At 36.3% G+C, this 72,089-nt stretch overlaps 4 protein-coding genes and 1 long non-coding RNA gene across 8 annotated transcripts in view; all 5 read right to left on the bottom strand.

Moving 5' to 3' along the window:
- LOC129254556 (phospholipid phosphatase 3-like) overlaps positions 1-4,880 on the bottom strand; it is a 17,577-nt gene extending 12,697 nt beyond the window's left edge. Inside the window, exons 1-2 of the mRNA XM_054893035.2 lie at positions 4,783-4,880; positions 2,808-3,038 (exon numbers count right to left, since the gene is read on the bottom strand). Of these exons, the coding sequence (XP_054749010.2) occupies positions 2,808-2,846 (39 nt within the window). The 5' untranslated portion in view covers positions 2,847-3,038; positions 4,783-4,880. The remainder of the gene's footprint in view (positions 1-2,807; positions 3,039-4,782) is intronic.
- Positions 4,881-13,516: 8,636 nt separating this feature from the next.
- LOC129282982 (phospholipid phosphatase 3-like) lies at positions 13,517-30,521 on the bottom strand. Its single transcript, XM_064095563.1, has 5 exons — positions 30,452-30,521; positions 19,496-19,656; positions 15,365-15,699; positions 14,681-14,738; positions 13,517-13,697 (listed from the first exon to the last, which is right to left on the bottom strand). Exons 1-5 carry the CDS (start codon positions 30,519-30,521, stop codon positions 13,650-13,652), a joined length of 672 nt encoding a protein of 223 aa, XP_063951633.1. The 3' UTR covers positions 13,517-13,649.
- Positions 30,522-34,321: 3,800 nt separating this feature from the next.
- On the bottom strand, positions 34,322-43,630 carry LOC129282961 (peroxisomal sarcosine oxidase-like). Of its 3 annotated transcripts, none has more exons than XM_064113317.1 (9): positions 43,500-43,630; positions 42,733-42,894; positions 40,975-41,123; positions 39,338-39,557; positions 38,626-38,808; positions 37,982-38,119; positions 37,433-37,591; positions 36,422-36,754; positions 34,322-35,972 (listed from the first exon to the last, which is right to left on the bottom strand). In XM_064113317.1, the coding sequence occupies exons 2-8, from the start codon at positions 42,856-42,858 to the stop codon at positions 36,566-36,568; spliced, it is 1,164 nt and encodes a 387-aa protein (XP_063969387.1). In that variant the 5' UTR covers positions 42,859-42,894; positions 43,500-43,630; the 3' UTR covers positions 34,322-35,972; positions 36,422-36,565. The 3 variants fall into 3 exon arrangements, with proteins under 3 accessions (XP_063969387.1, XP_063969393.1, XP_063969397.1); XM_064113323.1 differs by having other exon boundaries at positions 42,733-42,869; positions 43,500-43,622; XM_064113327.1 differs by lacking the exon at positions 43,500-43,630 and having other exon boundaries at positions 42,733-42,928.
- A 1,389-nt stretch (positions 43,631-45,019) lies between these two features.
- LOC129273607 (retinol dehydrogenase 8-like) lies at positions 45,020-53,230 on the bottom strand. Its single transcript, XM_054910671.2, has 5 exons — positions 52,925-53,230; positions 51,184-51,363; positions 48,594-48,687; positions 47,288-47,425; positions 45,020-45,582 (listed from the first exon to the last, which is right to left on the bottom strand). The coding sequence occupies exons 1-5, from the start codon at positions 53,187-53,189 to the stop codon at positions 45,339-45,341; spliced, it is 921 nt and encodes a 306-aa protein (XP_054766646.2). The 5' UTR covers positions 53,190-53,230; the 3' UTR covers positions 45,020-45,338.
- A 6,893-nt stretch (positions 53,231-60,123) lies between these two features.
- On the bottom strand, positions 60,124-64,850 carry LOC135153281 (uncharacterized). Of its 2 annotated transcripts, none has more exons than XR_010292740.1 (4): positions 64,537-64,850; positions 62,576-62,677; positions 62,044-62,163; positions 60,124-61,556 (listed from the first exon to the last, which is right to left on the bottom strand). It is a non-coding gene; the product is annotated as an uncharacterized LOC135153281 (long non-coding RNA). The 2 variants fall into 2 exon arrangements; XR_010292741.1 differs by having other exon boundaries at positions 64,533-64,850.
- Positions 64,851-72,089: the final 7,239 nt, after the last annotated feature.

The raw sequence follows: 72,089 nt of genomic DNA on the forward strand, positions 1-72,089 counted from the left end.
TTTACACTTAAACTAAACATAAGTAGCCGAAAGACAGTACAACTCAAATACAGAAGAAGAGCAAGTACTAAGTATTGAAAATCAATGCATACCCTGTCAGTGGCAGACCGTGACCTGGAGGAGACAAAGCATTGGAGGGGCACACAGCATTGTTCACAAACAATACAGTGCCCCCCCCCCAATCATTGTCTAATCCGGGTCACAGTCCGCCGCTGTACCCTGTATCACAAAGTTTTGACACTTGATCAAAGGGCTTTTTTATCGCTTGATTACAATAATAACGAGGTGCAATAAAAGTTATAAAGTCAGCTAAGATTAAGACTGCATGGGGTCAATGGCCCAATAGAACTATTACAACTTAGATTTGCATCAATTGAATGAAAAATCACCCAGAATGGTCCATATTGTACAAAAAAGTGTGTTCTCCATGGCAAAAGCTCCATGTATGTTTTCAATTTATGTAGAAATTTCTATTTTTGTGTAAAATACAATCCCCATCCATTCACAAACTGTCATTTAAAAGAGCAAATCTAATCTATCATACATGGGGATAACAGAACATGAGGAGGTAAAGCATGAAATATCAGTTTACTAATGAAAATGTTCAAACTCTTTAAGTGCAACTGATCAAAGGAAAAAAAAAAGAAATAAACAAAATATGCCTTTATTACCATAAATCCATTGAGGCCCACATTTTCCTAGGATTTGATTTTCTGTAAAGTTCAGTTCCAACCACAATTTTTCGCAGAAGGGTCATTCCATGGGGTTGGGGCAAAAATTGTGACATCAGGGTCAAAAAATAGAAATGTAATAAATGAAAAGTTTTTTTTCTTATATGTTTCATGGGACAATTCTTCAACTAAATCCACTTACAGGCATTTCATACCACCCTGCATATTTGAGTAAATTGAGAAACAAGATTTGACAAAATACCACCGTTACATGGACATCATTTATCATCCTTACTTAGACTATACTCTCCCACTGTCAAAATAAAAGGGTTGATCTCAATTCCTCTTAATAAATATTTTGCTAACAACATTTTTAGTCACTTTATTCCACATTTTCCAACATGGCATATATATTTTGAAAGATTTAGCATCAATAAATGGAACTTGATGCTCTTTGTGTATACCAGTGCCATGTTCTGTGTCGTTCTTTTTTCTCACCAGTCAAGAAAATTCAATTTATGATGGCATGTAGAACTAAATAGTTGACAGAAGTCATGCCTCAACAGAATGGAATATTCTTTTTGGAAAAACTCAACTACTCTTTCTGGCCTAACCTTCTATTTTTGGTGTTACCACCGTTACATGGACATCATGTCTCTGTAACAGAGGTATAATTTGAAGCATTGTAAGTTAAGGTCCATTAATGGTCATCACATACCAAATTACCCTCTCTGCCTTAAATTATTTGCACAAGATCAATTGATTATATTAGAAAAAAAACATTTTGCATGTCAAATTCTTTGCAAATAAAAGAAATTTAAATTAGAGTTTAAACAAAGAAAAATGTACAAAATTATTGACAAATTATGTGTCGTTCTTTTTTCTCACCAGTCAAGAAAATTCAATTTATGATGGCATGTAGAACTAAATAGTTGAGAGAAGTCATGCCTCAACAGAATGGAATATTCTCTTTGGAAAAACTCAACTACTCTCTCTGGCATAACCTTCTATTTTTGTTTGGTGTTACCACCGTTACATGGACATCATGTCTCTGTAACAGAGGTATAATTTGAAGCATTGTAAGTTAAGATCCATTAATGGTCATTACATACCAAATTACCCTCTCTGCCTTAGAATATTTGCACAAGATCAATTGATTATACTAGAAGAAAAACATTTTGCATGTCAAATTCTTTGCAAGTAAAAGCACTTTAAATTAGAGTTTAAACAAGGAAAAATTTACAAAATTATTGACATTATATTTAAAATCATACTAATCCTCAAGGTTCCACTTCCGTCTGTCTCTGGAAACATTTATGTTTCTGTCTAAAGGGGAAAAAACGAAAAAGTGCTATCTTACGATCTCCAAATCTTTTATTACTTTGAAATATCTCCTTCAAAATATTACTTTCAAATGTTGATACCTCTGTTACACGGACATCATGTCCTTGTAATGGTCATATTGAATAGCATTACTTGAATATTTGACATATTTTTCTAGTATCAACACACTAAATGCAAGTTAACTCATCTTACTTAAGTGTAGAAATACAACATCTACAAGCAAGCTTCTGAAATGCATATCAATGAACAGGTAAAATGTTTTTTTTATTCATACACAATTATAAAAATTTTTGATACCTTTGATACAATATTCAGGTGAAAAAGATGTAGGTAAAGGTACTAGTTTAGTTCTTCTAAGCTATGGTTTTTCAAGACAAAACAAGACAAAGTTGGCATGGAAGACATGGACAACACATTTATACCTTACACATATAAACTTGTTCAATTTGTTAACTAAATTTGTTTTACCTCAGTTACATGGACATCATGTCCTCAAAATGGTAGTGTAGAAGTGACATTAATTAAAATATAATCATGTCATCACTGGAACTTACATACATTAGATAAAACATTAAGTTCCAACATGCGAAAAGGACAATTGTAAAGTACTTAGTGGACAAATTTAATTTAAAAAACTCACCACCTTTGTATCTTCTGTTTTTTTAACAGAGTTGTAAGCGAGAAAGTAAAATGTACTAAGCTATTCTAATGTTAAAAAATAAAACTGCAAGAACTCTTTGGTAAACTTCTTACTGGCAAATGCAAAAAAATGTATTACACTGTACACTAAACCTGACTATTAAAATTAACATGCAATATTTCTCTCTGCATTCAGGTTACAAGTTTATGAACTTCAAGAAGACTGGTGACCCAATAAGAAATTTCAGTTTGGAAGAGGATTCTGTCAATGTCACAAAGTGGATGGAGGTAGAATTGTGCCTCGCCATCGGGCCAGGAGTACAGGTCACCAGATTGACACTTCATGTACTGAAGATATACATTTTCACCTTGAACAGAGGCTACCTGTAGTTGAGAAAATAGTATTTGGAAGTTTGACTATATTTTTTAAGCAATAAGCAAATATTTTTTATATTATACACTGTAAAAACTGTGGTGTTAAAATAACACCCTAGAGATTGAACATAACACCAAAGAGTGTAAATGAAACAACCATAGGTGTTGTAATAACACCTATAGGTATAAAACTAACACCACCAATTTAACACCGGTGTAAAATAACTGGTGTGGTCCTCTATGTACACCGGTTAACACCACAGTTTTTGCTGTGTATCAAATCATTTACTTATTTATATGTCTTGACATTTTCTCATTAAAGGGGGTGGATTACTAGGGACAATGAATCTGATCTGTTCTTGCAAAATACACAGGAACCCTCACTTTGTATTTTTTCATAGCAAATAGAATTCATCATTTCGACTTTCATAAATTAAATATAAAGTTACGTTTTATAGAAGGTTTTTGTATTTGTGTTGTTGTGTTCTACTTTGTTTTCACAATACAATTACTTGCCCATTACCTTTTCATAAATTATCTGTACTTCAATTTCATTTCTCAATGGATTAATTTGATCTAATTTTATTCTGCATTCTAATCAAGGGTGGTTATCTAGACAATTCCATTTAGTTTTTTATGACCATCCTATTTAATTTTCATCGCTGAAGTTTAATTGTTCAAGCAATTACATAATATATGTATGTTTTATTGGAATTAAATGAATTAATGGAATTCAAATCTGCAATTTACCTTCTGATACAGCAAATAAACTCTTGTGAAACAAACTTGATTGTGTCACATTTTCTTTTGTTCACTTGTACATGTTTTAAAAATCTCATTATATTGCAATAAAAAAAAATCACATTGAAAACAATCACACAGGCTTTTGCTTTCTGATAAAACGAACCCCCCCCCCTCTCCTTACAATTGAATATATAGAAATCAAAATACAAAATATTGAAAAAATATTGAGAGAAAAAAAGAATGTGCTGAAAAGTATAACATTCAACAAGATGAAAAGTTTTGGGAAGGTTAGGCCTACAGCCAAGAATTACTAGTAATTATACACAAAGCACATGTACTATGTGTAGGGGGTAACAGAAAAATTATTTTGCCCCCCCCCCCCTTTTTTTCGGATTGGGATCAGCTGACAAGCAAAAAAAAAAAAAAAAAAAAAAAAAAATGGGGGGGGGGGGGGGGGGCCTGCCTCCCCCGTGGCGCTGCCACTGGTTCTAAATTCTCATTTTTGGGGGAAATTAAAATTTGATCATCAGGTCTTTGATACCCATATTACGTAGAATCAGTAATACGTAGGAGCCAATTTAAACAAGGCGAGATTTTGTACCAAATCTGACTTCTGAGATGTCATCATGATCATCGGTGATAGAGCAGTTTTGAGTATCCATTGGCCTATTGTCTTGAAATAACATATTTCGGTGTTAAAAAAAATCAACTAAATTGCGATTGAATCATGTCAGCTAACATTCAAAACATGTTTGCACGGAATCACAGTAATAAAAACATTATTTCTTTGAGGCCGTTTAGCAAATCTGGAACAAACACGGCGATGTGTCAATCACATATTTCACTTACACGAAAAGATACATGTGGGACTGTAGTAAAAGATTATGGAAAATTAGCGAGATTTTTCAAACTTAAAAACACTTTCTGCATGATAATATAGTTTCACATTTTTAAGATAAGGTTTAACTGATTTAAAAATACGAGTATCGGGATAAATCTCCGTACTTACGTCGCTTTGAAAGGGAAAACATCGTGGAGATCCAATCCACCGTTACACGGACATTGCGGGAAGATTCCTAATTGCAATGCTGCAAAACACCCGATATCATAGCCGTTCATGTGCACGTGGATTTCGGCTAACATCCCGTCCGTCTGATACAACGACGGTCTCTTCTCCGGTCTCTCCTTTTTACATACGCGATGAAATGTGATCCACCGTTACAAATTTGGCCCGGACATCGCCCAAAACATCGGCGACCCACGATTAATTTACATGACATTAACATTGGTTTTCAAAGCTAATCTTTTGATGAAAAGTTGCTTACTGCCTGCCCTTTCTTTCTGACATATAAATTTGGAAAGAATGATTTCTGACTTTTAGTTATTTACCACTTTACCGCCGTTACAGAAAAAAATAAACGCGGACATCGCATGTAACGGTGGTATGCGATGTTGTAGGAATGATTTATGATATGAAGCCTCTTTTCATTTGCTATCCCATTACTGTTTTGTTATTAAACAAATGTTGCTTTATCAATCATGGCCATTTGAATTTGACTAAGTTTATCTTTTAATTAGATATCTTCAACTGAAAATGACCATTTTGGATGTCACACTTGGTACCCCAAAAAAGAGTCTGGACATCATCATTTAAAGTCTCACCATCAAAAATATTTGAAGTTCAACATTTTTATTTCTGCATCAAGTAATTGCTTACATAACTGCCTTCCAACAAAACCACATTGCAACATCCAAACGCCAAACACATTTTCAGGATAAAGCCAACAATTCATAGGGAACACAAAAAAGTGCTGTTGCCCCAACCCCGTGGAATGACCCAGAAGCAAGCAGTGAAAGTTTGAATTTTTTTGTCTGTTTTTATTTTTAATCTTAAGAGCTCATCTTATCCATCTTTGCATCCACACACTCTATACGTCAACCCAGGGACAAAAATAAAAAGAAGAACCTAGCCTAGTCAGATTGAATAAAGGATGCATGTGCATCTGTTGGATGAAGATAGGGTGGTAACCATAGCAACTATGATTGTTGCCCATCATGCCTAGGCAGGTTAACTTCCTGTTCCCCACGATGAAGAGAAAGGCCCTCCTCTCCACTTCCCAGAGACAGGGAGATTAGTCATGCTGAAGAGTCAATTCAACAGCTAGAAACGGTTATCAAAGATCAAACAACAGTTTATACTTATTAAAAAAGACTTAATTGCCTAAAATGTTTGATCACAAAAATGTTTTTTCACCATTTTGTTCACAGGAAGTACATATTTTTATCTCATAAAATTATTTTCATCAATTTATAGAATATCAGAAACAGAATATGACATTCCAGTGCTTTCTCCCACGAAACAAACAATTATTTCTATTAAAAAGGATATATGCTAAATTATTTGAAATGGGTTATCAATCAAGGCACAACAGAAGATAAAATTGTTTTTTTTAACCATGAGTTGTTTGTGTTTTAATCTGTACAAGGAAATATCTTTTACGGCATTAAAAAAGCATGACTCAATCTAAGCACTTAGAAATAAAAACACTTGTGCAGCCTTTTTTATGATAATATCTGAAACAATAACAATTATTCATCTATATACTTTTTGTCATAAGGAATAAAAGTTACAATTTTGAGCAACTCATCATTATCATTATGATTTTCACCACCGCCACCACCATCATCATCATCATCATCATCATCATCACTATCAACTCCCTTGAGAGGCATTCCTTAATCTACAGCCATATATTCAAACCTCTTCATCAAAACCAAGTCTACATCTTGTCTAGATACCGTTCCCCTCACCTCTTCTCACACATCCACATATCTCAAGCTCTCTATCTTGCAGCAACTTCATCAGGGTCCCGTAACACAAAGGTTAGCAATTAAATCGTACGCTTGATTTTCACGATTGATTGTACAATGTCGTCAATGGAATCAATCGTAGAAAAATGTTCTACGATCATTGCTAATGAGCTTTGTGTTAAGGGCCCCCAGGTCTTTTCTTGATTTCTCTTATTCTTTCAGGGTCCACTTTTCCATTTCAATTGGGCACTACACAAATTGCAACTAGAATGAATCATGCTGGTTAAAGCTGATCACAAAAACATAAGAGAAAGGCAGACCTTGAAATAGGAATGAGCTAATGGTAATTGGCCAACATATAATAGGGTCCACTCTCGAGCCAGGTGATGACCACTGATTAACTTCAAGAATAGAAAGGAAGACTGACTGTGACTCATCAAAATGACGATGCACATTGTGAAAATGGCTCTAAAATCAGGCAGATTTCAGACCCACTCTTATCACCTAGTTACCTGTGAGGACTACTTGTTTGAACAGCCTCAAATACCTAATAATTATTTCATGTATCAAGATGTCACAGGCCTATCATTGATTGTTGGATTGGACTGACCTCATTGTAGTGCAGCATTTTATAAATGCATTTCTATCCCCAATAAAAAGTTGTTATGAATAAATGAAGATTTTTTTTCTAAACCAATTACACCGACGATTTCATTTAAATCTGATGATAAAGTAGTTATAAAATTAACTTTCACCTTAAGTCATTTTCACATATTTGTTATATGCACATCCTGGTCAGTATGCAAAAAGGGTGAATGTAATCATTGATATCACCTACTTTGTACAACTTCACAAAAAAAATTGATATTGAATATTAGAATTCTTACTTCATACAAAAAAAATAGTGAGCATGTGACAACATTGACTCTCTCATTTTATATTGCCTGTGTTTCAGTGAAAATAAAGTAAAACATAAAAATGCCAGAACTTTCTTATTTTACATTTGATTTTGATGAAACTTTCAGCATTATGCTTGTTTGATTTTTCTCTATTTGTTGAAATCAACTTTTAGCTTTAATATTAGTGTTGAGTTAATCTTCATGCCATAGAATAGCACGTCGGAGTTGGATTGTGGCCCTTTCATGTACTGGGTGTGTGAGCATGATTATATGCAGGAAGAGTCTGTTAACTACACCAAGGCTTTCTGTAAGAGATGCTAACCTAATTTACACCTCACCAATTATCACATGGGATATATACAGAGGCAGGAATCGGGGATAGCATTTAGATATAGGATTATATTTTGGGCAGAGAAAGTCACATCCGAATCACCTTAACTCTCCAATCTCCAAGTACTCTACATTTGACTCAGACAGCTCAACAAATCTAAGGCAGAATATACATTTTTTTTCTAAAAATGTACTAATTTAGAAACCAAAGTCAGGAAACAAATTAATGCAAGATGCAAAGTAATTCCTAAAGAGTACAGAGTGCAGGAGTATTCAGAATGCCCGTAGAATAATGCCTTCTTTCATGAAAAGGCAAACCTGGGGCACCGTTACAGAAAAGTTAGCATTATTAATCTCTTATTTGAAAGAGCGATTCTGATTGGTTCCTAGTCAGTCTACTGAACAAAATGAGCATACAACAATGATCTTGATAGGCCATTTAGTAGCGATTAATCGCTAACCTTCGTGTTACAGGGGTCTGAAAAATATTTCAGGGCATCAGCAGTGCAAGATGATAAAAGCAATATGGTACTCAATTTTCCTTTTGAAGTGTCTAGAACTGCCTACAAACTCTTCAAAGAATCCCACCTGTATGCTTTCACTGTAGGCAGTCAGCAGCATGGTCACTTCTGGCAATTAGTATGTTAAACACTTGCGACACTTGAAAGGAAGTAGGTTAATGATTTGGACGTATGCGAGGATGGCCGTTCATTTAAAAAGTTAAATGGCATGGGAAAGGGGTAATGAACAGGGGAAGGGGCAAGGGGGTGGGGTGGGCTTGACTGTCTATGAATGGTATGAAAGATGAGAAGGGTCAATCAGAAGAGGTCGAGTTAAAATATAAATAAGGGCATAGGAATGAATACATGCAGGTTAAAAAGTATGCAAGTGTTGGTCAGTGGCGTATTGATCCAAACATTTTGAGCAAGCAATTTGTGAAACATCTTTAGAATAGGATCCCCTTTTGGGATGATATGTTAGGCATGATATTCCAAGAATGATATCATATTTCACCATTTTCTTTCCTTTGATTTCTTTAACTCTTTTTTTTTCTTGTTCATAGAACTTTTGAGGGTAAAGTCCCCCCTAAAGACCATTCCAATCTTATAGTTGTTGTTCAGTTTTCACAGCACTCTTATCCAAATGATAAATTATCTCCTTACTGTTTTACACCTTTCAGGGGGGGGGGGGGTAAGTGGTAACCATTCCTCACTATCAGTATCATGAGGTGGTTTGAGGAAGGGGTACTGAACACTTTCCGAATTGAGAGTATAAAGTTTTAATTCGTTTCACAATACATACTGAAGTTCCTTTGAATAATGACAGGGTTAGAGGAGTGGAGCTAATTTACATTTTGTGACAATCAACCCCCTCCCCATAGATCCGCAACCAAACACAGGAAACCGCATCGCTGTGAATCATTACCTCCCGATTAGCTGTGACATCTGTCAAATTGGCAATAGGAGTCAGGTGGGTACGTCTTCTATTACACAGGGCTATGGGACAAGAGTGTTTCATGAAAATAATCAAGCTATTTTATTCAATCTATTATCTATAATTTTCAATACATCGTTTACCTTATTGTCTTATTAAATTGAATTGATTTGCTCATTTATTTATTTAATTAATTAATATTTATTTAATTAATTAATATTTATTTAATTAATTAATTAATTATTTATTTATGTTATATACTTATTTTTCAAAGGGGGGGGGGGCACCATTATTCTTTTGGACCTGCAGACAGAGCTTTGTTTGGCTCTCTCTGCATTTTATAGTGAACTTGGGCTACATCACCAAGCACCTAGATAGAAGTCAGTTTTAGGGGGAAAGGCTACTCTGTAATCTTCTATGTTTTTAGCAAATAAAATTTGTTTGATGTTTGGGGACATGACTCTGGTAAAACTCCTTATATGTTCAATATAGGTGACCATGTTACAAAAAAAAAAAATGAAAAAGTACATGTAGGCCTAGAGAGTGTCTTTTTTAAGGTAAAATGTTTGCAACAATGACTGGGAGTGGTAGCCTATGTACATTATTATTATTTTCATAACTGCTCAAATCAAGATATTCTCTTTAAAATAAGAAATTCCCCCACAAAGGATTGCACTATAATACAAATAGGCGAAGGCCAAGTTATTTCTACAGCAATAACCATCTGTAAAATAAAAATAATATAGTCATGATAAACCCTCAGGAAACAATGTACATCAAAGGTCATTAGCTATATCAGAAAGGGGCAATATGCTACAAAATACTGATCAATTGCAACAATTGTATGGTATTGTCAAAATCTGTGCCAATCAACTATCATGCGATCAGTTACATAGCCTGAGCTATGTTTAGGTGGGGGGGGGGGGAGGGGCACTCCACTTTACACTGTCTCTACATGTACATACAGGCACAGATTTTGAATCAAATCAATGCATTTTTTCCTTTGTCAAAAAGTATTTCATTCATGTATTTCTAGATGGTTTCTTTGCTCTTTATTGAGCGATAACTCATTTTTTATCAGAATCATTTAGCACCCATCATTCAAACATTTGGTGATCATTTTATTGCATTCAATATTAGTCATTTTGTGATCTTAAGGAATATCTATTTTTAAAATTGAACAATAACCAATTTCCCCCTTATAATTATATCAGAGAAATAACAAAACATATGCAAAGTGATAGCTTTTCAATATCCTGAATTCTGAACCATGAAGAAAAGTAAACAGAAAAATTGTGATCAACCATTTTTGTACCCTTACTTTAGTTACTTATCATGCATATCAAATGGTAAAATGATTGTGTTTGATTTCAATAAAAATTTTGATGAGATTGGAAATGGGTATATTTATCAATGTTAACAACAATTTGAAGTGTTTCCCTTATAACATTTTGTTTTTCTTACAAGACCATCAAATAAACATAGAGTAGAATAGAATAGAATGTTTTTCAAAAAACACAAACAAGCTCTCTTTACTACAGTTAATCATTACTAACAGTCCAAACAAAAATGCAAACAATTTAATTCCAATGATTGTGTTTTGCACTTTAAACACTTAACCATCCATTTCTTTCTATATTTTTCACTCCTACATAAATTAGTTCAACCATATCCCCCAACATTAAGAAATAAATTATTGTTTTGTTGCACTTGAAATTGCTGAATGCCTTATCAGATAGGATTACATGTAATTGTTCTTTCAAAAATGATATGCTGTACTTTCAACAAAATCATGAAAAGAGGGCTGGTGAATGGTATTTTGAAAGGAGAGAAAGGGAAGTGAAAGATGACCATCATTTACTTTAGGGTGTGCTTTTAATATATTGTGAACAAATAATAGTGTGTAGTTTTGTATAGTAGCATAGTCAGGCCACTTTGCCCTCTTTTCTTATATTTTTCATCCCTTCAAAAATTACCAACCCTGTATGAAAATAATGGTGGCAATATCAAAGTGCCACAGTGTCGACTCAAGTTTTTTCATTATGTCTTGTGACTATCTGGTGTACTGTATATTAAGAGATGAATTAAAAATGGAGTAAGACCAAAATGAATAGGAATTGCTTGTATAAAACTGGACAATTATTATAGAATGGTAATGAAATTGGGCCAAATGCCAATCAGGGAAATAAAATATGAGAAATCTGCAATAATCCAGTCAAATGCTACAATTTCAGTAACTTTATATTGTTACCATAATTTCAATATTGTATAACAAGTTTACTATTTCAATAAAGTGCATTGCTATGGTATTTTTTTTGCATCCAGCACTGTATTATTCTCCTTTTGTTATGATGCTATTTCAGCAAGTTTCCCATATCCAAAGTCGATGAATGGTCAATGCATCAGAATTACATGTAGTTCAGGGTGAAATGTTACAGCAATTAGGCCACTAGGTTGACCGATCACCATCAATGAATTTGTTACCTATTTAGTTCAGGAGAAGAAAGGGGATAAAATTACTTTTGAGCACTGGAATTTTGAGACCTCACTGTTTGTGACTGTCCAAGGGCCCTTGGCACAAAGGGTTGCATTTAAAATCTTAAATGCAACTAGACAATCATGCGCAAGTCTTGAATGTGTGCTAATGATTGGTTGATAATTAGGTTGCACGGGTTGAGAAGTCAATGTCAAGGCATGGGATTTCAAACAATATAATTCTGAATACCAAAGGTGATATATAAAGCATTTAATAACCTGGGCTATATAATCAAAATTAATCAAACTACATTTGTTTACCAGACTACAGAGCAGAGAATGACCCCCAAAAATGAGCATTTGGATTGAAGGATTGATGTATTAATCATCTCTTGAACGATATCATTCACAAGAATTCGATTAATCATCCTAAAAAAAAACATTGTTATACTAAGCACACAAAAGAGCTCACAAGGATTTTTTATTCTAAAAAAAAATGCATTTAATTTTGGATAAAATGACTCACAGGAGGATTGAAAGAGGAACATCATGTACAATTACTCTACATCTATCGCTTGTGTTGCCAAGCCATGCACCAATTCAAAGCCATGTTCCTTGGGCAAACATTCTTACACACAGCCATGATGTCATAGGACATTGGCTCCCTTCATAATTAACCTCAAGGTATTCAAAGCCAGCTTCCTTAAATAAGAGCACAAGTACCCCAAAGTACATGAAAATTAGAAAGACAATATCAAAAGGAGATGTTGATGATTTCAGACAATGTTTCATGATCTAACAAACAGTGTGAGATCGGGTGGATAGGGGGGGGGGGGGTGTTGCATGAAGCAATTGTAGGTGAGTTTATTAGCAACTGTTATTGAAATCCTTGCCTCTCATTGGCTAGAGATTATTGATCACTGATCAGTAAAAATCAATGACAAGACACGTTTTAGCCTTGGTCAGCTTCTGAGGCAGGGGCAATACTAGGTAATGTTGATAACAAGAGGGGCTACCAAGCTAGGTGACCTACTCCTCAGTATATTTTTCTGTTCTCAGTGAAAAATAGGGAAATCATATGGCATACTCTCTGCTATACTTTTCCATTCTTTTCTTTCCTTTTATTTCTCTTTCAATTTTTTTTATACAAATTATTATCATTACATTGATTTATTTATGTACATACTTTTTTCATTATGTATTGTATGCCTATTCATCTACAATCTACACATGTTTATATTTATTGATATCGATAATTATTTATTTATTCATATATTGATCAATTTATTTATTCATTCGTTCATTTATTTTTATTATTTATTTACTTACATACTTACTTATTTATTTATTTAATATTTTTATTATCTATAATTATTTTTTGGGGGGTGATATTTTTGTATTCATTTAATAAATGTCCACAACCACGGGGGGGGGGGGGGGGGGGGGGTGTGGGGGGTATAATCTCCCGCCCTTTCTTCCTGGAGCGCCACCTCTATTCTTGAGGCAAACCCCGTGCGTGGCCCATATTCTGAAGCCAAGTTTAACTTAGACCACGGTCTAACTCTGTACTAAAGTTATGGAAGCCAAAATTTTAAAAAAATATGTTAATACTGTATATCTCTTATATCTACTATTCCTTTGCTTTCATAATGAATAAAAATACTTCAGTTATCATTCCAAGACAATTATGAACAATTTGAGAGTCAAATGAGTAAATAAAGTGGATTTGTACTGTTAGGGATTTGTGCCCCAATTGGCTTTCCATAGTTAAACCACAACTTAACACCAGGGTTTAATTTAAACCCGAGTTCAGAATACAGGCCAGTATGTAGACGTCTTTGCAATAATGAGGAGGGGAGAGGGGGGTGACTTTCTCAAGGCTTCTGGTCATGAGTCACCCATCTTGTTTACCAGACAGGAACAGGAATCATTTACTGTGCCAATACTGATTCAAGTTATTAAGGGTAAGAGCCCCCTGGATTGAAAGTAAAACACAAAAGGGGAAATAATCCAGTAAATTTATTCATGGTGAGGGAGTGCTATGACCTCCATACAGAAAAGTGTGAGACCTGATTTGAAACAGAGGATCACTGGGTGATATACAGTACACACATACATGTGCAAAATACATGAATTCCTGTAGAACAAGGAACTTTTTCAAAAATTAAGAAGATGAATACATTTTGACAACTGATAATTAGATCAATTTCAGAGTCATCATTATTGAGAAAAAACAATGATTTATTTGTAATGTTAATTTTGTATTAAGTATTCTGGAGTTCTCCTTGAAGCCAGGTTTTCTTCATAAAGAGCGTTTATGTGGTTAATCTCCTATTCTAGGCAAAGTAAAACTGAAATTATTGGTGGGATGTTCAAACCTTATCTTAAAGTAAAGAAAAAAAAATGAGGACAGGTCAAGAAAAATTATATTTAGAAGAGTTATGATATAATCTGCAAATTTCTTTTGCCTAGAAAGAATTCTTTATAGGAATTAGAAAGTGATTTCATATATTATGAGTCGCCACCACTGTCATAATTATAAAATAAAGCTTTTCTTGATGAGGTGTCCTACGAGTCAATTGGATTTGAAATATAAAGTTTTAACAGCTCAGCAACATTATGCAGGTTAAGTCAACCAAGCTATTCACATTCTCCAAAGTGTTTCATTCCCATATACATTATGTACAAAGATTTGCCACTCTCAACCCAGGAATAAAATGGCATCTGGTAGGATGCAAATGACTTGAATTTGTGATACCTGGGCAAGGAATAAATCTAAGAATTGTTAATTTTTGCACTGCGATTTGCCCTTGAGATCGTGGCATTGGTTATGATGATCATGGGATGAAAATTATGTAATAAAAAGTGTAAATCATTCCATTTTATCTGTATGGAAAAAAAAATTACACACAAGCAGGTATATTCTACAAAATAGATATTACCATTATTTTTACTTACCACTACAAAGAGCATGGTATACACTGCAACAGCTGCATGACCTGATGGGAAGGATCGTCTGGTAGAGGTAATTGAATAAAAGAAACATTGAAAATATTCATTATTTAACAAGAAAGACAAAATAACTTTCTCATCAAAATGATTCATTTTGAAATATGAATGATGTTTTGAATAATGTATACATGTAGCTAATCAAGCCTTCTTCCATTGTCAGACAGAATGTGCACTACTTTTAAGAAAAAAAAAATCCAAAACAGTTCTAATCAGGAACCAAACACATATGAGAAAATAACCCACAGCATGTCTTCATTTGTAATGGTAATAAAATCCCCATCGACTTGGGTGATTTCAAATATGGTGTCCATTTCAATTATGGAGTTTCCATGACAGTATATGCTAACAAGTGTTAATATTTTTGAGAACACGAAGAGAAAAATTGAGTTCCATGCCAGAATTTGGTTTAGAAAATGACACTTGATTATATTGATGACACTTGATTACATTGATGAATGCATAACATCAAATGACGACAATTCCAATACCAGATTTGATTCAAATCGGGTGTTTTGCCTAGGGTTTCTTTTGCCCCAACATCGACATCAGTTTTGAACTTGAAATCACACAATAGAGACTTTGAATGTATTTTTGACAAGAGAAAAATAGCAAGGGGCTTGGTCATTTCACCTGGCTTCAAGCATCCTCTTTGGGTCCTCTGGCATGCAGACATCATCCATGATGTAGATTTGGCGAGGTCCTTCAGAACAGGTAAGGTTGTTGAAGTCCGGCTGGCAGATGTCTAGGAAGTGAGGACGAAGACGCCCGACCACGTTCTTTGTAATGTCAAAGGTCGTCATGGTTACAAGGAGACCAAAAAAGAAGACAGCTGTGTAGCGGATGATCTGGTAGAGTAGAGGAGGGATGACCACGCCGCCGCAGCACCGGTTGTAGGTGTCAGGGGACAGGTAGTCTAGGTCCTGGCGCTTGCGGTAGGCGAAGATGACAATTTCTGTGGTGATCATCTGTAATGAGTGATAAACAGGTGTTTAATCATATCACTGTCCATGTATTAAATTCCAATATTTTTAGGGGAAGGACACTTTTCTATATGGCACATAGATATCTACAATACAGCATGAAAGGAAACATTTTTAAAGGGCACAAAAATATCAAAGAAAGGGGCTTCGAGGTCAATCAACAGGCCATTCAAGATCCTGAAATCTGATGGCCTTGGATTAGAGGTAAAAGAAAGTAGTTGCAGCAAACAATTATTTCATGAGAAGGTCTTTAAAACCAAGGTTAAATGCCACCATAATATCATAGATCTAGTTCTGATACGTTGAAATAAACTTATCTTTGTGAAATCATGAAATCTTAGCTGAATTTTCTGAAAACCATTAATTCTGATGATCCCTAACACAAAAACGCATGTGTGGGACAGTGTATTCATATTTCAGAAAAATACCAGACTTTATAATGGAATTCTGTGCTCATTTTGCTCATTACACATTTTTTCCAGAGCCATTTGGCACAGATTTTTTTGATTTATACATACAAACACATTGGTGGTCATTTTATTGGATTCTGTTCGAACTCATTTAGAGATCGCTACAACAACTAGTATTTATCTTTAATCCATGCCCGACTGTCTTTAGTTGCCAGTGTGAATTAATAATTACCAAAAATATTCAAAATACAAACCTCCCTTCTTTCCTGTAGAAAAGGGATGTTTTTTGCTCAGAAATATAGGCCCACATTCACAAAGATGGTTTTGAAAACCATTGGTTGAACCCATGGTTTAAATGCAGATTTCCTGTATTAATTACACCTACATGTAATTTACTGCATATACTGAAAAGTGTCCAATGCTGATGCATGCTTTTGTCACAGTGCGCCATATTGATGCCTGTAGCGGTAGTTATCCACTATTTTACTCATGAGTCCATTATTTTGAACAGTGGAGTCATGAACAAATTAGCATACTTAACCATGGCAACAGGAGTCAATTTGGCACACTCTGACAAAAGCGCGCATCTGCATTGGACATTTTCAGTATCCATGGTAAATTAAGCATAAGTTATACAGGAAATCTGCATAAACCATGGGTTCAACCGATGGTTTTGAAAACCACTTTTGTGAATTCATGCCATAGAGTTGTATTTGCTTAGAAATGACAAAGAAAGAGCATAATTTCCCACAATAGGAAAACTTGTTCAACTCAGAATTGCTCCTCTAAAATTCTGATATTCAAGGAGGCCTACTACTGTTCTTACCGCACCCATCTTCATTGTCAACTTTATAAACCACATTATTCCAAAGCAAAATAATCAGTGAAGATTTAAAATTCAAACAAATTCAACATTTATAAAGATTTTGATTTCTAATTTTTGACAAAATAGAGAGATTTGAAAGATCACAATGTTAAATTTCTTATAGATGTGGAAGACCATTATTTTAATATCTAGTAGTGTTTCATGAAATATACAATTTCATAGGTCCAATTGGTTTCAACTTTAAGAGTATAGGCCTACCATCCTTTTGAGTTCCAGCAAAAAAAAAACACCTTTAAACAAAATTCTAAAGGCGAATTCTACACACAGTCTGTATTACTAGAAGAACAATTAAACATCTACTATAGATAAACACCTGTAGTCCTTTGGGAGCAAGAGAGCAGATCGGTGGATCATGCACTAACACTACAGGAATATTGACTGAGTGAAAACAGGTCAAATTTCCCAATTTATTTGGCTACTACTAGTATAAATGGGGGTACGATCTCCTCGAAGAAGCTGCTGGATACAAGTAGGTATGGTTTCTTAAGATGTTCCTTACCATGCAGTAGGGGGAATCAAAACAATTTGACACCACTGGACCACTGAAGACAGAGTTAAGAGTAAATTGAGATCAGGAGTACAAAAAAAGTAATGTAGGTCTCTTATTACTTTACATGGAAAGTCAATAAATAGACACTGCTTTGGTAAAATGAATCATCAGTGACCACTGAACACTTGTTCCTTAATATCACAGACCTACATTAAAATACAGATATATAATATGCTAGAGGTTGCAAGTCCATGGCTCATATCAAATCATCTCAAAGTATGAAGAGAGAGATAGAGGGGGAGAGATGTGGAAGGGGAGAAAACAGATGGAAACGTAAATAAAGGAATATAGAGAAAAGTGTGTGTTCGTGTTGAATAATAAATTTGGAAAAGAAGAGTTAAAGAAAGAGAAAGAAGGGGAAGGGGTTATATAGAGATAGATGGGATGGGCGGTGGGAAAGAAAGACAAGAAAGAAGGGAAAAGAACAAGAGTAGACACATACTGTAAAAATAAGATAGGGAATGGGGAGAAAGAACAGGATAAAATAAAGTGCTAATTTAGATTCATGAACACACATAACAAGAATAGCCTGCAGCCGTATCTACTTAAAGGAATCACTTGACAAAATCTTTGGCCCATGGCTCCCTACAAGAAGAGGTCAAGCACTTGCATAACGATGATTCACTCTTTCATTTGATTTGTTTCCTACTATTTTGGTTTCCTTTCAACCCTTACAGCCCCTTCCCCTTCTAATCGCACATCGTAATAGAAAAAAAGTTTCTTTCTTTAAATCAAAAACACTATAATGCCATTTGAAATCATGTTCATTTTACTTTGAAAACCTACAAATTATTCTAGTCATTTAGATCACATGTAGGCCTACTTCTATTAGGGAAATACATGCTTTAAACGAAAGCAGATACATGTAATGCAATGGTGATGAGAGTTGTTATGATGATGATGATGCTAATGAAGTAATGATGATGATGATGCTGATGATGAGTTATGATGATGATGATGGTGGTGGTGGTGAGTATGATGATAGCAATGAATAGAGTTAGAGCTGTTATCAATACCCGCTAAAAAAACACAAACCATGCAAAATCAGAGGGCAAACTAAAAATACTACAAATCAATGACCTTCAAATGAACTGTCACTTCAATAGTGGTTCTGATGAAAGCTACAATGTAATTAAAGAACTAAAAATACTTTCATGAAAATAACATTCCAAAGTTCTTTACAGGATGAAATTAACAGGCAGGCAGGAAATACCAACTAAACTGTGGTAAATTTCACACTGTAATATACATGTACTCTTGTTATTGATTGATAATTGACAAGGACACCTGTTTAAAAAATGACATTGAATACAGACAGATTAACCTCTTGATAACTGATAAATGGTGGTTTTTTTGGAGGGGGAATAAGATTTGAATTTAAATTTTAATCAAAATAAAAAGTGGATAAACAGAAGTTTGTGAACAATTGAAAAGAAAACACTTGAAGATATTTCAAAGACAATTCTACAAGGCATTTCTCTCTGTTTCTTTTTTCTATTTTGATAAATGCCTCCTAAAAGGTATTTTAAATTAGAAAATTCATGTAAAGCCAAGTACAACAGGCAGTAAGCTATCCTGAATCAAACAACCATGAATGAATTACCAATATTTTCAAGTAGAACAAAAATCATTCATATTTGACAATCTAAGAATAAAACTCTGATTCCAAATTGTAATCAACATGTTTATGAGATGCTTTTTGCTATGAGCATCCAATCTAAACTTGCTTCAGACTTTGGATAGCATAGCCGAAGGGGAAGCCCTCTATATTACATATAGAATTTCTTTAATATCACAAAATCCCTATACTTTACCAAACAATCTGTCATTCGAGATGTCTAGCAAGGGGCACTTGAGCTCAAAATCCATCATGTGTCTGTTAATGAATAATGCTCTGGGCAAATAAGCATCAATTACATTGCATTCTATACTTACAACAACAAGATAGAGACCAATTCCCACTGCATAAAGAACAGTTGATGGGACTGTAGAGTCTTTGTACGGGTATGATATTGTCTCATCACTACAGAAGAAGCCCCTTTGAAACACCGGTAGATCAAAGCCAGGCAGACGGAAAAGCAATGCTGGCAGAACCACTGAAAATAAATGGAAAAGTGGAAATGTAATAATACGAGCAGATATGTACATTAAATTGTCCCCCCAAAAATGAATCAGTTGATAAATATACAGTATATCAAGGCATTCTTATACATTAAATTAACTACATGTAATCCGTATACCATAATTATTGTACTATTTATTGTAGAGTTTTCATTATAAAAAATATGACTTAAATAACACACCAACATGACCCTGGTCAGTTTGAATTATTTTGGAGTGTGTACATGTACATGTACAGTACCTTCACCCCCTCCCCTTTCTCTCTCCTTGGCTCATAGGGGATTCTCCATCCTTTGCTCATTCCAAATTGGAAGATCCTTCTTAAAGTGTCCTGCCACCTCTTCCAGAACATCCCCTGCCTACTACTCATCACACTTGACTCACCAGTACACCTGGGAGATAATAATCTCATCATCAAATACCCTAAAATCCTCACTTCATTGAATCGCCATTAGACCATTCCAGACTTGGTGCACGGAATCGGCATGTTGGCCTACCGGTAAAAAGTGCCTGTCACACCCTGGATGTCTAAGCCAGCGTATGCCGACTTACCTATGTACATTTATCTTATTTCTTGATCAAGCATTTTATTTGATATCAAGAATTGCCTTTTGTTGACACAACACAAAATATCGAGAAACTGTTTTGTGTTGTTAACAAAAGGCAATTGTATCAAGGAATATTACTAAAATGAGAAATGGCTTGCCGTACGAAGGTTTAGCAGGTGTGACAGCCACTATAAGGAATACCAATGGATGGCCAATGGTTGATGTAGAACTAATAATTCCCTGGTCGTAATACGACAAATGTAAACAAACATACATGCAGGATTTTCTTAAATTGTAATAGTTTTTATAAAAGAAAGATCATTTCAGAAGACAGAACTGCCTGAAATCAAATTTTTAGATCAAGTGATTTATCAGCTACCCATCATTGCAGAAGATCAAAATTTAGTCAGCCAGGATGACCATTTGTTGTGTTATGTCTGAGATGTGAACAGGTTCTTGTGTTCATGATGAACATCATCTAATAACTCCCTCAATGTGTACCCTGACCCATTTGTTGAATGCACTTTTTATAGACTTCTCAAGGCAAATATTTGGAATATTAGGTACCTGTATTAAAGGTATACCAGTTCACACTGAAATCTTAATACCTATCTTAACATGACATGAGTCATAGAGTACTAGTCCAGGGGAAAACTGAAGCTTTCATATCTACTGAAACCAAGACTCTATGATGAGCTGTTTAAACAATCAAAAGATATAATCCCACTCTATTAACTGTGTACTCTGTAGAATTCCATGTATCATTTTCATACCCGAATACTAATGTCTTGAAAAAAAAATTGTGGTATTTTAAAAAATGAAAAGGGACATATTTCTCTTGGGTGTTATATTAAATGAATGGACATTTTAAATGGGACAGCAATGAACTGAAAGGGGTATCAAGGTGTTAAGTCTGCTACTTCTGATCGATGGATAATCCCTTTCTGCATGGTGTAGATTTCAAACCATAGATATCTGACTCATAAATTGCTTTGATTGAATTATAGACTATTTCTAGCCAATCTCTAATATTGACCCTCTCATCTGGGCCCGGGTGACTGTACAGTACATGTACATGTATTTTACTCGAGGAGTATTCTGGGTGGCAGAGGAATGGAAGTTGATATTCATCTCCACAAAGTTCATAATTTCTAAATGACTTCTTGGTTCTTAAACGGAATGAATGGTAAATCCAGACTAGATTATGATTTTTTTGAACAAATGTGCCTGATAAAAAAATATACTTTCACTGTAAAGCTTATTTGAAATAAAAAAAAATCGTCATGAAATGAATCACACTAATAAAAATACTCCAGTTCTCATTTTGAGAATATTTCACTTTGAATTTAAAAAGGTCATCCCCTTTTGGTTCAAATATTTTCTCATTAACACACAACTTTTATGTAAACTATCTAAAGTCAGGAATAAATCAGAAGAAAGAATAAAAATGAAGTCTGTTCTGCATTTAGTTCGGGATCCATGCAATATGAACATGTACAGTATGTCACTAAAGGCTGGATACAATATGATGTACCGGTATACAATTGTATGTGATGTAATTGAGTGGAACATTCGGTTCATTAACTTCAACTCCATGGGGGAAATGCATTCTGATTGGCTCAATTTGAAGTACTTAATAATATAAGTCATACACAATAAGATTTAAAAAAAGGGCTGATATTTCCTTCCTTGTGAGGATCGAATTTCCAATATAATTTCCCATAATTACTCAGTGAATGCAAACATCAATGATTCATATCATGTTCTGATTAGAAAAGGGAAGAGATTCTTTTTGTGTGTGCAAGAGTATTTTAGAAGAGAGAGAGAGCACAAGAGAAAGAGGTAGATACATGTAGAAGGAAAGAGGGAGAGAGACAGAAAGAGAGATAGAGGTACAGATATCAGCACAGATACATGTGGCTTAAAATATAAACTAAGTTCACATCTAAGTATGATTGGTTTTTACATATGTACAATGTACATGTAGGTCCTGTACGCAGAAGAGACCTTCATATTTGCAGCTTGAGCTATTATGGCTGCAAATCTCCATGTAAAAGTAACACTTTGCATGCTGAATGAGGTGAAATGAGGAGGAAACAGTTGTATTCTGCTCTTTCACAGTCCAATGTATTGTAAAAGTCTAAGTATAAATAAAACAAACCACCATGTTGTGATAATATTGTTACACTCAAACTAAAGGGTTAATATTAATGTAAGAATTTCCAATGAAATAATCAATTTATTGAACCTGAAAAAAGTGCCAAAGTACATATTGAATCAAAAATAAATTCTCTAAACCAAAGTTACATACATGTACATGTACGTGCATCAAGAAATACACCAGGGCTGCTTTCGGAAAACAAAAATAAACAGAGGTGAAGAGAACATTAAAAAGCACAATGGCTTGATGTACTGTAATTGAAAGCACTGAAAACCTCTTACTGAGTTAACACCCCTCCTCTTGGCTGTAATCTTGTTAAAAGCATGTACATCCTCACTTTAAATTGGATTATACCATCAGTGTTCTATTTCATGAAGTGGGATAATGAGAGCACTGGGGCAACAACCTATTGGGCTTCGGCTTAATATTGTAGACAGTACACCGGTATAAGAGGGCATCATCTTTCCTTTATGACTGCTTCAGTAAACCATGGACATATTATGAGTAAACAAAGAAATGCCATGAAATAGTGAAATTACTGCGCCCCCCATGCACTACAAAAATTGTCCTCCCTGAATATTAAACTGCAAGGAATGGGGTTTTATTATTACTGTATTTCTATTTTCACCTACAAACTATATGGACCTGTCACATCTTTCACAGCTATCACAAGCAAACCAAGATGTGCCTGACACACAGGTAACATATTTTTAAATACACGCAAGTATGCGCAAAAGAGCACACAAAGCTTGCCGACATCATAGTCTGCTGGAGAAATTATGTTGCCCGATCACTGGAAAATCCCTGGATGAAACATTCCCAAGTAGATTGCATGGAAAGTTGTTACAGGGTCTTCATACATTTAATGCATAAAATTACTAAAAATATCTGACATGTAATGTTTATCAATTTACCTTTCCTCTAAGTACAGTTAGTACACACAGCCGAGTTTGGAGAGCCTGCAATATTTCTATTTTCATCTGCATATGGGCATTTTCAATGACTCATTATACAGTGTCAATTATCTTGTGAGCATAAGCCATGCAGAAAATTGACCAATCAGTCATAACTGAGACATTATGGCTGTTGTTTCAAGAGTCTCTACTAAAGCCTAATATTCTAGGCTCATTGGTGCATTTCCTGGACTTTAATCCATGAAGCTATTATCCTCTGCCTATACACATGGTGTTCACACATTTTGCAGTTGAAAGAGAATCGATACTCCCTATTATAAATTCACTCTCAAATAGTCCAAATTTGAAAAGTTATACCCCAAAGAAAAATTTTACACTGCCTTGTGAAGTATAAATGAAGTTACAGCTTTTCATAATGGTAAGTCAGTGCAGTGCCTGCTCTTGAGAAACACCCCCCCCCCCGGGCCCCATTATGAATTCAAATATGAAATTGAATGCCAAAAATGCAGTTTGAGTCCTCAGGATTTGTTCTAACTTTCTTTTTCTCCTTTTATTCTAAACTGCCTTTTTTTTGCACCCCCTGAAAGTGACACCCAGTGCATACATGTATCCCACTGCCCCCTAGAAATTCCACTCACTTTGAATTATATACATACATGTGTTATTACACTGTAACACATGTGTTTAAAAGTGCATTTGAACTTTCAATTTATTTTCTGTTCATTGTTTAAAGAAGTGAAGGAGAATAACTCATAAATATTGCAAAATGCTTGTAAGGTCTAATTCTGAAAAGGAATTCATAGTTTCGGTGTTGCAACTCCAACATGAGGGATTATCTCATAATAAGCATGCGTTTGTGTAAAATATGGTATGACATCATGGTTTCCATGGCGATGAGAGGTTCTCTCATAATGCAAAACAATTTATACAAGTTATAACCTTGAAAGCTGTATGAGTGAGTAGGCATTAGGAACATTACCCTCATTATTCTCATCACCATACATATGTACATGTTCATCTTCATTAGACAGATGGTAGACCGATTCCATCAAGATTCTAACAACAGCCTATAATGACAGTGATGCGACATTTGCTACAAGGACACTTGCTCCCATCCTCCAGGTTTCATCATTTTCATCAAAGAATGACTTGAAGGCCTAGGGATCTCTCTTAATTATAAAGGAGAAGGATGATGCGTCTTTAAAGGGATACTCCGGGCTGAAGATATTTATGTCTAAATAAACAGAGTAAAATTCACAGAGCAAAATGCTGAAAATTTCATCAAAGTCGGATAACAAATAACAAAGTTATTGAATTTTAAAGATTTGCATGATTCCGGTGAAACAGTTCTAGGTATGTCTTCATTAGGTGGGAGGATGATGTCACATCCCCACTTTCCTTTTTCTTACGTATGTTATTACAAGAAATCATTATTGTTCATTTTTTCATAAATGTGTATAAAATGGTGTGTCTCCATTATTATGAAATAAGTTGCAGCAAGAAATAACTAATGCACTTAATCAGTTGTCAATCTAATAGTTCTTGGTAGAAAAATGTTGAATAAACCTAATTTCATGTAATAAAATACAAAAGAATAAAAAGACATGCCTAGAACTGTTTCACATGAATATTAATGCAAATCTTTAAAATTCAATATCTTTGTTACTTGTTATCTGATTTTGATAAAAATTTCAGCTTTTTGCTCTGTGAATTTTACTCCATTTATTGAGATATAAATATCTTCAGCCTGGAGCATCCCTTTAAGGGGGAGGGGTTCTGATAGCAATACAATAACATGTACACATTAATTGCACATGTTATCAGAGCTTTAATGACAATGATGGGGCATTTGCTGAATGTGAAAATACATACACTTCCAACCATATCTTAATCACTACAATCAACTGCTTGGCTACTTGATCAGGTGGTCCTAAAATGGTGCACAGTGTAAAGGATTGACATAAAACATAAAGGATTTTAATTATAAGACCATGGCATGGGACAAAACAATAAAACTCATATCTGGCCATGATTGGTGAAATAATCTGTTATCCTTTCTATAGTGCATGCAGGTTTCTTATTAAGTGCAATCACAACCTTGGACATGATGACTTCATTAAACTACAATTAATGAAAACTAAAATTCATGAAACTACAATTTTATCCACTTTAAAACAACTTGAATATTAAACAAACTAAAGTCCACATTCATATTCACATTCATTACTCTTACAGGTGATGACTGGGGGTTCAGTTTCACAGTGGGTATGCATGTATTTTGTTAAAAAGGAGGATTTTTCCTGTTTTTGATGCATTCATGCAAAATTCCATATAAGGGCACACTCAAGCATTTGATTTTTAAAAAATGAGAGAAGAACCGAACGCCCATCCAATTTTTGCCAGACAAAGAAAGCCCACAAATATGATTAGAATAGCCAATTATCCTCCACAATGAGTCATCATACTTTGTACTTCCATAGTACTACTGTATCTCCTGGAGTAGAATTCAGTTGAATCACTACTACTTGATTATTTATAGCGAGGCTTAGACACCATGTCACTCTGCAGCAGTGTGTCATAAATTAATTTGTTTATTCAATTTCCACTGATCAAGTGAAATGGGTGTTTAGAACTTAAGTGAGCATTTTGAGGTCTTTTTAATGAATATTGGGCAATTCATGAAGTACAAAATGGGAGTGGATATTGAATGAATTCATCAAGGTCAGGGGAGGTACATTGTAAATGACAATGATGAATAAAGTAGAACACAAATAACCGATGAAGTACAGTATACATGTACTAAATACTCAATATTGACCCCTTTTTTTTGGGGGGGGGGGCAAGTGTGTAAGTTTACATACATGTACACCTTTTATTCAAACTCTACTTACTGACAAATGGCCTAATTCGCTTCACTCTATTACATGCATATATGGTCCATAATCTATCTACATGTATGGCATCATCCAAAATCAGAAAACTATTTTTAAAGTACACCCCAGTGACTCTACTAAAGACCTTACGGCTTAGGCCTACATGTACATATACTGTTCTTGAAGGTCTTAAAAGTCATTTTTTAAAGTATATAAATTATATATGGATAGAATTTCCATCAAACCCATCCTCCAGGTCAATTTTCAAAGGGGAAGTTCACTCTAAAATAAAGTCCAGTGCAGAACATGAAAGAATTAAAGTTAGGCAAACTCTACCAAAGGAAAAATATAGTTAAAGTATTTATTTGTGATCTCACATATGGGCAACTGTACAATTCCTTTTCTCTTTAAAGGCTGAAAAATTCTCAGACATTTCACAATGTTATCACAAAAAAAAATATTATATTTTCAGTCAACATGAACCATGAAAAATAGGATAAATTATTGGAAAATGTAGCAGCTGCTTCCATCACAAAATTATAATTTAAAAAATTCACAACTCTGTTTCTTTGATTTCCTTCCATCTTTGATTAATATTTTTCTCTAATGTTTTGTTTTTATCAAATTAAAAGCCTGACTAAATATCTGGGTGGATTCCCCCTTTAAACAGAGTCAAATTATAAAATAAGGAAATATTTTACTTCAAACGTCTGAGATCAATTACTAGTAGGAGCTAGACAAATAACACTGCAATTTGGTTGTTGCTATAGAACCAGGAAGGCAATATTGCAAATTATGTACACTGCATCCTGTGTCAACTTCAGTTTTAATATGTCTGACTTTTGCCTGACAATAAAAGATGATGTGTGGCAACTGGCAAGTAGGGCATAATTATTACAACATATCTAGATTTATCTCTTTCTTCCACATTTACAATGATTGTAAGCAACATGGACACTGAGTATGTTTGTGTACTTTGTAATTCAAAATGAATTCATGCCTGACTGTGTATACATTATGCAAGACTAATTTGGGATGAAAATATTGACTATACTGGGAATCTTTGCCAGGAAATACACTGCATTTTGCATTGATGTACACAGGGCAATGATCAAAGTTACAGTATGTTAATTTCACTATATTCAAACTGTACTGAATATTCCTCCAGCGACTGTCAACAGTTTTCAAGAAAATTATCCTGATTTACTTCTTTAATCAGGGAAATTACAGAAAAAAAGTAATTTTGTATTTTGGTTTTAAATGTATAAATGTATAGAACTAGTACTGGGTTTTGGGTGAATGGGTATCAATCCATAGTTTTAGCTTTTTGAAAATGAAATTTGTTCTTTAAACATAAACAAATGCAAGTCTCAAAGTCAAATTTTAAAGCTTAAAATTCTTGATATTGCTAATTTTGTCCAGATGTACATGAACTACTTGGATCTATCATACAAATTACATGTAGGTTAACTTGAAATTTAATTCAATTCAATTTAAAAATGGTTTATTAAAACATAGCTCGCAGCCAAAGGCTGAAGAAAAACATATGTACATGTAGAATTAAAAATAACAAAATGTTCATTAAAGTGAGATCGTATGAGAGGAAATAATTACTTCTTATACATGCAATGCAAGGAGATAAATTGGTGAAAATGAAAATCATAAATTGTATTTAATGTTTTAAATATAAAGTACACAACATGTACATATGAATGGAAAGTATAAAGTAAATAGAAACGGGAAGATGGGGAACTGGATAGAAATGGGCATAGGGAGACAAACAGAGAAAAGATAGTAAAGGAAAAGGATAATTACATGTAAAGGACAAGTCCACCCCAACAAAATGTTGATTTGAATAAAAAGAGAAAAATCCAACAATCATAACACTGAAGATTTCATCAAAATCAGATGTAAATTAAGATAGTTATGACATTTTATAGTTTTGCTTAATTTCACAAAACAGTTATACATGTATGCACATCCTGGTCAGTATGATAATAATAATAATTGTAAATTTATATTGTGCAATTTCTATTTGGATATACTCAACTGCGCATTACAATACATAACAGATAAGCAGAAAAGCAATTATTAACAGGATACGCAAACATATTAGAAGTAAATTTATGTTCGCTAAATTAATCGAAGAAAAATAAGTAAAGATTAATTATTTCTCCAAATACATAACAAAAAAGTGACTTATTTATTAAAAACTCTCTTGAAAGAGGTGGGATTTCAGTTTAGTTTTAAATAAGTTGACAGAGGATGCATTTCTTATTGAGGAAGGGAGACTATGCAAATGAGGCGACTGATGACATCATCCACTCACTATTTCTCTTGTACTTTATTTATAACATATGAAATAATCTAATTTTCTCCTCATTGTCAAGTGAAACAACAATTAATTCGTCACTGAAAATGTGAAATTAGCATTGTATATGGTTCAGTCAAGTTGGTCCTTATTGTAAAATCTTTGAAAAATGAAATATTGTATTATACGGTAATTCAAACAATATAAAACAAAAGAAATAGTGAGTGAAGGACATCATCTACTGTCTCATTTCCATCACTGAGTTGTGCATATCACTGTTTTGTGAAAAATAAGCGAAACTTTAAAATGTCATAACTTTCTTACTTTACATCCGATTTTGATGAAATTTTCAGCGTTGTGCTAGTTTGATTTTTCTCTATTTATTCAAATCAGCATTTTCTGGGGTGGACTTGACCTTGACCTTGATATACATGTAGGTGGAAAGTAAATACAGCGGATTGGGCCAGAAAGATAAAGAAAGTAGTGGCAAACTCAAAGAAAAAAAAACAGCTAACAAACAAACAAAAGCATGCATGTATGACAACAAATTAAGTAGAGAGTAGACCGAGTGGGGAATTACGATACAATGATGACTATCCTAGCAAATAAAACACTACATGTATATCCATACTATCATCGGGAGGGGGGGTATCAACAAATTCATCTAGTTCTCATTTTGTAAGTCTGAAGTAAGAATTAAGGGGGGTGACTATTTACGTATCGGCCAGTTTTGCATTTGAATTGGTTGTACTTGGGGATTTTCCTTTAGTTCCGTCAATACACTGTACATGTACCATTTGCTGACACGTATCATTATCATGGATTTATACTAGGCCTAGATTTTGGAGAGGGAAATAAATGTTCCAAGCACTCTACATGTAGAAAAGACCCAGAGTCCCAGACTGGACTCAAAAGTGAAATTAACAAACCATGTAACAAAATAAATACTTAGCAATGTCATCAGCAATGTGGAAGCGCCGTGGTGTAGCGGTTCTGACTCTCGCCTTGTAATCAGAGGGTCGTGTGTTCGAATCCTACCATGGTCTAGCATCCTTTGGCAAGGCGTCAATCCACACTTTGCCACCCTCACCCAGGTGCTAATTGGGTACCGGTAGGAAACAACCGTCATTGTGGTTGGTTTAGCAAGTGTGCGCCTAACAGGCTGCTTGAAATGCTATGAATCCAGTGACCGGGTAATAATAATTGTGAAGCGCTTTGAGCAGTCGTAGATTGATAAAGCGCTATATAAATTCCAATTATTATTATTATTATCAGCATGGATGAAATAAATGGTAGTGAATGGACTGGTGACTTATTTCATAATACTGTTCTTGGCGAGACTCTCATACTCCCGACTGGGGGACACCTGCAAGAGTGGTTTTTGCTCTGTCAACTGAGTCTTTCAAGAGCCACAGAACCACTCCACTCACCCTCCCCTCCGTTAATAGCTCTTAAGTTGAGATGAATCTTTTTACTTTCACTATAGTTAAGTTCAGGGGCACATCCAGGATTTTCCAAAGGGGGGGCACATTTTCCCGAGGAAAAATTTGACAAGCAAAAAAAAAAAAAAAAATGTTTTGAACCAAATATTACTTAAGGATTTGACAAGCAAAAAAAAAGGGGAAAAAAATGTCTTCACTCTCAAAAGGGGGGGGGCACATTTCTTTTTTGTTTTAACCTATTTATTCGGTCTACAGTCTAATAAATATTTTAATATGACTCGCTGGGCCTAGCACTTATGATGAAGCCCTCTTCCCGGTGGTAAACCAGATGTAGGGGTGTAACGTTACTCGTTAGACATAGCAGTTAGCTGGCAGTGCATTATTATTTACAGCACGATTGGATAGCTGCATTTCAGCGGATAATGTAGTTTGACTCACGGGCGGCACACGGCAAACATACACGTCAGTTTTCGGTGACCCGACTGGAAGCAAATCTGACAAATACATTGCATTTTTCTTACCTAGTGCTATTGCCAATGTATCCAGGAATATGAAGCCACATTTGGCTACTCCTCCATTCGTCCCTGCCATTGTAAAAAAATTATAAATTTCGGTTATTTAGCAGTTTAGTCCTGTTATTTCTCCCACTGCACTGCCAAGTTCTTCCGACAATCTGATGACGAATCGAGTCGACTATACTAGTCAGCTATGTGTGGTTTTCTATGCGCGGACGACCGCCACCCGCTGCAGACTGCATTGGGAAAGCAGGCTTGTGTATTAATGACGTAATGCTAAAAATAGAATCTTGAAATACCCCCACTGTGGATGGATTTAGCCCGGGGTATAAATGAAGATGATGATGAAGATGATTGATGATGATGAAAATGATGATGATGACGATGATGATGACGACGACGATGAAGATGATGGTGATGATGAATGATGATGATGATGATGACGAGAAACATTAATAAAGCGTTTAATACACAATGCTTCTATGCGGTATATAAGTAAACAAATAAGTTGAATAATAATCTTGGGTAACGAATTACAAACCAACATAAAGGTAAGCCTACACCAGGGGCGTAGACAACGGGGGGGATGAGGGGGATGGCATGTACAATCATCCCCCCCCCCCCCAGGTTTTGGGGAATGATATTTGGTTACTTAATAAGTCATAATGATGATAATAATAGTAATAATAATAATGATAACAATTATAATATTAATAATAATTATGATGATGATAATAATAATCCTCATCATTATTGTAATTGTGTTTATTGTTATTAGCCGTTATGGTTCCGATTTCTTCACAAACTTACAAAGCAGTATTGTTACTCCATGGATCATAGTGATACTGTTTATGTTTTTTGTATCTGTATGTTAATGAGCCGCCAGCCAATATCCATCTTTGGATACTATGCCTGTTTCTTTGAGGTAAAAAAAAAGCATAGTATGTACGTATTCATTATGCTTTATAATGAACAGACATATTGTTATGTATTTGTTGTTTATGTGTTCTATTCACAAATGGCCACAGAGGCTGTTTTCATTCATAACCACATTCCCATATCAAGACAACAAAGACTATACCTGCGTGTACACAGTTGACATTGGTTTTTTTTTCTGAAGAGGTGTAACAGCAAAATTCACAGAGATAAATAAATACGTAGTGTGGTTCAATATGCAATACTATGTGTCAGTCCATTCTGTATTCGTATGCCACGGTGTGTAGATCTTGTCGATGTATGTCTGTCCATTCAAGGCGTAGTATGTGTGTGGTGCGCGCACCCGTGTGTGTGTGTGTGTGTGAGGGTGTGTGTGTGCGTGCGCGCTTGTGTGTGTTATTTTACCTCATTAAGTATGCATCAGATTGCACGATTTCAAGTTCAAAATTGCAAAAGCTCCCTACCGTGGGAGGGGGGACACCCCCCTCCCACACCCTCCCCCCGCTCGGTCGCTTCGCTCCCTCGCTCGGGCGCTTCGCGCCCTCATTAGCGTTGGCAGCCCAGTCATCCCCCCCAGGTGTACGAACCTGTCTACGCCACTGGCCTACACAAAGTAACCAAACCGAGATTATGATATGCAAAATAGAAAACTACTGAGAATTATATTTGAATGGAGGGTTATCTAATAAAAACAAGGAATAATCTAACAAAAAAATCACTATGATTATGATTAAAGAGGTAGGATTTCAATCTAGTCTTATCAATGGAAAGTATTGGTGAATTGTATAGACAGTGATTGGTGTTGTTGTTGTTGTTGTCGATGATGCTGATGATGATGATAGTGGTGATGATTATGATGATGACGATTGATGAAAATGATGATGTTGATGACGACGCTGATTGGTGTCGATGTTCATGCTAATTTTTTTGTATGAAGTAGTTTTTCTTTGACAACAACTTCAATTCATATACATACTAAAATACGTAAAACTAATAAAAATCTCATCTTTGCAAACTTATTACCTTGACAACTCACAAATTTAACACCATACATTTTTTCTTAAGTGTTACAATAAACCACAATTTCAGACATCTTCCAATCCATAATTATAAATGATATTGATGAACTCAACATACTCTTTTTTTTTTCGAGTGTCCAAATGCACAAAAACAAAATCATTATTAAAACCCAAACAAGTTGAAGCCATTAGCAATTTTTTTTTTTCATAAAAAACCTCCATCACCTCGGCCTCTTTACTCAGATATTTTATGTCCTAACAATGTTGGTGATTATCGATGATGATGATTAATGTTGTTGGTGGTGATGGTGACTACCCCCCCCCCCCTGTTGCACAACAAGGATCCGCCTTTGAAACTCATTCTCTTATTTTGGTTTATTTCCAATTCGTCTAATGCCAATTCGTCCAATTGCCAATTCGTCCAATTGCCAACTCGTCTACTATAATTTGGTCTACCATCAGTTCGTCCACTCACCACATGGTCTACTTTCATTTAGTCTTATGCCATTCCGTCTAATAACCAGTTGGTCCAATAGTCATTTAGTCCATATACCATTTGGTCTAACTGGACTAAGTGTTTTATTGTACAAAATGAATGAAAATGAAATGGATATTAGACCAACTGGTTATAAGACGAAATGGTCTTGGACGAAGTGGTGATTAGACGAAGTGATGATTGGACAAAATGGTTAATGGACCAGGTGGGTGTTTCATAAAGCTGTTTGTAAAGTTACGAACGACTTTACGCACGACTGGAACATGTTCTTAGGTCATAACTCAATTACATAGGGATATCACATAGCACAAGAAAAGATCACCAGTCTAGCGTAAAGTCCTTCGTATCTTACGAACAGCTTTATGAAACACCCACCTGGTTGTTAGATGAAATGTTGATGGACGGAATGGCATTAGACTAAATGAAAATAGACCACGTGGTGAGTGGACGAGTTGGCAATAGACGAATTGGCAATTTACCCCCTTCGTTCCAGGGGGTGCTGCCTATGGTGAATAACAGCACCCCAGTTAAAAGTTGTATTTCTATGTAAATATCATCAAGGATGTTTTTAATGTTATGATAACCATAGACAATGACTTTTACTTTTACTTTTATTATGAATCCGTCCTCTATTTAATATTCTAAGTTCAAAGCTGACGACTCTAATCATCTTTATTGAGTATAGGGTCCCATTGATCACGGTTTACATTAAGGTATGTGCCCCTGTTCCACCGATCCGAGAAGCATCTAACACCAATCCGATCCCTATTTTGTGAAAATATCAGCGTTGAACGCAAGTTTATATACATATAGGCCCATATTCTGAAGTCGGGTTTAATTTAAACTCTGGTTTTAAGTTGTGGTTTAACTATGGAAAGCCAGTTGTTACATAAATCTCCAACAGTAGAGGTTCAATGTATCAGCTCATTTGACTCCCAAAATATTATGAACTGCCTGGGAAGGATAAGTATGACAATAACTTTTGTTTCATACTGATTATGCTTTACATAATTGATATGTATTGATTTCTTTATTTTTTTCAGTAGCAATATATAATAATCAAACATGAAAAGAATTATAGTTTAGATGAAAATGATTCAGTGTTATATTTGGCGGCAGATTAGACATCCAAAAAGTAATTTTGTAGATCAGGGGCCCGTCACACAAAGCTTAGCAATCATCATATTTTTCTACGACTGATTGCATTGACTATAGTGTACAATCAATCGTGAAAATCAAGCGTACGATTAAATCGCTAACCTTTGTGTTACAGGACTGAAACAGATTGTAATGTTTGATATGGAATATAAACTCTCTTCGGTCACCATGCATAGAGACATTGTCATAATCTCACACTTGCCGTATACATTGTATACAGTTAGCATATTGCACACAAGATTTCATGAACGATACAAAAATTATTTTGCATTATTATCAAGAATGTTTTTTTATTTCTTGGTAATCATATTTGAACAATGACATTTATTTATAACTTTTTGACAAAAGCTTTGTTAAATATCTCAATGGTTAACTCCAACCTTTCAATTCGAATTGAATTCGAAAAGCAGAAAGACAGATAGAGGGCGTTGATCATCATTATCGAGTAGAATCTCATTGACGATCTCCATACAAGAGATTATGAAATGACATATAATTCTACATACTATTTATATTGTATCATTTTTTTTTTAAATAGGCAAATACACTAATAGATGTTAATATGAAAATTGCACTTAGAGCGTTCTAAGACAGGGGGGGGGGGGCAACCGCGTAGCCAGGATTTCATTTTGGAGGGGGCGGTAAATGCACGCGAAGCGTGCCAACAATTACAGAGCGCGCGAAGCGCGCTCCCTAGGGGGTGGGTGCAGGGAGGGGGAGTTTCCCCCTCGCGCGCGAAGCGCGAAGCTTTTGGTGTTTCATAAATAAAAATGAAAAGGAGCCGTCTCTCTTGTCTCTAGTACCTATATCAGTTCCAATTCAGTTGACTATATTGTGATTTTGAACCTTGTTTTCAAAAGTGATTGTGAACGCACAAAAAAGGAATACAATGGAGGAAATTAAAATAATAATAAGCCCGCGCGAAGCGCGGAAGCTAAAGCGTGTTATCATTTTTTTTGCCATGAAAAGGGTCCCGAGAAAAGGGTATACTCAACGATACATTGAATACTTCCCTTGGAAAGATCAGATTTGATTACAATTTAGCGACAGTGCATATCTTTAACTCGCAAAACAGAGGAGAAGAAGTGTATATGCCGGGAGGAAGATATTCCTCCCCGCGCAGAGCAATGAAACTCTGAAATTTCAAAGGGCGGACGTTTCATCAAATGCAGATATCTCTAATACCTTATAATGCCCATCGGCTCTAATTCAATTGATTTGATAAGATTATTGAACTTCATTACAAGGAAAATAGTGCGCAAAAAGTTGAAACTTCTGTGATTTATTGAAATTATATAAAAAAGGATGCCTAATTTCTTTGACTTATCCTGAAGCGCTTCATTTTGAACTATCTCAAGTGTCATTCAAAATTTCAAACTGAGGGCGCAAAACAGGACAGGAGATGAATGTGCAGGGAAAGGACATGAAGTTTAATAGAATTCGATAAAAATATTGTACTTTTTATTTAATACGACACGAATTTTATACCTTCCTCTTTTTAAATAAGGAACCTGTTTGCCCCAAAATTATGGTTGTTTAGTAATGAGCTGAAAAGCGGGAAAAGTTGACTTTATGGAGGTGACGGCAGAAATTGATTTTACCCGCCTGGAGCCGACCCGACCATAAGTTGCGCGATAAAAAAAAAAGATAACTTCATATAGTTCGGCCTAATCTTACTCAAATTCCATGCCCTAATGTGTACATTTGAACTTGGCAAGAAACACATATAGCTGAGGTGGAAAAACAGGGTTAGAGAAAGGGTGGGGGAAACAATGGAGAACTTCAATATTGTCATTTAACCGCGCGCAGCGCGGAAGCAACATTCATATATAAATTTAGAGCAAGAGTGAAGGAGTTTCTCTTTTGAGAAAAAAATTAAGAAAAAAAAAAAAAAAGCAACCTTTCTTCCCTTTCCTCCCTTTCCTTTTCCTTTTCTCCTCTCTTTTTTCCCTTTTTTTTCTTTTTGGGGACGTTTTTTTTGGGGGGGGCGACCGCCCCCACCGCCCCCCTGGCTACGCGCCTGGGGGGGGGGCATTATTTGGGCGAAAAACCATAAAAATAACAAATTATCATTATGCGTGCAGCGACCCCATCATGTCACGTTTTAAATTCTATCAAAAAAAAATTAACAGAGAATTGGGAACTCTTCATTGATACAATATAGTTTCAGCTTCAGCCGAAAAAAACACATGAAACTTGTTTTCTTTATAAACCATAGGGTTTTATTATGTTTATTCATTCAAATACAAGTATCAACCCGAAATCCGGTTAATATTGGACCTGATCATAGGATGTGCCACTACGATTTAGCGTAACTTTTGAATCCAGGCATGCATCTGGAAAGAATTGGGGGTGGGGGGGGGGGGCAAATTGCCATAGCTAGGTATTCATGCTATGAGAGTTTTTGCTAAAATAAAAAAAAATCGATCGCAATTCTTGTGCCTCAATACCTCTTTATCTTTTTTCTTTTTATGAAATCCTGGAAGCGCCTGTATTTATCATGTCTCTCTATTATTTTTCAAATCGACTGATTGAGAAGAGCGAGATATCTAGTTGCGGTTGGACACCCTCAGCCAGTTGGGAGAGAAGCCGCCCCACGATAGGGGCATACATGAACCCCCCTCCAGCGAAGGCACAACCTATCGCTATGTTACTATACGATGGATGGACGTCAATGATGAAGGTCTGGTCTGGGGCCTCCTGCAGGGAGGGGTGTTAGAAAAGGGAGTAAATAAAAAAAAAAGAGATGGGGAGAAGGGGATGGGAGGGAGAATTAAGTGTGAACATTGGAAAAATAATAAGGAAACAGACGATCATCCGTATGACTACATATACCTGGACCTTGCCCATATAAATCTGCAGTAAGCCTCGATCCTAAACAGATCTAGCTTTTCGCTTTCTCCACCTTTCCTAATTCTCTTCAAATCGCGGTTCTATTCCTTAGTTTTCGGGGTCAAAGAATCTCATGAATATAGTATGGAAGGCAAATGGAAGTACTCCTAAATATACAACGAACATGATCATTGCTTCTAAAATGGCCCTTATAATACCCCCTAAAGTTCTACATTTTACATCCTACCCTGTCTTCAGACGCCCTAATATTTTCAGCCCCATTTTTTTCTGGCCCATATTTCACTTCGACAAGATGTCAAGTTTTGCGATTTGTAACCCTAAGGTACTGTACATCCTGGAAATTACAACTACCAATCTCGGGTTTTATCATTCTTTTTTGCAAGTTATCATTCACGACGAATAGAACTAGAAACCCCTGAAAAATATTGATTTTTTTTTTTTTGGGGGGGGGGTGGTTAAATCATATTTGACTCGACAATAGTAGCATTATGAAGATTTTTAGATAGTAGGTCATTTTATATTTACCGTAACAAGACAAGCCTCCTTTATAGCGGGACCATTGTCCGCATCCAGTCCCGGAAAGTGTTCCCGAATATAGTCCCGAAGAACATCTAATTCCTGCTGTTCATCCGTTTGATCACGGGAATCAGGATCATCGATTGGGGTGGACATCCACTTTCCTATCTATCGTTCGAAAAAAACAAACGGAAAAAGGGTAGCATGTCTCCGAGCATGTCACGGCCTTGATTCCTTACCCGTTATGCAAATTTTTAATCTTTTTAATGAATTGTCCCACAATAATGATGACATATTAATGTGGTGTATATATCGAACGTTTATACAAAATACTTTGGCGAGGAATAGTGATTTCACGCTTCCTGTTTTCCGACAAAGATGAAATAGATGTATGCTGATGGTGAAAATATCCTATTTTGAAAGGGTATTCTTTCCTATTGGAAAATAATACAAACAACATTAATGGTAATGATGATGACAAGGATGATTAATAATGTGAAGGGGGAGAACTTTTATGAAATAGATACATAATTATGAAAAAAATAATGTTCGTTATACCTTCATAAGTCCAGGGTATTCATTGCTTGGACACCCACTGTAGGCAATTCCATCTCTGTCCAAGTCATTAAAGACTGGAAATTCCGCGTAGGTTCCTTGCACTCTCTCCTTCCAGAATATGTGGTATGCCAGATGAACCTTACAAAATCAATAAAGCATTCAACCATTCAATAATAAAGTGGTTGCCTAAAACATTGTCAATATGCACCCAAGCCGGGTGAAGTAAGTGGAGACCTATTTCATTTCATTTCAATTTCATTTCAAATAAACATTTATTTTCCTCCATTATACAAAATTTCTTCATTATTGTTAACAAGAATTCATATGAAATAAATTTCCATAAAGAATATAAATATATACATCTTATGTGTACAGAGGAAGGCGTATATAGGTCCCTAGAAGCACATGCTTGTGGCGGGATACGCCTGTGATACTATGATACTTTCATATGTTCTGTCCATCGCATGTCTAGAGTCTTACACAACAAAGTCGACTACAGCATCTCAATGACTATACACGTGTGGCACTTTGGCTTCCAAGTTTAAATGCAGACTTAAATTTAATTCAAGCTACCGGTATAGGACTATTCATAAGTAGGTATCTATACACAATGCTCGTATTTTGTTTATCACATTGCAATGTACCTGGAGTGATATGTTTAGTCCAAGTTGCTTTATAACTGTTGATGCCCAAGGACCAGGAGCCAGGATGACACTTCTAGTCTGGTACTCACTTCGATTGGTCTTCACCGTTACCATGGCACCGGGAACAATCTCCAACATCTTCTCCTCATCGTGGAGAACTCCACCTCGTTTCACAAATTCACCCTAAATTATAATGAAATATATTTTTACAATTCTCAATAAAACATTATGTCTAAAGTGAAAGGGTAATCTTGATTACCAATGGAGAGTATAATTATGCAGCTAGGTTTAGAAATTGCCAAAGTAATGAAAAAATTTATTTGACCCCCGAAAATGATAAGAATTTTCCTGCCAATTACAGAGGCTCCACTTAATTTGTTTATGATAAAACTGCTGAAATGAATATTCGTCACTAAAAAGATTATTTTGAAAGCAACTGGAATATATCTATCTATCTATATATCTATCTATCATTCCATCCATCCATCCATCCATCTATCTATCTATCTATCTATCTATCTATCTATCTATCTATCTATCTATCTATCTATCTATCTATCTATCTATCTATCTATCTATCTATCTATCTATCTATCTATCTATCTATCTATCTATCTATCTATCTATCTATCTATCTATCTATCTATCTATCTATCTTTCCATCAATCCATCTATTCATTTAGCTATCTATACGATTTATAATGCAATATACCTGGAAAGCATGAAGTGCCTTATTTGCTCGGATATAACCCGCGTGCTGGTAAATGCACAACTCAGAGTCTGCAGAATGTTTGAAGTTAGGTATCCGAATATTTGCCTCTTCGGCCGCTATCCGCTCCAAACCAGCTCCGGACTTCACCATTGACTGCATAACACGATTCGGATAACCGTCTTCCCATCCATCATTAGAAATAAGTAACATCCCAACTTTTCTGTGAGTTAGTTACGGTGAACGGAGCCTTTAAAGTGCCATCGACTTGACGACTTGACGAGATACTTTATCTTGCCATGTCGATATAATAGCCTAATAATGTCGACATGGCGAAATACGTTATCTCGCCAAGTCGACTTATAAAAGGTTATATGTCGACATGGCGAGATATTTGGGCTCTCGCCGGGCCTTGGACACTTCATATCTTGTCATGTCGACATAAAATGTTTTATAAGTCGACTTGGCAAGATAAAATATCTCGCCATGTCGACATATAACTTTTTATAAGTCGAATTGGCGAGATAACGTATCTCGCCATGTCGACATAATAAGGTTATTATGTCGACATTGGAAGATAAAGTATCTCGCCAAGTCTTCAAGTCGATGGCACTTTAAAGGCTCCGTAGTTAGTAGGTTAATAGAATTTTAAACCTTAAAGTATAATGGAAAATGAGAAAACCCAATCTTGATCGGAGATTTAAACCCGTTTTTATTGACATTTAGTAGTCATAGTCCTAGCCATGACAGGTGAACATGGTGAAGCAGAGATTATGCCTACTTTTATTCCTTGTTTTTCATATATTTTCATTTTTCTCATAACACAATTATGAATGTAAGATCTCAGAATACAATTGTTTATACCTTTGAAAAGGAGTCAGCAAACGAACACAATGCACAGGAAGAGTCAATATTGACAACTGATACAACTGAGAGAGAAATGTTCGAATATTTTGTGTACAGCAAATATCCATGTAGGCTAAATGTGAATCTTAATCCCTATTTGTTCTCGATTCCCGTTTGAGTTGTTGTACTGGTGACTGTAAGGATGATGATGGTAAATGAGAATACTGATGGCGATGACAACGACGATGATGATAATAATAATGGTGATAATGAAATCTAGTGTGTAACCATGATACTAATGATGGTGGAGAGGGTAGTGGTGGTGATGATGGTAGGCCTACACTGTAAAAAAATATTGGGTAAAATTTTAACCACCACGATGGTAATTATGTGTCCAACCATTTTGGGCAGTATTTTACCCAATGTGGGAAGCATATTGTCCAGTAAGGCTAGAAAAAAATAAGCAGCAATTACTTTAGAATGGGCAAAATTTTCATCACACTAAATAAATAAAAATGCCCAATGTTTGTTGGACACATAAATACCCTCATGGTGCACATTTACTCAATATTTTTTAAAGTGTAATGTTTATTTTTTAAGGAGGTTCACATGATAAAAATTTGTTTCTCGTCGACAAAACGGTCGACCGTGGACATGAAGGAGTTAGAATGGTCGACACGCAAAAAATCAATTGCAAAAACGGTCGACACGCAAAAAATCTATTGCAAAAACGGTCGACATTTTTGCGTGTACATCTATATACTTGAATGATACTGTATGGAGGAGTTACCCACCTCAGCAATTCGGTTTTAGTCTCCTTTTCCAACTCCTCCCATAGTGCATATGACTCGGAACTAAATTTTTGAAAGCGTTCGTCTGACTCTGCTAAGCGAGTGATTCTACTGCCACCATGCGAACTACCTCTTGTGTGAGGTAATGAATACTATACATAATGAAGAAAATATTTTTGAGGAAATAAGCTGAGCAAGTATCAGATGAGAATACAGAAGAGACAGATGAAAACGAAGAAATTGGGAGAGAAGGAAGACAATCGTGACAATATATAGAGAGGTGACCAAGAGGGAATTTGGATGAAGAGAATGAAACGACCAGGGAGGACAAAAAAAAGAAGTGTTGGGGGAAGGAAAATAAAAGAATAGAGACAAAAAGTAAGAAATAATTAAAGAATAAAAGAATTAATTAGATATACTGACCTAATTCATATTATAGGCCTACATAACCATAACAATAAAAATTCCAACACAATATAATTCTAACCGTAACCAGATAACAGTGGCACTACAGTAGAATAATAAACCAATCATATTTGAGATAATTTTAATGCGCTTTATTGTATTCTTCTGCATCCATAATTAAAGAGGTAGGCCTACAATAACTTAAACAAAAAATGATAATACAGAAAGAACACAAAATATGATTCATTTATAACAAATAAAAATACATTGAGAACACTTTTTGGCGACGAACCAAATACGTGTAGCAACATTCCGAGCAGAATTTTACACTTCTAACTTTATATGATGGCATGCACATAACAAAATGTCGAATATATTTTTGATCATGATCTCATGTATAAGCCTGTCCATGCAGACAGTAGTTCATATTTACTTGGGTGAATTGAATTATGGGCCTTTTAAATTAGGATCAAAGTGTGTGCATCTTTGTATGAAGAAACACAGATCCTGTAAATCCTTTATTTCAACATGATACTGTATGTTTCTTAATATGGACAACGCCCACAGAATTATACCATCATATTAAAAAAAAACAGTAAATGATAAAATTGGTAATCGTGGTCATGATGGTAATGGTAATTTTATATTCCTAAAGAAAGTAGAACTCTCTCGCATTGTGAAACTTTCTTCCGAGTGTGGATGATCGTATATTTATATATTGATTTCAAACTAAACATTTTTTTTTTTTACAAACTTTTGTCACTGGAATTTTCGACTCAAATTGACATTATACAGTCAAACACTCCTGCCAATTATATTATTGCCAATACATTTTCGCTCAGTGACGTGGAATGATTTTTTATATTGAACAACGCAGCAATGATTTGAAAATGCTGCGTTGTTGAAAATGCTAGCCTCACAATGAAGTCTTAGTCGAGGGTTGGTGATTCAGAATAGCAGTTTCATCCAAAGTTTCAGAGCTGACGAAAACCACATATATGTCCTTTGTTAGAGTCACGGACGAAATTGCCGTTCTGATTTACCTACCCTCAACCAAAAACTTCATTGTCATGAAGGGCATTTGACAATAGATTAGCGAAGTTCCAGAAAGCACCAGAGTAACTGTTGCAAAAACTCCCAATTAAATCTAGAGCTCCCCCTGTATTCTGACCTGGGGGCCGTTTCATAAAGCTGTTCGTTAGTTAAGAGTGACTTTCAGAACGACTGGTGATCCTTTCTCGAGGTAAATGATATTCACCATTCATTTTCATTGGTGATTATTTAGCGCGTAAGAAAGGATCACCTGTCGTTCTTAAAGTCGCTCTTAACTAACGAACAGCTATATGAAAAACCCACCTGTTCTAAGAGTAGAACTCGACGTCCATCTCTCGCGCTGTAATAAGCGGCTGCTGATCCCTCGATGCCCGCCCCGATCACCACTACATCGAAGACCATCTCCTTTGTATTTCTGACATCGTCCATTGTGGTTTCCACTTTAAACAACACAGAGTTGGGCGACTTGATAAGAATAGGAAGTTATAGTCCTACTATTATAAAGTTATATATCTCATTTATAATCAGGGAAAAATGTTTTGCACAGTCAAGTTGATATTACACGACTATGATATTATTCAATTCGCATATACAAGCTCTATAATAATTATTAAAATCCTGTATTCGGTTTGTTAAATTAAAGGAGCATTCTAGTTTGAATTCAAATTGTCGGATAATAATGAAAGGGTAGATCATACAAAATATGTTTTGTGAAAGATAAGCACTAAAATCTAAAATAAATAGATTGAAATTAAACGACCACAAACAAAATGAGTCCCAAAATAGGCATCAGAAGTATATTATTTACTTTGTAGTATTTAATCTCATTATTCATTGTAACTACAAAGTTGACATGCATGTATAATCATTGAAAGTTTCAAATTCTGTATTCTTTATATCAGCAAAAGACTCCCTGACCAAAGCAAACATAAAAACGATTAAAATGGCTATACGATATGATGATTCATAGTACTTACTTTTGCAAGGTTCGCTAAGTTTTCTGTGGTTTGTAAATTCTAATAAGAAACATTTTCATACAGTGAAAGTATTGCTAAAATGCAAACACTTACCGATACAGCTAGATACACCGCGATACGGAATGGAAATCAATGGAATTTTTTTTTATTATCTTCAATCGCCAGATCTCACACAAACACACAGAATTTTATACAAACAGAGTTTCTAAAAATCTCATCCTGAAATAAACATATCAGAATCGTTATATGACCCAATGAATATACCAAGCACGCCCCTCGGTCAAAGGTATGCCCTTATTCTAGTTTCCCTTATTTCATTGAACATCCTGAAAATGTATTCTTCGCTGAAGAATGTATTTTCAGGATGTTCAGTATATACATATATATATATATATATATATATACACTGCAAAAACTTCGGTGTTGATTTAACACCAGCCCAGAATCTATGTATGTCCACACCAGAGAAATATTGAAACAAAACCAGTTTGGATTGTACAAACACCTATGACCTACGTGGTGTTAGACCAAAACGAAACTGGTGTTGTTTAACACTTCTCTGGTGTGGACATATATAGATCCCGGGCTGGTGTTTAATCAATCACCAGACTTTTTGCAGTGTAATATTCTGAGCAATTATTATCTAATTAAGCAAATTTATCACCCAGTTATTAGATTTTATTACCCAATTTGGACAGATTTTAAAGAATGGTTGTGTGGACATAGTATGTTGCCCAAGCTGGTTATAAGGGAAGGAGGACAAGGGGGCGGGGTAGGAACGGGGGGGGGGGGGGAGGGCTTGTATAGATTTGGGATATGCTTTGCATACAATTTCCCAATGTGAAAGACAATAATTCTGACTAATCAGCCAGTGTACATGTTATGTAGACGTCCATTTCACAGATCATGGTCGTTAAGTATCTACAGTACATATGTTGTTTTTATTCATTTCAAAATTATAGGCCTATAGTATTCAAAATAATTTACAGGATCAATGTTTATTCAACTGAATATACTTTATCTCACTATTAGATTTGTTTTTTCGTGATAGAACCAACAATATTGTAAAATAGTGACAGAATCCTTCATGATATTTGTCAGGGTATATACCAATTACTAATGATTACATTTATGCGTTCTGAGTTCTGCAGTGATGCTTGTAGATTAAATAATTATAAACAACGCATATGGATATAAAACATAGCTTCTATATCAATGAAAAATTGACTTGAATAAAATTTATAATGAAATATATACCATTGATATAAATTCATATACATACAGATACATATCAAATAAAGAAATTATTATTTTATTTTTTTGGAAACAAATATTCAATGATGAAACTATTGTTAGGGATGCATGAATAATTTTATCTTTATAAAATCACTACAATAACTGAATGTTCGAGATGACCAAAGATTTTAGGCGAATACATGTCAAGATATAGAACATTTTAAACACAAATTTATCATCCTTTATATATAAAGTAGATATAATATCAGCCCTAGAAACTTATTACCAGTTGTTATATATACGTTATGTAGTAGAGGCATTAACACAAAGTTCACCTGAAAAGGAAAACACCCTTTGAAATGATGGGCCTACATGAATTCAGAAATATACGTACGCATTTCTTTCCCCACACCATATCGACGACAGTAAGTGATAGGCCTTCTCAGCGGAGCTTTTCATCAACATTTTTGTCCGACAAGTTGTCAGATTTTTGACAATTTTCCTTGTTTCTGATTGGCTTAGAAGCACTGTTACTAAGGTAACTGTCGGATAAAACGTCTGACAAGTCCTTTCATGAAATGCTTCCCTGATCTGATTGGCTAAGAATCACTGTTAACTGTCGGATGAAACAGGACTTGTCGGATAAAACATCCGACAAGTCCTTCAAAAAACGTTCCCCGGGATTCTAGTGGAATATCAGATCTGAGTCTCTTTATTTGGGGGCAGATAGGCAGAAACAGGCTCCTCGGACATTTTCCGGATGAATTCAACCCATGTGGTACCTCCGAAATCTGAATATTTCTCGGAGGCCTTCACGCAGTCGTCTGCGAATTCGGCGGTCTTAGTCCGGACTGGTCTGTAGGGGTGATCCGTCTCAATTGCATCTTGGATGGCGTTACACACGTCATGCACAGTCACGGCCATGTTTTCAAATTGATCTCTGTATGTAATGATTATGATGATGATAATAATTAATAATGATTATAGGGTGATGAAGACTTCTATCTATATATGGGAAAATTTCCCCTCAACTTTCTCGCAATTAAATTCGTTTATCATCCTAATATCGGTCAGGCGCTATTTTACAATCATTAATATCAATAATGATAAAAGCGGGGCTCCTGGCTGAAAGCCGGGAAAACATTGCTATGTATAAAACGTTGCTCTGTACTGATTTGTACGGTTATCATTTTATATCTGTGTAATTATTCCTTATCTTGTATTGAGTTGAGAAATGAAATAAAACTTGAACTTGAACTTGAATACTAGGAGTCTCCATTTTTATCAACTATTGCAAAATGCTATTATGTGCATAGGTCTACTCATAACTGCGACAATAACGTGTCGAATACTACTACTTCTCCCCCTTCTCCTTCTACTATACTACTACCCTCTACTATAATGATAATCGTAACATTAGTGATAATAATAATAATTTTAAAAATAATAACAATAACAATGATAATAATACAAACACAAATCACAATATAAGATATATGATGATATATGATATATATATGTGATATATATATGATCAAGGAATTTCTATTAATAATATAATGAATATACTCCAAGTATATCATAATGTTTTCATTATGTTCAATACATCGTTACCAACTTTTACACATTGTCTCCATCAGGGAAACCTGTCTACGCCCCTGCCATGTTTATTTAGTTGCTAGCTATGTTTGATGACATGCAATTCATTCATATTTATTTTATTTTGCATCATAGAGATTCCCCATTTTCTGTTTTCTCTTTTGGTATAATTTCGATATCCTGTGTTTAAAGGGGAATTTCATCCTAACAGAAAGTTTGTTGTAAAAATAGCAGAAAAAGTAATAAAAACTATTGGTGAAGGATTGAGGAAAATCCATTAAGGATTAAGAAAGTTATTAGAATTTTAAATCTTGGATTTGTGACGTCATAAACGAGCAGCTGCCCCATATGTTATGTAATATAAAATGCATAAATTTAAATCTTTTAATGGTTTGTGATGACTTACTTTTTCATTTCTTTTTAGGAACAGGTGGGTGTTTCATAAAGCTGTTCGTAAAGTTACGAACAACTTTACGCACGACTGGAACATGTTCTTAGGTCATAACTCAATTACATAGGGATAACACATAGCACAAGAAAGGATCACCAGTCGTGTGTAAAGTCATTCGTATCTTACGAACAGCTTTATGAAACACCCACAGGTGTGAAATGATTTGTCTATTGATATACTGAAGGTGCAGTAAAAAAAAATTCTGAGAAAATGAAATTTCATTTCTTTTCGCCATTCGATATGTAGGGAATTAGCTGCTCGCATATGACGTCACACATCAAATAATAAAAATTATAATAACTTTTTAATCATTTGATGGATTTTTCTCAAACGTTCGGCAATATTTTTTATTATTTTGTCTGCTATTTTTACAATAAACTTTTTGTCAGGGTGAACTTCCCCTTTAACTAGCTTTATACAATCATGTTTAACATGCTCATAATAAGGACCTCCTCGGTTATATGCAAACTTGCATTTATGATAAATGACACAAATGTTTTGAAGTTAATTCATAAATCTTGCCACAGTAAAAACAAAAGGAACATAACCACCCCTGAAACCAAACATTGTAGATGAGATATAAAATATTTCTTACCGCGAGTGTGTTTTCATAATATTGAATTGGTCTCGTGTGAGCTGGTCAAGCTTGAATTCTGACGGTAGTCGATTCCCTTCAATTATATTTCTATTTATGTTTGTTTCCAACACTGGGCCAGTAACTACGCTCGATATGCTAAAATGAAAAATAAAATTAATATTGAATTATTATTCACAAGATAAGAACAGAATGAGGGTGGGGGGTGTGCACAGATATTTCAATTTTTATTGGACCCGGACCAAAACAAATTTTAATGTAAAATCGCAGCATTTACAAAAAAAACATTAACTTATTATCTTTTGCATCATAGCTGTTTATGTAATACACTTTATTGCAATTTGAATACTAACAGATACTTGGCAAAAGTAAAGTTAAAAGTATTCAATCGTTTAGAAATTTTGGATGCACGGCCATGGAATGCCATCTTTATGCATCTGAACTTTTCAATACTAAAATGAATATACCTCACCCCACCCTTCCAAAAAGAATGACTTTGACAAGAGAATAGGATGAAGGAAGGAGAGAAAGTGGGAGAAAATGAACTGAATTTATTTCTGGAAAACATTTGCTGGTCTCATAATGGACAATCATATCAAAACCATAATGAGCGCACAAAATTATATTCTACGAAAAAAAAATGACTGAAAACGGTGTTAATTGGGCATGCCATCATTGAGAGTTAGTTTAGTTTTTTTTTTTCTCAAAAGGGTAAAAACAATTACTGGGCTGCTAACAGGAGGCGTGGATGCAACATGCATATAATTCTGTTCGTACACTCTAAACAAGGTTGAGTAAAAGTTTACCAAATACTGTGAAGAAATTGAATATGCATGTTTGTTGGGTAAGATTTTGTCCCATATTATACAAAATGCATGTTTTATGGGAAAATTTCATCGAAACATGATGGGACAACTTTTTGCTTTCATTTTGCCCCGGCAACAAACACGCATGTTCCATGTTTACCCAATATTGATTTTTTAAGAGTGCATATTCGTCCAATGTGTTAATATCTCCATCATTCGCCTACCTTTTTTATGGTCCAAATTCGTTAAAAATAATCACACAAAAATGGTGGAATGATAATTCAACATGTTCGACGAGAAATGAAAATAATCCACTGAGAAGTTTGAATCTTGCTTTCCTGCGGCTCGCCCGTGGTTTAGAGGGTTCACTGCATAACCTGCTTGCTTGCTCTTATAGTTAGTACAGACGTGTTTCTACCGAAAATAAATTAGAAACAAGAGAGAAATGGGAAGAATTCGCTCAAAGCCCACCAAAAACTAAAACCAGAATTGATTCTTACTTTACATCGAAGGGCTTCATTCTAATGGCTAACGCTTCAGTGAGCCCTTCCATTGCATGCTTCGATGCACAGTAGGTATCGTAGAACGGAAATCCTATAAATTAATAATGGTAATGATAATAATGATAATAATAATAATATTAGTTACACATTAAACGCTTTTTACACCTTTTTTTATAAGCGCTTTACATTGCAGTCATTATTATTCGTCATCGGAACCTGGCATACCCGCACATAATATATGTACTATCTCCACTTCCTGGGGAGTATTCAACAAGAGTTTCAAGACTCAGTTGCAAGGCACACTACCATAGGCTTTCGCATCCTACCGGGTACACATTTAACACCTGGTTGGAGAGTGCATTGGCAAAGAGTGGATTGACGCCTTGTCAAAGGACGCTATGCCAGGGATGGATTCGAACACACGACCCTCTGATTGCAAGGCGAGAGTCAGAACCGCTACACCACGATGCTTCCATAATTCAGATAAAAAAAATACATTGGAAAACTTGATAAAGTCAGAAATATACACTAACTCCCAAAATAGTTTGCAAAAAACACGCAATTGTTTTAACCGACACTAGTTGTCAACACAAATTGGCTAAATTTTATTCAAATAATGTTTGATAATCAGTCTGCTATGTGGTTGGGTAAATATAATAGCCCATTAGTTGGTAAAAATCCATCAGTTTTTATCCAGTCATCGGGCTATTGTCGAACTCTAAAAATCAACCAACTATGTTTTTTAGTAATAGTAAATTTACTTGGAATTTTCAACATTTAGTTGGTAGTTTCAACTTAATCTGGTTATCTCGTGTAACTTGTTTCTAACTGACTTGATGAGATTTAACTATAAGGATTAGCTAATATAAATCATATTATCATGGCGACGCCCTAGCCACCAGCTACCCATGGATTTCAATGTTATATATCAACCTGCATTATGCTGCATTCGTTGCCGATTATACATATCCTTCGGTCATGGTTAGAACAGGTATGATACCGTCCAGATATTTCTCAAAAATATTTTATTGCAGTTTTACTTTTCTTGAAATATTAATATTTATTTGCGATTTCAATAATTTCACCATGGGCCCGCGACGACTTCGCAAAGGAAATGATATGTTATAGGAATATGCAAAACAAATTGTCCAACTAAACTTCCCCAACTTGCTATGACAATATTGAGACGGCCAACCCTAATTAGTAGTAGTAATGATGATCTTAGCGATACTCTAATATCAAATGACCAATAACGTTTATTCAAGTCAAAACGCTCCCAACACTCATTACCATCATTACCACATTATGTTTGTAAAAGCGTCTAATATTTGAGGAAAAAGTAATCTTTAAATGTTGGGTAACATACTGTCCACACAACAATTGGTTAAAAAAAATATCCAACTCGGGGTAGTTTTCAACCAATACTGTGTAGTTTTCACCCAAAGCACCCCTTATTGGTTTAAAACTTCCCAGAATTGGATAAAGTTTTAACCAGTTGTTGTGTTGGTCAGTATGTTGCCCAACATTTTTAAGAGTGTAGTGAAATAATGGTTCAATAACTGGACTGCTCAATTGAGTAATGAGTGTCCAAAAGTATGATATTTTGACCAACAAACACAAAAAGCATTGCAGTTAATGGTCTGAATTAACAAAATTGGATTCATGGCCCTCGCACTAAGACCCGATATGGTGATCGTGCATTCTCTGTAATTGCTCCCACCCTCTGGAATAAACTCCCAACTCAAATCCAAAATGCTCCCTCCGTGGAAATTTTCGAATCGTCACTTAAAACTCACCCTTTCTCTTTTTCTTTTTTCTTTTTTAATGGATTGACTGTATATTATTATAATCTGCCAACCTGTGCGCTTTGAAACACCAGTATAAAGCGCCCTACAAATATTATTATTATTATTCTGCAAAATCCATCTTTGTGCATTTGCACCAATGGTTAATGTTGAATTCTGGAGAATCGATTGTTCATCCAAAATGTCCATTTTCTTGTCAATAAGGACTGGCAAATATTATATCCGTGTACATGAATCCCGCATGAATCAAAGCATGGACCTACTAGAGATCAAAGCCACATAACATTGAAAAGGTATTACAAAAGGTAGTGGGTGTTTTGTTCTTTTTTTTTCACTGCATGTCTTGTCCAGTAACCTGTCCTGTCTTGTTTTTTTTTGTGTGTGTGCCTTTTTTGTTTTGTTTTTAGTTTTCGTCCTGTCTTGTCTAATTGATTGTCTGTTCACACACTCCTGAATTCAGGGTTTGGCAGCAGGGGAATGATATAATATAGTGAGTAGGCATAAAAAGCTTGATCGCACTAGTATTCTTTTTCATTGTTCAAGCCTCTTTAATTTACGATTTGAATTTCATTGATCAAAGATATACTTTAATTAACCATTAATTGCAGGGAACCCATACTAACAAGCTTTGCTTTCCAGTAGGTTCATTTTTTCATTTCTGTATATTATATTTTTGTGTTTTGCCTTACATTGTAACTTTTGTTGAATTTTGGAATGAAAAAGAATAAATGCAATCAATCAAACAAAAGAGAGCATTGCCTCCTCACTTCGTGCCAGCGTACCTAAGACACCTGTAATGGAGCTGACATTGACGATATGTCCTGAACGTCGTTCCTTCATGTGAGGGAGAACTGCCTGTATCATCCGAACAACCCCAAAGAAGTTTGTCTCGAAGATTTCCCGAACCTCAGGTAGTGATGAATACTCGATGGGCTTAACGGTTGCGATACCTGCATTGTTAACTGCATTTATTATTTTGCAGAGAAAGGGAAGATAAATGGTTATAGATGCTTCGTCGCATTACAGTTGAAGAAAAAAAGCGGGGCGGGGGGGGGGGGGGGGCGTGGGTCTTGCATCACATACATTATGTCCAAGCTGCCTAGTCCCTATAGTCTACCATCGATCCCCACGCTACCCATAACAGGCCATATAAAGCCCCTTTCACAATTGACGTACGACCATTTGCGACCTTTTGGTCGTGCGACAGGCTGCAACAGGCATCAATCGCTAGTCATCTCATAAGATCGCACAGAGGCTTTCACAGTTGCAACAGCTGTCGTACAACAAAAACAACCAGTAAACCCCGTTGCACGAGTAAGTCGCATATGCTCTTATTGTGCTCGTGCGATCACATGCGAGTGTTGCACGAGGGATTGCGAGTGGAACGGTCGCATACATGCGAATGAAACGGTAGTGCAATGTTGTAAGCCGTTGCGATCGGTCTTGCAACAGTCTTATGGCCCATATTATTATCGCAACCAGTCGCAAGACAGGTCTCTGTACATGTAGGTCGCTTGCACATGTGCAAGTGTTGTACGACCTCCAGTCAAGTAAATGCGACTACTTAGTTGTGCCACCTCTCGCACCAAGTCGTACAACGTTCTACAGCACTCGCACGATGATCGCCCGACCGATGGTACGACCCCGGGTACGGTCTGATGCGAGTGAATCGATCGTATTTGATCGCGTTCGGATTTTGAACATGTTCAAAGTTCAGATGTGACCAGTCACGACCACCTCGAGTTCGTGCGACCGTCTACAACGACTGCGAGTGCTCGCAAGACACCAAGAGATCGATCGTGCAACAACAATAAAAAACTGTTGCAGGCGGTCGTAAACTGGTCGGACGTCAATTGTGAAAGGGGCTGAACGGTCGCATACATGCGAATGCAACGGTAGTGGAATGTAGTAAGCCGTAATTTCGATCGGTCCTGCAACAGTCTCATATTATCGCACCCAGTCGCAAGACTGGTCTCTGTAGGTCTCCAGCACATTTGCAAGTGTTGTACGACCTCTAGTCGACTAAATGCGACTATACTTAGTTGCGCCACCTCTCGCACCAAGTCGTACAACGTTGAACAACACTCACACGATGATCGCCCGACCGATGGTACGACCTGTTGCGAGTGAATCAATCGTATTTGATCGCGTTTGGATTTTGAACATGTTCAAAGTTCAGATGCGACCAGTCACGATCACCTCCGACCACCTCGAGTTTGTGCGATCGTCTACAACGACTGCGAGTGCTCGCAAGACACCAAGGGATCGATCGTGCAACAACAAGAAAAAACTGTTGCAGGTGGTCGTAAACAGGTCGTACGTCAATTGTGAAAGGGGCTTAACTTGCATTGAATGACCAGTGTCAAAAATATATCAAGCCCACAGAAGGCCCACAGAAGACCCACCCTAACCCCCGATAATAATTAGTCTAGGACCCTGGTTGTAGAAGTTGTAACATCAGCAGAAGTGACATTTTCTTGGTTTAGTTAGTAGTCCTAATTACGAAAATATAATTTTACTTACTGAGTAAGTCGATACGACCATGTGTGTCGATGATTTCGTTGACAGCATTAGTTACAGAGTCATCTTTGACGACGTCGAGTGGACGAATAAATAATGTATCGTTGAGGGCGTCACCTGCAGCAGCCTGGAGGGATTCCCGTTTTCTAACGTATCTCATGGTAGCATAAACCAAATATTTTCTCGCTGCGTCCTTACCAAGTTTGACTGCCAGATTAAGACCGATGCCCGAAGAACACCCAGTGATCAGCGTAACTTTATTCGCCATTTATAACGCGAAAATCTTTGGGGAAAAAATGAAATGAGTTCTGAAAAGAGAAGAATCGAAATCAAAACGTTGCACGAGTATGACTTAGCAACCATGTTTATGGGAACTTGGGAAGGGCCTTATAAATTATCAAATCGGATGCAATACAAATTATAATGCCCAGCAGATTATAAATATAGTAGTAAGAATAAAGACAAAAATAAAAATAACAACGACAATGACATTGAAGATGGTGGTACTGATGATCATTAAAAATTTAATAACAATACGAAAACAAAATATGATTAATGTTGTTATCGAAGATAATATCATCAGTAGAGTTGAAATTTTCTTTTCATTCTTTAAATGACTCAAATAATTTCAAACTGTCTCTGACAGTTTTGGAAAAAAGTGGGGGGGGGGGGGGGGTGAAGCCTCCCCCCGCTTCCGCGGCCCCTGTACTGGGAAAGTTGTGCCTACACTTGTCATAATTCACTTACCCAGTTGCCAATGGAAATATACATACTGCCCTTTCACACGGTAAAAAAAATCGTAATCTGAATGATGATTCCAGTGAAAAATAAGGCTAAGGACGAATATTTAGCATGTGTGAAACCAGATTAGAACATGATTAGAATTACGAACGCTTATCACAGTCACGATTACAATAGCAATCATCATTACAATGATGATTTAAGATTCACGTGTGAAAAGGCCCTACGTCTTATGGATCTTAATTTCTTTCAAACTGTCACCATTCTGTTTTACCTATTTTTCTCCTCTCTCACACAACATTTTATTAATACTGAATTAATACTGAATTAATTTCTTTTATATCACCGCCTTTCACACGGTACAAAAATCATAATGTGAATGACGATTCCAGTGAAAAATAATTTTAATGACGAATCTTTAAGCACGTGTGAAACCAAACTAGAATCACGAACGCTAATCGCAATCACGAATTCAAACCGCCCTTTCACAAGGTAAAAGAATCGTAATTTGAATGATGATTCCAGTGAAAAATAAGGCTAATGACGAATATGTAGCACGTGTGAACAGTGGCGTAGCTACGGGGGGCCTAGGGGGCACGTGCCCCCCCCCGAGATTTGGTGTGCCCCCAGGTGCCCCCTGAAAAAATTGGCGGAGCAAAAAAAAGGAGAAAGAAGAAAAGAAAAAGAAAAAGAAGGGGAACTGAACGAAAAAAAGAAGAGGAAAATAAGAGGACGCGTGAATAAAATAATGTTGGGGGAAGACTTGAAAAAGAATCTTTCATGTTACTAAATAAAATTTTTGCTCGCGCTTCGCACTCGAATTGCCTGTTCGATGAGATTCATATCTTGCTCAATAGGCTGATATGGAGCTTAATTTTGAAGTCAATATACAAAACATATTTCAGCTCGGACATCGAACTTTCATTATTTTTTTCAATTTACAAATTTAATGCACTCTGTAAAAATAATGTCCGTTAATATGGTCTACAGATCAACATTTTAATCTCATGCACGCTGCGTGGTCACATTATTTGATTTGCCAAGTTCCTAATGTCTTCGTGTATTCCATAAAGTTTTCAAAATATCAATTTTCAGATGTGACTGTCAAAACGTAGGCCTGTAAGTTAGCGCTGCGCGCTCGCATTTTGATTGGTGAGTACTCTATGTCAATTCTATGTAAGCAAACAAAAACGCCAAGCATTTTCATTACATTTAATTAAAAAAAAATCAGCTCGCGATTTTCGCTCGCATTAATTGTTAAAAATGTGTTATCCATTGTAATGCGTATTCATAATTTACAAAATGCTTATAATTTCTAGTTTTCAAGCCTTAAAGACAACAACTTCCACGCTGTCATTATGCATAATAAACCACATTTGGGCTAAATCCACTTAGTCCAATTCTCTCTTGGTCTAATAGCCAATTAGTCTAATGACCACTTGGTCTAATAGCCAATAGGACTAATAACAAATTGGGCTAATGGCCACTTGGTCTAATAACCAATTGGTCTAATGCCCAGTTTGGCTAACGGTCACTTGGTCTAATTTTCATTTGGTCTAATTGCCATGTCGTCTAATGTATTTTATTGTCACCAACGAACGTAGAAGGCAGCAACACACCACAGAGATACACACCTTACGACCCGACTGGTCGGCGACTGGCTTGCGACTGAGTGAGGGGAGATGAATCGCAAGGTAGTCATAAGCCACGACACCGCACACCTTGCGATCCGATTTGCGACTCACGCATGCGCTTTTTGCTTTTTGGCATAACAACAAAGAGAATGCGTTTACTACTGCGTATGCGCGTTGTTTATCATATACGCGTCGTGCAACTCTGCTGTCTGATTGGCTGGAATTTGGATTGAGCTTGCGATCCAGTCATAAGGATTCGACATGTCAAATCCTTCCGATTTTCCTTGCGACTTGTCTCTGACCGGTCTGCGACTCTGAAGCTGACATGCGCTGTGACGTCACATCTCCCCTCAAGTCGGCGGTGGCCACCGCACACCTTACGACCCGATCAGTCGCCGACTGGCTTGCGACTGAGTGAGGGGAGATGTGACGTCACAGCGCATGTCAGCTTCAGAGTCGCAGACCGGTCAGAGACAAGTCGCAAGGAAAATCGGAAGGATTTGACATGTTGAATCCTTATGACTGGATCGCAAGCTCAATCCAACCTCCAGCCAATCAGACAGCAGAGTTGCATAACGCGTATTATGATAAACAACGCGCATACGCAGTAGTAAGCGCAATTTTTCAGATGCTATGATATGCCAAGAAGCAAAAAGCGCATGCGTGAGTCGCAGATCGGATCGCAAGGTGTGCGGTGTCGAGGCTTATGACTGCCTTGCGATTCATCTCCCCTCACCCAGTCGCAAGCCAGTCGGCGACCGGTCGGGTCGTAAGGTGTGCGGTGGCCTTAAGGCCACCGCCGACTGGCTTGCGACCCGACCGGTCGCCGACTGGCTTGCGACTCAGTGAGGGGAGATGAATCGCAAGGCAGTCATAAGCCTCGACACCGCACACCAACGAACGTAGAGGGCAGCAACACACAAGCGTGTTGCTATAAGGAAGGTCAACTCGATACGCGCATGCAGCTGAGCTGCGCGCGTATTTTATTGTTCATGCCAACGAAATAAAATGCCGATCCAATACAACAACAAATTAGTAGCGATCAAAAAACGAATATGAAAGAATATGACTACAACAATATCAAAGATAACTTAAAAAATATGTTGAGGAATATACGTACATATAAAAACATACTTTGATATTTAAAACTTTACAAATATAAGTTTCAGGAAACTAAAATCATTACCAAATCGGTGATTGTTGTTATCAGCGATTTCACCAGACGGCTGTATTAGGTGATTTGCGTCGAGACGATTTTGTGACCACTCGCAAAGCATCTCGGGATTGAATATAACCACCTTATTTTCTCTGAGCTCTTCGCTGAACCCATCATCACAGTGCAGCTGCAGCGCAGCGCGCAGCCAATGCAATACATCCGAAGCATGGGTTGTTTTTTCGCCGTCCATGCCATGGTCTCGGACTCAGAGTTGAAATTTAGACCCGGATTTCGGGGATACAGCGCCTTTATTTCAGATTTATAGACTTAAAAGTCAAATGACATTTAAAATTTGAAATCTAACCTTGAACAATCATCGTTGATAAACATCAGCCCTGAAGCCATTACACTTCAAATCAGGCCAGGCAAATTAGACGTCATTGTCTAAGTTGCTAGATCTATGACGAGTCGCCTGAAGCCCCAGCGCATCATCAACGTCACTAGCTAGCTGCGCGACCGGCCCAGACTCGGCGCACCCAGGCCAGAAAAATGACCTCGATTATTACGGTGGTTGTCTATGCATTTATTAGTGGTGCAGCGAAATTCAGCAGAAGAAAATAAGAGATATGAGGTATCCTCGTCACAGGCTTAATATTCCAAAATGAGGAAAAATGTCAAAATCATGATTATTTAAGCTAAATATTTTCTTTAAAAATAAAAGTAATATTTTTAATATTAATACCCAGAATAACCGATCTAATAATTGTTCATTAAAAAATATTTGAAATTAACAAATGAAAAAAAATCAACTCGACAAATTTCCCAAAACCCCACCTTATTTTTTAAAGTGGTCACAAAATTCGAGCGGAGTTGACCTTCCTTAGAGCAACACGCTTGTGTGTTGCTGCCCTCTACGTTCGTTGCCGCACACCTTGCGATCCGATCTGCGACTCACGCATGCACTTTTTGCTTTTTGGCATAGCATCTGAGAAATTGCGCTCAATACTGCGTATGCGCGTTGTTTATCATAATACGCGTTATATGCAACTCTGCTGTCTGATTGGCTGGAGGTTGGATTGAGCTTGCGATCCAGTCATAAGGATTCGACATGTCAAATCCTTCCGATTTTCCTTGCGACTTGTCTCTGACCGGTCTGCGACGCTCAAGCTGGCAAGAGCTATGACGTCACATCTCCCCTCACCCAGTCGCAAGCCAGTCGGCGACTGGTCGGGTCGTAAGGTGTGCGGTGGCCTTCAGGCAAGCCCCCGAAGCTACCGCCATTTTGTTTAATCCATTAGAAGCTAAAATAAGCCCTCATTAATATTAACTTCGTACGATGCTCCCTCGTCAACTGTGGTTTTGTACGTGTATTAGACAATACGCACATCAGCGCAATGACAAAGGTCAACTTGGCAAATTCATTAATGTATTCATTTTGTTACGCGCTCGAGACGCGAAGGATTCAGCGAATCAAGCAAGTGCAAATCTGAGACGATACGTTGCGCTCTATAAAGTATCGATATCACAAGCGATATCACTTAAAAACAAAGCATTTTTGTATTGCGTCTTAAGGCCACCGCACACCTTACGACCCGACCAGTCGCCGACTGGCTTGCGACTGGGTGAGGGGAGATGTGACGTCACAGCGCATGTCAGCTTCAGAGTCGCAGACCGGTCAGAGACAAGTCGCAAGGAAAATCGGAAGGATTTGACATGTCGAATCCTTATGACTGGATCGCAAGCTCAATCCAAATTCCAGCCAATCAGACAGCAGACTTGCACGACGCGTATATGATAAACAACGCGCATACGCAGTAGTAAACGCATTCTCTTTGTTGTTATGCCAAAAAGCAAAAAGCGCATGCGTGAGTCGCAGATCGGATCGCAAGGTGTGCGGTGTCGAGGCTTATGACTGCCTTGCGATTCATCTCCCCTCTCTCAGTCGCAAGCCAGTCGGCGACTGGTCGGGTCGTAAGGTGTGCGGTGGCCTTAGGCCACCGCACACCTTACGACCCGACTGGTCGGCGACTGGCTTGCGACTGAGAGAGAGGAGATGAATCGCAAGGCAGTCATAAAGGCCACCGCACACCTTGCGACCCGACTGGTCGGCGACTGGCTTGCGACTGAGAGAGGGGAGATTAATCGCAAGGCAGTCATAAGCCTCGACACCGCACACCTTGCGATCCGATTTGCGACTCACGCATGCGCTTTTTGCTTTTTGGCATAACAACAAAGAGAATGCGTTTACTACTGCGTATGCGCGTTGTTTATCATATACGCGTCGTGCAACTCTGCTGTCTGATTGGCTGGAATTTGGATTGAGCTTGCGATCCAGTCATAAGGATTCGACATGTCAAATCCTTCCGATTTTCCTTGCGACTTGTCTCTGACCGGTCTGCGACTCTGAAGCTGACATGCGCTGTGACGTCACATCTCCCCTCACTCAGTCGCAAGCCAGTCGGCGACTGGTCGGGTCGTAAGGTGTGCGGTGGCCTTAAGCCACGACACCGCACACCTTGCGATCCGATTTGCGACTCACGCATGCGCTTTTTGCTTTTTGGCATAACAACAAAGAGAATGCGTTTACTACTGCGTATGCGCGTTGTTTATCACATACGCGTCGTGCAACTCTGCTGTCTGATTGGCTGGAATTTGGATTGAGCTTGCGATCCAGTCATAAGGATTCGACATGTCAAATCCTTCCGATTTTCCTTGCGACTTGTCTCTGACCGGTCTGCGACTTTGAAGCTGACATGCGCTGTGACGTCACATCTCCCCTCACTCAGTCGCAAGCCAGTCGGCGACTGGTCGGGTCGTAAGGTGTGCGGTGGCCTTTATAGGCATTTGCTATAATTCCAAACGGGAAGATGAAAAGTCGTGATTAGGTAAAGAGGTCTACAGTGCTTTTGCCACCCCCAAATTGTCACATGTTAAGATATACAGCAATCTTAGTTTTTAACAAATGTAAAGAATCAATATTAATTAATCAATATTAGGGGGGGCCTACATTATACAAGCTCTGCTTTTCAGTTGGCCCTCTCTCCCTTTCAATTATTTATATTTCGATTTGATAATTGTCTATTGTAATTTTATAATGTTGTCAATTTTTGTATGTACTTCAAATGTGATTATATGTTACTTAATTTGTCAATTGTATCATAATTGTAAATATGAAATTGAAAGTGGAAAATAAAATAATTGAATTGAATCTAGACTCTAAATAGCCGGCAGAGGCCGTCGAACGGATCAAAGGGGGCTGTTGCACTGACCCAAAAGTCTTTTTTTTTTCTAGGAGGGGGGGGGGGTGGGGGCAGAACATATTACAATTTGATGGTAATTTTCACTGGTTGAGTATGGTTACTGAAAAAAATAACTGTCACCACTAATAGAGTACATTTCTTGTTACAAATTTCGAGAAGCAAAAAAAAATCTTTTGTTCAAGAATACGCAAGGGGCCCGGCCCCCTCATGGATCCCCTTGCCTGTTTTCTTCATCTTGCGTCCGTTTCATAATGAATTACAGCTATTTAAACATCGCTGTTATTGTGATTACCGTGGTAACCTAGATTATGATTGGTTATAGCAGTTACCATCGTAGTTACCTACGATGGTAACGGCTATAACCAATCATAATTACCATACTTGTAACTCATGATGAAACGGGCCCCAGTTTATCATGTTTGATACGTTTCCTGTCCCCTTTATTCTCCAGCATTTCTTGCTCTGTTTTTTCCATTTAATAATTTTCCCACTCACGTTCTTTTGGTGCCGCCTTTCTCCTACATATATTTCCTTCTTCTTTTCCCACTTGTTATCTGTCTCCTGGTTTCCATAAATCTCGTCTTCTCTTCAACCCCTTTGTTCCTACTTCCCACCATTCGTGCTCTCTACCCCCCCCCCTCTAAATTATCTCTTCATACGTGCCCCTCCATTTCTTTCTCATCTCTTTTCAATCCCCTTCTCATCACTCTTTCTCTCTCTCGATCTCCATCTCATTTTGCCAATTCCAAATCCCTTTCATTTTAGCTCTGTTCAAATACTATATGAATACAAATAAAAGACATGAAGGCATTTTCTGGTTAGTTGTGAATTTTATTAATAGCCAGAAAAAAATATCACATTATCAGAGGATTTAGCCTTACTTTTTTTCTTAAGCGTATGTTAATACATTGAATCGAACGAAAATGTTTTTTGTATGCAGGGGCAGCGATCCTGGGGGGCACAGTTCCCCCTACTTTTTGAAGCACTGAAAAGTGCCTTTAATTTTATGTAACAAAAATGCCCCCTCACAAACGTGTACTGTGTCCCTTTCACCTGACGAGAACCTGTTTTAGGTGTTACCAAGTGCTCTTCCTTGTATGCAAATTTTTACCAAAAAATGCCCCCCCCCCCGAACGTGTTCTGTGCCATTTCATCTGAGGGCCCGTTTTATGTGTTAAAAAGTGCCCCCTCGCCTTCTTGTAAGTGCCCTTTCTCGAATAACTGCCCCCTTTTACCCAAGAAAAGTGCTCCTAAAGAACTTGTTCTGTGCCCCTTTCACCTGAGAAGGACCCGTTTTATGGTCACCATGACGAGTGCCCTTTGAAACAAGAAAACAATAAGGAAATCCTTTGTGCATGAAGTTTAATAATTCATGTGAGTGGGGGTAGATAAGCAGTTTCGTACACTACAGATGAAGGGGGGGGGGGGGCTTGAAGGACTCTTGCCCCCCCCCAAAAAAAAGGGTGAAATATATCATTTTGAATATTTTGTTGAAATCTATCACAAAATTGGATTTTCTTTTTAAAAATGTCAAAATTTTGCTCTCTTGCAACTTCTTAAAAATTTCACATAATACAGCATTTTCCCTGTGCATGCCCCCCCACTTTCAACTTCACTTCGCCGCTCCTATTTGTATGTTTATAGCTTCTCCTTTTGCAACCAGTTTCAATGAAAATCAACAGGAAATTTCATACTTCATGAATTTGGGGTTGTGATTATAATTAAAAAAAAAAAAAAATTGGACTTGAAAAAAAAAACTTTTCCATCTTTATCAAGTGCTTCCTAAGCTAAGTCACTCTTCAATTTGTTGGATTTCTTGAATGAAAACATCTGTTACACCAGTCCTGCAGATTGAAAAAATAGAGAAAGAAAATCAATGAATTTAAATCAAAATTGTCATGATTTGTAAAACATAAATGTTTTAAGAAAAGTAAGACTATACATACCGGTATATATATTTCTTCATCACATAACATAGGAAATCTTACTTCTACTAATTATAAACTTGTACTTCTACAAAGCATATCACTTAAATTCTATGCAGTTTACATACCACTCTCCATTATAACTTCATGTACTCTATAAAAAAAAATGTCAGAGGTTTCCCATAAATATGAATATATGAATTAACATATAAATTATATATAATAGTCAGAATTAAAGTTGATATGTTTTGCTGCACAGAATATTTTGATCTGCGAATAAAAACGACACCTAACTATAATCTAAAAACAGAATTGAAATGGTTTTTTCAAAGGCAGGTCCATTTGTTGCCTAAAAAAATTGTGAAAACCCCCCATTATTAAAAATAATCACTAATTACTAACTCACTCATATAACTGCTGTAGGTTGTATTTCTCTTTGTGGTCCTATCACTGTTCTATTAGGCCTACTTCACCAATTGTTTAACATCATCAATCACCTCCATGGAAATTGTAGAGCTGCATCATCCTATTGGACAAAATGTAAAATAATAAGATTTAAAAAAATTGTAAATCTACAAATATGAAATATGAATATCACACTAAAGAATGAATAAAATGAATTTTATAAAATATAAAACATGAAAAATAAATATTGCTTTGTTTCTAAACAAATAGGAAATAAAAAGGCCATTTAAATAATAGTACATCAAGGATATGACCTTATTTTATAAATTTGCCCAAGGTACATAACTTTTGGCATTGGTTCTATTTTAGACTCGAGAGAGTCGAGAGCCTGTATACATAAGAAGTGTATATTCAGTATAGATCCTACCTCTTAGCAGTGGCTCAGGTTTTTATTTAATGTTAACATGGTTAACATTCATTTCAATGCATGTAATGTATCTGTAATTTTGTATGGGTTAGTTTAACTTTTATACCTGGATGAGAATCTGCAAAATGATGCATGCACTTATGATCATCATGTTTAACCATAGGTACCGGGTAGACCTCTACTGTTTTTCTTGTTCTTCAAACTCAACCTGTTTGTGAAAGAAAAGAGAGAACAATAAGTGTCAAGTGATCTCTTTCATGGCCGTATGTACACTGTTAAAAAATCTGATTTTACAGAAAAAACAAGATTTTGCAGAAAGCAATAACAGAATCATTCTGTAAATTCATAAAACAGGAATTTTTCTACAGAACAGGTCTGTTTACAAAGGGGAAAATGGTGTTTTAGTTAAGGAAATTTGTAAGGTTCCATACACCAAATACAATTTCCTGTAATTTTACACGATATAATGTAAGATTATGCAATCTGGTAAAATTACAGGTGTTCTCGAGACTCTGCTGCAGGAACTTCTTTTATTTTAAGGATAAATTTTCTAACAGTGTAGGGGGAGGGGTTTGGGTGGGAGCTGAAATGTGAAAACCTTCATAAAAAAAAAGAAATGCATGAAATCCTTCAATTTTACTTTAGAAAATGCAAAAAAAAACAGCCCTAGGCAATATTGGTTGCTTCGGGCCCTCGCTTTTTGAATTTCAGGTGTCTCTAAATTTTTTCACATGTCTGCCCCCCCCCAAAAAAAAAAATCTGCATCTTTTTATTCCAAATCTTAATTCATTTGATTTTAACAACATAATTTCATAATCTCATGCACTAGGTTTAGATCTATTTGTAAGAAAGTATAGATCTGGTCCAACCAGAATCAGTGCTGCGTGACAGCATTCATGTATCTAAAATATAAATAAAGTCTAGATAGATCTAGACTATCGATAAACTCTCGATCTATCTAGACCTAGAAGTAGAATGTAAAGCTAACCCTTCGGTGACTTTACCTAGATGTATATCGATTTAGACATTTTTTATGTCTGACTTTTATTCCTGGCTAAACCTTCATTGCCATTATTGACCGAGAGTAGATCTAGATCTAGTCCTTGGTCCACTCACAGTCATACTCGTACATGTAAATGTAGTCGTTTAGGCCTAGACCTACAATACATCTAGGCCTAGGCCTAAAATTATAGACCTAGATCCTAAGCCCTGGGGGTACGTGTCAAGGGTTGGGGAAGTATAAGTTAGATGACTAGATTTGAATTAGGTAGGCCTAGATCTACGTACAAGCATCGATAGATAAAAGTAAAGTAACATGATAAACTGATAAAGTAAAATTGAGAAGCAAGACTAGGGCCAGGCTTTGTTAACCATGCATGTTAGAAATTAGATCTTGATCTATTGATAATAAGAGTAAGACAAACATGCAGAGCAACATGTTATTTCTAATACCGAGTCTAACTATATAAATAACAATAAGAATTAAAATGGGTGGGGGCTAAATGCAGGAGAAGCCTGAAGTTATGCAAAATAAATTTGATATCTGAAACTGACGAGAATCTAGTAGGGCCTAGTACTACTACTAGTAGTAGTGAGGAATGACACAATGATGACAGGCATATCTTCTTCCACACTCCGCTTCACAGTTTATTCCTGACTGAGTCTCGATCTACTGAAGATAGATGCAGATCTCCCTCTACTCTAGATCTAACGTTATACAGTGTACAAAAAGAAGCTTCATTCTTCTTGTTTTAATCAATCGTGGGCTCCCGGCCCGATTTTCTCTCGATGCCCAGCCGGCTAGCCTAGGACTAGGAGCCCGTACAAAATACATGTGGTTGACACAGCGGCATAACCACTGAAAACCAACATACAGGCTGCACTGGGCCAGGCGACGATGACAATCTAACTTCAATTTCAAAGACCAAATTCTGCTTTTCTTTAACAGAAGAATGATAGGAAATGCTCTAATTAGTTAAAGAAATAACCTAAGATCACAAAATACAGTGTGAAATGTGTAAATAGTCCACTGAATTAATGTGGTTATATCAATTTATACGTACTCACCGGAGTGTTCGTAGGTCCATTTTTGTGTGGAAAGAAAAGTTTCAGAATGAATAAATTAGATGACGTAATGAGGTCAAATGAATAATTAATTCTGTAACACGATACCACTAGTATCGATGACAAAGAATCGGGGAAATCGCGTATTAATGACGCTCTTAGCCAATGAAAAGGCCGGATTATGAATATCTTCATGCTCATGAATGTCAATGAGGGCTTATTTTTGTCTTCAAATGATCGCGGTAGGCGGAGCCTAATCTCATTTGTTTTGTGCTGAACGCGCACGCAGCTTTCGGTCTAGTAATATATTATAAGGTCTTTGCCTTCAGGGAACTCTTTCCGCGCGTTTTTATTTCCCATAGGTTTTGTACATAGCCAACATGGCTGCCGGTGGACAATTTGAAGGTTGATTTTGGAGGGTCAATGTTTTATTCATGAGAATGACGTCAAAATACGCATAATGCACTTGTATGATTGGATAAAACGCTAATGTTTTATTCATGTACTCATGCATTAAACATTTTTTTCCGTCCCACAATTCCCTACGATATCTGTGCGAAGTGTCGTTCTTTTGGACTCTGCGAATTCCAAGTTTCTGAAACGAAATAGCTAGACTAATTATCTGTTTATAGAATTGATGTTCGAAATCATGGTTTCTGAGTGAACTTCATTGGAGCAGAAAATCTTGGAGGGAACATCAATACTATTCTAATGACATTCCATATGAATAAGAGTAAGTTACGCTCATTTTCATTTTTTGATCTCACTTGCAAATTGTAATGTGTTTGCCGGGGTTCGGGACTCATACTGTATTACGTACTATGTAAACCTCAATTTCAATATTTCTTTTGCCTGACTTCCAAATAAGTGTGATCATTGAGACTTTCTCAAAAATACTATCTTTAGGGGTCTAGTATAGATTATAGTTTGTCGTAGATCTAGACATTCATCGGAATGCTTCATGTAGGTCCAAAGTAAACCTGTATTTCAGTTTTATTGTGATTAGACAATTATCAGGGGTAGATGTGAACTTGTTTTCCGACCTCCTGTTGTCGATTTTACTTTTTTTAGGCCTATTCAAATTTAGGTCAATGTAGGGATATGGTCAGAGCGGGATCCGGCCTTTGATATCGCCGGTGCTAGCCGGCTAGCAAGATTGTCGATGTAGTCATGGGGTATGAGAATCGCGGGGACGGACTAGGCCCATGCAAACTTGAAGTTGAAGTTTAGCACTTTAGGCCTAGTCCGTCCCCGCTATTTCATCTTCATATGAATACGTATACCATACCCAGTTGTGTGTCCGGACGATTAATTTTAGAAAGTCATTTGGAAAAAATTACAAGCGAAGTTTCATCAATTTTTAGTACAAAATGTTAGGAAATATTATAGAGAACAAAATAGAAGATGATTACAACTATTGAATTCATATTTTTAGTGTAATCCAAAGACAAAAAAGAAGGCTTCAAAAATGTAAAGTGTCTGGACACCCGACCCCCATCCTATAATTCTCAGCAGTTTCTTTTATTCAGGAACGTTTTACTTCAGAATAATTGATTTAGCATGTGTCTGTTAGTCTTAGATTTAAATGAAATGGCGTAGCCTGCCCTAGACCTAAGTAAATCAAGTCTCTATTTGAACAGGATACCCTGGGCCTGGCCTGGGGTAGTATTCTGAAAACAATACTTCATTCAAATGTGATGTGATTCTTTATTATACTGGCCCAGCATAGACCAGGTCCTGATTCAGCTATACAGCTGTAGCAATATGTGGTTGGAATCATTTTACTTTTATAAACAGAGTGAGGTAGGCCTATAGTATATGCCTCTATGAGTATGACTACGTGAACCTTTATGATAGAGAATGAAGTTTTGGGTCCAGATAAAAAAAAAATTCTAGTTTGGAATATTCATACATAGGCCTGAGATATGGGCAGCTGGAAATTTTAAAAATATTGTTTAAGAAGAGTAATTTTATTTATCTCCTCTAAAACTCTAAACTTTAAATTGTTAATTGCAGATCCAATGGGACCAAGTTCTTAGCAGTTCACACCCAGTCAGAAGGACAAAATTGAGAACCATGCAGATCAGCAAGTGTGAGTTACAATCTAATGAGGAACAGGATATCTGAATGGAAAAATTGCAAGGTATGCTTGCTGTTTTGATAATATACAGGCTGTATAAGCTCATCACCCCCCCCCCAAAAAAAAAAAAAAAACACAAATAAATAAATATTCCCCCTTTTTTTAGGGGGGTTATGGCCAATTGTGCTGAAACATGAAGCGATATCATGTAATGTTAAAGTTCCATTGTGAGTTAATATTTGTTTGAATTCAGATTCACCAGTATTTCCATTATTACCACTGCACACTAATTATCCATATCTCCTGTCTATACATACATGTGCATAAAAACCCAGATATTAACTGTTATCACAAAATTCTGATAAATATTTGAATTAATTTGCACTCTTTATTATCAAAACATACTGTAAATAGTTATATTGATCTATGAATTTATCTGGATGTAGGACAAAAGTGACTGCATGTGCTAAACTTGTTTTATCACTGAAGAGTATAAAATAGAGTTTACATCTTTTTAATAAACTGGACTAGATGAGTAAGAATAATTTACAGCTTATTTTGTTCTTTTCTCTTTTTTTTACCATGCAGGTTTCCCACTTCCCAAGCTGTTTAATTACTGGTATCACAACAAGTGCCAAGAAGAAATATGAAGGTCAAGTTAATAAAAAGTAGTTACTTCATTGCGATAACACATTAAAAATGAATTAATTTGAAATAAATATATTAATAAAGCATTGAATGTTACTTAAACTACACATCTGTAGAAAAGAGTGCAGTACAGTTCAGGTTCATCACAGGGGCTGCAGAACGGTTTTCAAAGTGGGGGGGGGGGGCTGACCATGCAAAAAAATCACAATCGTATGGTCGTTTTTGCGTTTTTGTACATGGCTTTGGAAGCTAGCCCCCCCCCCCCCCACTTGTCATTTTCCAGTCTAAAGGCCTATTCAATATCAGAATATGTCTTTCTTTAGTGACATACTTTGGGTTGTAAATAAGACAAAAACTATTGTATTTTGAAATAAAAATCATGCATAGCTAAATGATAATAAAGTTGATCAGAAGATTAAGAAATAATGTTAGTATCACTCCTGGACTTCATTTCATAAACAAGTTATTACTATTGTAATCTTGTCATGACAATTATCATTGTAACAGGGCTGAGCAAAAAGTTAAGGTTTTTGTGTTAGCTGCAACAGGCTGGGGGCAAAGTTACCATGATTACAAGTCTTCATAATGCTTGAATAATCATGTAGGGTTATTAAGTTGCATTTATTGTTATCTTATTAAAAAACATTTAAAATGGGTTACCACTGCAAAAATATATAAATGAAGAGTTTAGTTGCAAAAGGGGTTAGGTCCACCTTGGACCATTCCGAGAAAAAACATGATTTTAAATTTTCACTTATTGCAATATTCTTATGAGAAACTAAATTGTCATGATGTACTACCCTATCATGTGAACATAAAATTGGGTGTAAAAGAAATCTACCTGTCTTCAATTTTTTTATATATATTTAAAAAAAAATTATCATTGTGGACCTAACCCCTTTTGCAAGTAAACTGAAATGAATCCAATCTCTTTTGATTAAAAAAGTGATTTTTCTGTGCCACTTTCATTCACGTTTTCATTTGAATATCAAATTGTCTTTGGTATCATCAGAGTGACTAAAAATTTAGAGGTTTAGAGACAGAAAACAATAAAATTTTTGAAAAATGGGCCTAACCCCTTTTGACAAATGAGTTCTTCAGAAGAGTTTAGTTGCAAAAGGGGTTAGGTCCACTCCAAGAAAATCATTTTTTAATTCTCCCATATTGCAATATTCTTATGCGAAACTAAATTTTCATTATACCATACCATGAGAACATAAAATTGGGTATAAAAGAAATCTACCTGTCTTCATATTTTTAAGATATTCTTTTAAAAAAAATCCTGTGTGGACCTAACCCCTTTTGCAACTAAACTGAAATGGACCTAACCCCTTTTGAAAAAAAGTGATTTTTCTTTGCCATTTTAGTTCACGTTTTAATAGGAATTTCAACTTTTCTTTGGTATCATCTTAATATAGAGCTACTAAAAATCTATACATTAAGACATAAAAATCAAATTTGATGAAGAATGGACCTAACCCCTTTTGCAAGTGAGCTCTTCAAATATACTATATTTTAAAAATAGATTGAATTCTAACCACAGTGACAGCAGACAAAATCAAATTTTGTTAATGATTGGCTAATGTATTGATTCGGGAAGGCACCCTTTAGGTAGATTCTGGCATTGTGCCCCCCCCCCCCCGTTTTTTTATGAGGAGTGCTCTCACATCAGTAGACTATTTCTTGTCAGCAAATTTGAAAGGAATTTACCCAATTTTTTTAGTGACAAACTTTTTTGGAAAAAAATAAACAAATATCAAAGATTTTCATGCTCTTTTATGAAATCTTGGATACATCCCTGATATTATCCATAGGCTCATCGAGATTCTTTGAATGAAATTTTAACAAACATTGTACAATTTAGAAAAATGTACCCACCCAGTAACAGCCTTTTCTTTTTAGCTATGCATTGCCTTCATTCTTTAAAATACAAATGAATGCTTGGTAGACTGTAATTATTATTGTTATGTTAATGTCATTGTTTTAGGAAATGGATTCCTTAATAAACATGTTAATTTTGAATTAAATTTTTTGATCTTGGTAATTTTCATTTATCAATTAATTGTAATGATATATTGCTGCCGAAATCTGTTATGCTCAAATGGTACAAGATGTTGCACAGTGTACTGAAATTTGATGATGCTACTGTTACATGAGATCAAACAGCAGTCAATTAAAATATTCAAGAGAAATAAGGATAATAGTGGGAAATAGAAGAAAAATGACAGGAGAATTGTTTGCTTGTATGCATATAGTTGTGTGTGTCAGTTTCTGAGAGAGACAGATCGACAGACAGAAATTAAGAGAGAGAGAGAGAAGGGGGCAGGAGAGGGGGGGGGGGGGGGGCGTTTGTGAAAAATCTGTTGTTTTGAAAGAAATTGCAGAAAAATTCCTGTTTTATGAATTTACAGAATGATTCTGTTATTTGTTCCTGCAAAATCTTTTTCCCTGTAAAATCAGGGTTTTTTTAAACAGTGTAGCCTACGATCGGTTTGCTCTCTTGCCTATTTAATTTTGAGAACCCCGTCCCCCCCCCCCCTGTAAAATATGGTATATACCTAGGTCATACCGAGGTTTTTTACCTGACTGCTAAGAAAGCATGAAGTCCTGTGAGCAAGCAACCAGGGGACCAACGGCTTAAGGTCCTCTCCGAGGGACTTGGTAATGAGGATAAATGCCTTACCAATTAAAGGGCACTAGCGCACCACTTGGGAATCGAACCCGGGTCACCGGAATCCGAAACCCCCGCTCTACCGACTGAGCTATGTCATGATTATTGATGTTTGACATAGAAGTCGCCATTTAAAATTAGGTGCTCCGAGGACTGCTATTCATAATATGACATATATTGGAGACTACAATTATGGAAAAGAATTTGATTTGTTCTTATTTTTGTTCACATTATGAAATAAAGGTTCATTTTGTTTTCTGCAATAAAAAGGAAAAAAATAAGGGCTCCTGGACTAAGTCCTGAATTGTAAAGAGATGTCATCGTAATTACATTGAACCATTATTGTCAACCGAGGAACACTTACTTAAGGGAAAACAATTATCATGGCAACATTTTCTTTGGGAACCTCTTCTGTAATATTTTTTTAAGCAAAGCTAAAATAAATCAAAGATGCAGTAATAATCGTGAAAGGCAAGAATAAATAGATCAATAAAAATAGATTACTCTTAGGAGAAAAAAGAACGAATGAGTGACATGATGTATTATAATCACAGACACCAACGATATTCAATCAGGTCGCGCATTATGCTAATTAGTGACAAAATGCTAATTTACATATTTTACGCTATGCGCGAAGGACGTTCCATGACCACGCCTCCATTTCGCTGGTGTACCAAAACAGAGGCGGTGTCCATAGGCTAGTACATGAAAAATGGGAGCAGTGTGCACTTTTGACCCTCCAAAATTTTCCCCAATTCTGACCGGATGCAGAAGCAAAGTTTCACCCCCCTGCAACACACAAGCGTTGCTGCCCTCAACGTTCGTTGATTGTCACCTGGTCTTATTACATTTGGTCTACAGTCGGTTGGTCTACTACAAGTTGGTCTAATACCAGTTGGTCTAATCTTCACTTGGTCCATTACTCAGTTGGTCTAATGTGCAGTTGGTATAATTTCCATTTCGGCTAATGTCCACTTGGTCTATTTTCTAGATGGCCTAACATTCATTTCGTCTACATGTCACTCGGTGTAAAGTTTGGTGACTTGTTTTCAATTTTCTGGTGAAATTTGTTAAGTTACTTCCCGCGCGCCGGCTTCGAATCTTCACACGCGCGCCCCTCGATATTGGAGTACAGTTAGAGCGACGTATATTTCCATCCCCAAATTTATAAAATTTTGGGATTTTCAAAAGCCTTTGGGGATGAAAAAAAAGATTTGGGGATCAAACAAAATTTGGGAATATTTTGTCTATTTAAGGGGACTTTTGAAGGTTTTGATGAAAACCATTTAAATTTGATATTTTTCTGTAAAATAACGCTGATAAATGATCATAGAGGTGAAAAAAAAAGGTTTTATTTATATCCACCTCTATATCTACCAGTTAACGGCTGGCTTAACCCAAAATTCCTGTTTTTTCTTTGATGAAGTTAAACATTCCCTGATTATTATTAATAAAACTTAATTGTAATAAAACTGCAGTGCTTCATCTCACTAGTAAATTTAGAAATAGTAGACAGATAGAAGGAATAGAACTTGATAATACCTATGTTAAATGTGTAGAAACTGTAAGAAATCTTGGTGTACAACTGGATAGAAAACTTAGTATGAAAGCTCAAATAAACAATGTATGTAAAACTAGTTCATTTGCCTTGTATAACATTGGGAAAATTCGCTTATTCCCTAATTCGACTCTCAATCGTGAATAAATTATTTTCAGTCACGCCTCACTATCCTTAAGCACAACCAGTGCAACAACATCAACACCTGAAATAGAAAACATTTATATACTTTCCAAAAAACATACCTGTTTCGAGGGGAGCACCAAGCTTCGACGGCAAGACAGCACGAACGGTACTTACTGACGAATGTACTGAGGCCTCCCTCTGAGTTCAGATCTCGAAGAACTCATCAATGTACTGTACATGCTGTAAGGCCTATTCATCCATCAGAATTCTCTTTGCTCTATCTTCTTGCATCCAGTCAATCGTCCACGTATCCATCCCGAATAAGACGTCCGTACTGTGCTGTGTCGAACTCGGTCAGTGAATTCCGAATCGTTTAGGAATTCAGACACTCCTCACGCAAGCATTGTTATGCTAATCGGATACTTCTGCTAAGAAAAGAAAATGTATTTATTCCCTAATTCGACTCTCAATCG

The sequence above is a fragment of the Lytechinus pictus genome, chromosome 2 (genome assembly GCF_037042905.1).
Source record: "Lytechinus pictus isolate F3 Inbred chromosome 2, Lp3.0, whole genome shotgun sequence".
Lineage (NCBI taxonomy): Eukaryota > Metazoa > Echinodermata > Echinoidea > Temnopleuroida > Toxopneustidae > Lytechinus > Lytechinus pictus.

What these genes read in the sequence shown, in the direction of transcription:
- LOC129282982 (XM_064095563.1), bottom strand. Translation starts at nt 30,521, where the DNA reads ATGGCAGGGACGAATGGAGGAGTAGCCAAATGTGGCTTCATATTCCTG. An exon ending in TACATTGGCAATAGCACTAG is followed by an intron (nt 19,657 to 30,451) that starts GTAAGAAAAATG and finishes ATTTATTTTCAG; the next exon opens with TGGTTCTGCCAGCATTGCTT. An exon ending in ATACCATGCTCTTTGTAGTG is followed by an intron (nt 13,698 to 14,680) that starts GTAAGTAAAAAT and finishes CTTTCAATCCAG; the next exon opens with GGGGCTCTTACCCTTAATAA.
- LOC129282961 (XM_064113317.1), bottom strand. Translation starts at nt 42,858, where the DNA reads ATGGACGATGTCAGAAATACAAAGGAGATGGTCTTCGATGTAGTGGTG. An exon ending in GAGTTCTACTCTTAGAACAG is followed by an intron (nt 41,124 to 42,732) that starts GTGGGTTTTTCA and finishes CATTATGTATAG; the next exon opens with TATTCATTACCTCACACAAG. An exon ending in GACTAAACATATCACTCCAG is followed by an intron (nt 38,120 to 38,625) that starts GTACATTGCAAT and finishes TGATTTTGTAAG; the next exon opens with GTTCATCTGGCATACCACAT.
- LOC129273607 (XM_054910671.2), bottom strand. Translation starts at nt 53,189, where the DNA reads ATGGCGAATAAAGTTACGCTGATCACTGGGTGTTCTTCGGGCATCGGT. An exon ending in TGGTCGTATCGACTTACTCA is followed by an intron (nt 51,364 to 52,924) that starts GTAAGTAAAATT and finishes TAATAAATGCAG; the next exon opens with TTAACAATGCAGGTATCGCA. An exon ending in CTCCATTACAGGTGTCTTAG is followed by an intron (nt 48,688 to 51,183) that starts GTACGCTGGCAC and finishes ATTAATTTATAG; the next exon opens with GATTTCCGTTCTACGATACC.